The 58,714-nt window shown below is 46.9% G+C and overlaps 13 protein-coding genes across 13 annotated transcripts in view; 3 read left to right on the plus strand and 10 right to left on the minus strand.

The window, feature by feature from the left end:
- Positions 1–392, minus strand: part of LHYA1_G005554 (uncharacterized protein) — a gene marked incomplete at both ends in the record, with an annotated part of 519 nt that extends 127 nt beyond the window's left edge. Inside the window, 3 exons of the mRNA XM_031150498.1 lie at positions 1–109; positions 154–263; positions 343–392. The exon at positions 1–109 is cut by the window's left edge and continues 127 nt beyond it. Coding sequence (XP_031005190.1) covers positions 1–109; positions 154–263; positions 343–392 — 269 coding nt within the window. The remainder of the gene's footprint in view (positions 110–153; positions 264–342) is intronic.
- Positions 393–5,194: 4,802 nt separating this feature from the next.
- LHYA1_G005555 (uncharacterized protein) lies at positions 5,195–6,178 on the minus strand (the record flags this gene model as incomplete). Its single annotated transcript, XM_031150499.1, has 1 exon — positions 5,195–6,178. The coding sequence occupies one exon, from the start codon at positions 6,176–6,178 to the stop codon at positions 5,195–5,197; it is 984 nt and encodes a 327-aa protein (XP_031005189.1).
- An 11,974-nt stretch (positions 6,179–18,152) lies between these two features.
- ain1 (Alpha-actinin-like protein) lies at positions 18,153–20,703 on the minus strand (the record flags this gene model as incomplete). Its single annotated transcript, XM_031150500.1, has 4 exons — positions 18,153–19,014; positions 19,063–20,042; positions 20,104–20,170; positions 20,219–20,703. 4 exons carry the CDS (start codon positions 20,701–20,703, stop codon positions 18,153–18,155), a joined length of 2,394 nt encoding a protein of 797 aa, XP_031005192.1.
- An 833-nt stretch (positions 20,704–21,536) lies between these two features.
- On the minus strand, positions 21,537–22,941 carry LHYA1_G005557 (Chitin deacetylase; the record flags this gene model as incomplete). The annotated part of the gene is made up of 2 exons (XM_031150501.1): positions 21,537–22,648; positions 22,701–22,941. The coding sequence occupies 2 exons, from the start codon at positions 22,939–22,941 to the stop codon at positions 21,537–21,539; spliced, it is 1,353 nt and encodes a 450-aa protein (XP_031005191.1).
- Positions 22,942–29,424: 6,483 nt separating this feature from the next.
- rix1 (Pre-rRNA-processing protein) lies at positions 29,425–31,669 on the minus strand (the record flags this gene model as incomplete). The annotated part of the gene is made up of 2 exons (XM_031150502.1): positions 29,425–31,284; positions 31,334–31,669. 2 exons carry the CDS (start codon positions 31,667–31,669, stop codon positions 29,425–29,427), a joined length of 2,196 nt encoding a protein of 731 aa, XP_031005184.1.
- Positions 31,670–32,361: 692 nt separating this feature from the next.
- Positions 32,362–36,246, plus strand: ypp1 (putative cargo-transport protein; the record flags this gene model as incomplete). The annotated part of the gene is made up of 3 exons (XM_031150503.1): positions 32,362–32,548; positions 32,636–35,559; positions 35,611–36,246. 3 exons carry the CDS (start codon positions 32,362–32,364, stop codon positions 36,244–36,246), a joined length of 3,747 nt encoding a protein of 1,248 aa, XP_031005183.1.
- A 1,619-nt stretch (positions 36,247–37,865) lies between these two features.
- Positions 37,866–39,652, minus strand: kojR (Transcription factor; the record flags this gene model as incomplete). Its single annotated transcript, XM_031150504.1, has 2 exons — positions 37,866–39,140; positions 39,239–39,652. 2 exons carry the CDS (start codon positions 39,650–39,652, stop codon positions 37,866–37,868), a joined length of 1,689 nt encoding a protein of 562 aa, XP_031005173.1.
- Positions 39,653–46,158: 6,506 nt separating this feature from the next.
- On the minus strand, positions 46,159–47,595 carry SPAC664.03 (RNA polymerase II-associated protein 1-like; the record flags this gene model as incomplete). The annotated part of the gene is made up of 2 exons (XM_031150505.1): positions 46,159–47,273; positions 47,325–47,595. 2 exons carry the CDS (start codon positions 47,593–47,595, stop codon positions 46,159–46,161), a joined length of 1,386 nt encoding a protein of 461 aa, XP_031005174.1.
- Positions 47,596–48,324: 729 nt separating this feature from the next.
- Positions 48,325–49,084, minus strand: Rer1 (the record flags this gene model as incomplete). The annotated part of the gene is made up of 4 exons (XM_031150506.1): positions 48,325–48,410; positions 48,462–48,761; positions 48,820–48,937; positions 49,016–49,084. 4 exons carry the CDS (start codon positions 49,082–49,084, stop codon positions 48,325–48,327), a joined length of 573 nt encoding a protein of 190 aa, XP_031005175.1.
- Positions 49,085–49,578: 494 nt separating this feature from the next.
- On the plus strand, positions 49,579–50,541 carry echs1 (putative enoyl-CoA hydratase, mitochondrial; the record flags this gene model as incomplete). The annotated part of the gene is made up of 2 exons (XM_031150507.1): positions 49,579–49,741; positions 49,811–50,541. Coding segments are annotated over 2 exons (894 nt in total), but the record flags the coding sequence as incomplete, so codon positions are not given.
- A 149-nt stretch (positions 50,542–50,690) lies between these two features.
- Positions 50,691–52,805, minus strand: atg15 (putative lipase; the record flags this gene model as incomplete). Its single annotated transcript, XM_031150508.1, has 2 exons — positions 50,691–52,547; positions 52,605–52,805. The coding sequence occupies 2 exons, from the start codon at positions 52,803–52,805 to the stop codon at positions 50,691–50,693; spliced, it is 2,058 nt and encodes a 685-aa protein (XP_031005177.1).
- Positions 52,806–53,482: 677 nt separating this feature from the next.
- Positions 53,483–55,847, plus strand: vps902 (Vacuolar protein sorting-associated protein; the record flags this gene model as incomplete). Its single annotated transcript, XM_031150509.1, has 3 exons — positions 53,483–53,826; positions 53,876–55,622; positions 55,671–55,847. The coding sequence occupies 3 exons, from the start codon at positions 53,483–53,485 to the stop codon at positions 55,845–55,847; spliced, it is 2,268 nt and encodes a 755-aa protein (XP_031005178.1).
- A 772-nt stretch (positions 55,848–56,619) lies between these two features.
- xyn11A (Endo-1,4-beta-xylanase 11A) lies at positions 56,620–57,363 on the minus strand (the record flags this gene model as incomplete). Its single annotated transcript, XM_031150510.1, has 2 exons — positions 56,620–57,019; positions 57,092–57,363. The coding sequence occupies 2 exons, from the start codon at positions 57,361–57,363 to the stop codon at positions 56,620–56,622; spliced, it is 672 nt and encodes a 223-aa protein (XP_031005179.1).
- Positions 57,364–58,714: the final 1,351 nt, after the last annotated feature.

A 58,714-nucleotide genomic window follows, 5' to 3' on the forward strand; every position in this document is an offset into this window, starting at 1 on the left:
GTTGGGGTGACGGGGCACTTGTCGTTCTTGCAAGGTACTAAGGCGGTGATCTCTTTGTGCAAGATACAGTCTGGGTAAGGTCCACAAACTGGCTGCACTGGGCAATTTACTGCAGCTCATTAGTTTTGATCTGTGCACAGTGCTTAGACGTACTCTGCCCGGTGAAAGGGAGGGTCGTGGTTGCGGTGTAGCAGCCGCTGGGAACAACGGGCCCAGGGCCGAGTGTGATGTGTTCGTCATCTCTCTTTCCTGGATGGGCGAGACTACCAGAGCTGTCAGACCCGATCTTATACAGAGGTATTAGAAGTGCCAGAAGTTCTGAGCACCTGAAAGCTATATTACCTCAACGAAGCCAGTGCAATGATGGCGAGAATGTTCTTTGTGTTGATCATATTTTTATCTTTGAGAAAGAGTTACTAATCTCTTGTTGATCTGAGTGTATTGGTCTGAGTGGGAGACTGCACACATTTCAGTCTCTTATATGTTTATCATCAGGTCTGAAGGATCAGCCCCTTCGTAAAAAGTGAGCAAAGAAATCATCCGTCGGCGTAATGAGAGCATCCCTGTCAGTTCATACTCGTATCCAGTGAAGTGGTTATTTGTGTGACATGAGGTTGTGGATGGAGGAATGTTGTAAGACGGAATCAGCACATTCCACGCCCGGGTTTTACACCCTCAGGCATGAATCGTCAATGTATAACCCTTAAGTCTAGAATACTTACTTTACCTAGTCAAGTGTCGAGCGCGATATAATCTCGCCGCTCTCTACCTATTTTGTTCGCATCAACGACAGACAGCAGGCTGTAGGCGAACCACAAACTTCGATGAAGCATGTAAACTTTCAATCTGAATTGCGAACGCAACGTTCCGTCAAACTGCGTAAGCCATCAATTTGCATCCTATGTACTAAACTTATTTCCTCCACAGCAAACATACTCAAGCTTTCCCTGACACGGGCGAGACTTTTCATTGGCTAGACCAGTCTGACTCTGCTTATCGAAAAGCTTGTTTCCCCAGCTGAAACGCATTTCAATTTCCACTGGGATTCTGTCCGATGCTTCCGATTCGATCGCCCTCGTGGGTGTACCGGTATAAGGCTGAATCAGATCAGGGGTACAGCTCTCGGCTAAGCATCATCTATTCAATTCTTAGAATTCCCGTAGCACAGGCTTCGTAATGGAATCCTACTCCCGGTAGCGAGGTACTTGATTGTACGGCACAATTTGGTCAGGAATCAGGATGATGGGATGGGCGTCAGCGAAGGAAAATCTTACGATGGAGTGTGACATTCTCAGTCTCACGTGTAAGCATTTGGCCCCAATGAAAACTAAATGACGAAAGAACGGTATAAACGGGGTACATTAACGCCATGGTTTCCTGTTAGGGTTCGATGTCAGACGTAATAATGCCAGGCTCAAGATCACCTCATAGGTTCAGATTGAGGGGGTCCGAATCAGTACACATCGTCCTCTCATAGGTTACTTGTGAGGATACGAACTAATGACGTCCCCTTTGGATCCCACGCAAGCATAGTATGGAGTCCTCATGATTCTTAACATACTAAAGCTTTGAATTGCTCTCTTCCTAACATGTAACGTACTCCTAGGAATACATCTAATAGGCAGAACGAAAATGATCAGACCGGTCTTTGAGAAGTCGGAGGGCTCACCGGCAATGAATGCAATTCGTCCACCATGCTGACTTCGGATTTGATATATAGACTCCTCAGCTCCGGCTGTACAACGATGATCACTCTTGACGCAACAGCTAGCATCAGCCTGAGAAGCTGATCTCTCTCTCCCAATTGCTCAATATGGATTAACACCCACTACGCAGTGGGAGTGTTAAAGTAAGTAGACTCCACATTCTGTCAACCAGAGCCAGCCCGTCTTATTCTTGTGCATCCATCCCCGTCTTGACTGCAAAACTCGGTTTGTCACAAGCAGCTAGGCCAAAGAGCTTCTTCGGCAAAGATATTCGAAATATTGAATAGATATAATTCCAAATAAGCAAAGATTTCTAACAAACAAACCATACATGCATTGGCGCAAGCGTCTGCACAAACATTGGTTCGGGGTTGCCCTTTGCTAAGGGGATCAGCCCCGTGGGCCCAATTTTTTTTGTTTTTTGTTCACTAATTCAAAGAAGTCCAAAGAATGGCATTGTCGTTTCGGTACTTTAGAAAGTAAAATACTTTCTAGGTATCGTTTTTGTTTTTCATACTACGCGGGGCAGATAGAGGTATCTTTTATCTGGGTATAATTTCCTCTTCTTATTTGCTATCGTGTATTGGTTTTTGTCTTGAATTGCGAGGCTCTTTGATATTCCGTGACGGTCTTTTATTTTGTGCTATTGTGAGACGTTAGGCCTGAGTGCGAAGACTAATAACTACAAATATGTGGAAATGTCATGTCTCTTATGACTTCAAACAGCTAGGTCAATATATGTTTATTCTAGCGAACACCTTTATCAAGACGACCAATTCTGCCGCATATTGAATCCATCACCACATCCATTCACTTGAATGCCGTCGAGCATGATGTTGAGCATCGGTAGATCAAAAAGTCAAATCATCGCCGACACGTAAAGAACAATACTAAGAGGCAACTCACGAGCCGCCTTTCCATCTGCTTTCGCCTTCGGATGTCTTTTCCCCCTCTTCTGCTTCACCCTCTAAGAATACTCTTACCTTCCTTCCCCCGATAGATCGACCTTGCTCAATGCTCTCTGCTACCCAACAAAATATCTCACGCACTGTCGACTATATATTCTCCACCCATTCCAACAATCGCACTTTCGAAAATGTCGCCCAAGCCCGTCAAAAAAGTCCAGAAAACCAGGATCTCCCTCGTGAGCTACGCCCTCGGAGGACCTCTTGTACAGAAGACGCACGAGCAGACATTTACACCCAAGAAGATCATTTCGAAGAAGATAACTATTAGCGATGTTGAAGATGTATGTCACTTTTGCTTTTCCCCTTCCCCAGGGGTCAGAGGAAGTGAATAGAAGCTAACTTGCAAGGTAGTCTGATGATGATGAAATTATTATCGTCAAGAAAAAGGTTTTGAAGCCCGACAAATCCGACTCCTCCAAGAAGAAGGACGAGAACAAGGGTGATGATTCTGGCAAAAAAGATCCCGAAAAGGGCGGGAAGGAAGATGGTAAGGGCGCTGAGGGCGGGGAGAAGAAAAAAAGTGGTGATGGCAAAGGAGAGAGGGAGTTCACTAAAGAGGAAGACAAGACGATGTTAGCTATGAGCAAGAAGGGCTTACAGATCAAACCCGATATCTGCAAGGCTGTCAAGGCGAGTCCGGAAGATATCAAGGCAAGACTCGAACAACTTCAAAGTGGCGGAAAGGACAAGGATGGTAGCGACAAGGAGAAGGACAGTAACGGCAAAACGTTCTCGAAGAAGCAGGACAAGACTATCTTGGGCATGAAGAAGAACGGCAAGAGCTGGGCTGATATCGCAACTGCTGTCAATGCGAGCAAGAACGAGGTTAAGGACCGGTTCAAGGAACTTGACAGTAGTGGTGGTAATGGCAAAAAGGGCGATTCTAACGGCGACTTGGAATGGGATTACTATGGGAGGTATGGCAACGGTACCCAGGCCGACTCCAGCACATTCCTAGCGGGTGGATGGGACCCATCATACAGCGGAGGAGGTGATAGTAGTCACAAGAAAGACAAAAAGAATGAGCACGGCAAGCAAAAGGTCCAAGAAACCAACACCCCCGATTCAAATGCAGATGGAAAACAAGACGGTGATGGTGGCGGTCAAGACTGTGCCACTTGTCCGGACTGCGTCAAGGAAAAGGAAAAGAAACAAACTGAATCTAACACTCTGCAGAACCGCAACCAGGATTCCTCGCAGTACGATATGAGCGGCGCCTTGAACGGCGGATACCAAAGAGATAATAATAACCCGTCGAACTGGAACACCAATAATACATCGTGGGGACCAGTCAATCCAGATCCTTTTACGGATCCGAGCAACTATTTCCAGGAGAATACCTCATACCAGACGCAGAATCAGAATCAGAATCAGAATCAGAACCAGAACCAGGAGTCTTCTAATAATAACGGCTATCAAGCACAAGATCCATTCAGCGGCGGTTACCAACCACAAAACCAGCCACAAGACCAAAACTACTTCCAAGACACATGGCAACAACGGCTAAAACAGAAACTCCAACAGCAAGAACTCCAACAGCAACAGCAGCAACAACAACAGCAGGCTCAGAACCCTTCCTTCCAACCACAACCCCCAGTCCCTTCCTGGCAACAACCCGCACCCCCACCCCCCAATAACCCATTCCAAGACCCCACCCAACAACCCCCCCGGCACCTGCGCCCCAACGCCATCTGGACGCCCGAAGACTGCGACACGCTCGAGACCATCGAGCGGCAGTACAGCGAGAATAAATGGCTGGATATCCAGGCGCGGTTTATGAATTACACGGGCAGGAATGTGGAGTGGTATATCATTGAGGGGAAGTTTAGGGAGGATGGGTTGGCTTGATTTGGTGGGGTGGGGTGGGGGAGGTAGGGGGATGGTAGAGAGAGGGAGAGGCGGGGGGGAGAGAGGTAGATGGATGGTGTGTGTGAGTGAGTGAGTGAGTGCTAGGAGGTCGAGGTGGATCTAGTGGAGTTCTAGATACGGAAAAGGGGAAATTGACAAGTTGCGAAGAAGAAAAGAAAAATGAAAAGCAGTGCGGGATGCGGGAATCATTCATGGGGTTCATGACGATATATAAAAGTACGTGGGGCAAAAAATGCTCTTCTCACAATAATATCAGGCAGTGACCTTAAAGGAAACCTCGCAGCTACGATATGTCTGCATACGACTTAAGATATCCAGAAGACCAATTAATCAAGAAAGAATTCTTCATACAATTTCCCAACTCACAAGTCCTTGTTGTTTAGAAGCAAACTCCTCAAGTAGTAATGTTTATCTGCTTTTACTAAATCTCCCTAATCGCAGTTGAGCTGACAAGCAAGCTCAAGGGTATAAACATAAACAAAGTATCCACCATATAATGCATGCAAGCCCCCTCTGATGTACAGTACAGTATATATATAAACGCCACATCACGCCATGCCATGCCATGCTATGCGAATGCCATGTCTCTCTCCCCTTCTTATTACAGAACATATAATGCAAAAGCCCCTCAACATCGGAATATATCAATCATCAAATCGGATTATCCATCCCTGGACTCTGCATCGTGCCCTGCGAACTGCCAGCCACCCCCTTCCCTCGCGGCGGCGTAAGCGTTAATTTCGTCCCCGAACTCCCAGCACCAGGCGTGCTGCTCCCACCAGATCCCATACCCCGTCTCACCATCCTCCCTAAGATATTCACTAGCTCCGCCGCATCCTCAAACATATCATCGTCCATGCCCTCGCCCGCATTATACACCTCGGCGATCGTCACCTTGGCTAGCTGTCGCGAGCTATCCCGCTCATGCAGACAATCGTACAGGAAAGCGCAGAACTCCACTTTGACCGACAGACGCACTGGATGACTGCCCCAGAGCAGCTTCTCTGATAGCGCGGATGCTTCTTGGAAACATTGCAGGGCGATGGGTCGGTAGTCTTGCGCCGGGACGAGGAAATTGGCTGTGAATTCTGGTGGTGGCTGCATTGTTGTTCCACCCACTGGACCGCCTTCTAGTGCATGCGTAGGCTGTACTGAGCTCGGTCTGACGGGATTACTTGGAGAGTCTTGGTCTGGCGTCTTGCCCTTGTCTGCTTTTGCTGCTCGGGGAGATTTCAAGCCAGGAGGTGTATGAACCTGGCCCTGCTGCCCGTGCCCAGCCCGTAGCAAGACACTGGGGTTATTGTGGAAAAGCACGTATAGATGGTAATAGCTTGCTCGTAGTTTGTATGAGAGTACCTTTAAGACCCCAAAATTTGCGACCATAGGTAAGATGTACTCTTCGAGGAGCCGGAGTCCTTCCCTGGCGTACCAGATGATGCGGCAGTACAGGTCGACTGATTTGGTGTCGCGGGTGACATCGAGTCGGCGGAGCTTCCTGGCGCGGATTACTTTGTCTGAGAGCATAGTTAGGTTGCCAAGGATCTGGAATAGATTTTTGGCTAGGAATGAATGGTCGAGTTGGATGTTTGCTGCGAATTGAGCTAGGAACTTCATGTCCACTTCAGAGGACGCCATCGAGACGTGCGTTTTGTCTTGACAAGGACAGCTTGAACGCCAGGTGGTGATGGATGAACCAGTTGCTGTGGGAAAGTAGTGCAGTCTTTCCTGTTAGCTCGAGCGGTGCCGACGTAGCCGTATTCACTTCTTTGGTGGGGACGATATTGCTGTGTTGCTGTCGAATTATCGTGGAGCCAGTCAATGTATAGGCCCCGTCGAATTCTTGACGAAAACTATAGTATCGTTGAAATTGCAGCTGACACGTTTTCTCCCCGACTGTGCGACTCTTTCTCTCACACCAAACTCCCCAAAATCACCGGCAATTCCTACACCCAAAGTATCCAGAACCGAGAAGCTATAGGTAAATAGAAAGTCGGGATATATTCGTTGCGAATTATAGATTGTCCCCCACTGCGCCGCCACCTCAAAGCTCCCAAGCGATGTCAACGCTGCAAGATTACTACTGAAATGTCAGACATAGCACCATTTACACGCCTTGAGAGGATCATTGGATGCGCCGAAGGCTGCTGGGACCCAATTGAAGCTTGACTGACCACTATATTACAGGCGGAAGGCCAGGCGCGAATAGACCAAAGCACGGAGAGCCAATGGTAGATGAATGGAGGCCACGGCCACTCTGATTCAGCTGTTAACAACAAGACGAAAACGGACGCCGCGAACCCTTTAATCCTTCGAACAATGGACTGGAATTCGCACAAAGCATTTCGACTTTTTTGCAGAGGGCGCAATGGACAGCACCGACACCTAAGACAGAACTTGTTTTGATTTGAAGTTGAGGTGGGCACGAGACGACACGAGGCGGTCTGGAAGAACCGACCAGGTCTGGGGGCGAAGGTGAGTGAAATCTGGGAAAAGCGCAATGACAGCGGGCCGGGCCTCAATTGAGCGGCCAACGCGCCGGACGAGCTTTAGAAAGAAAATGCGCACGATTTGATGCTAGAGTCGAGCGGATTGCACGTTTGCAGCTCGAGCAATAGACCGAACGAGTGTTATGACGGCGACGCGTCGAGAGTCGAAAAAGTACAAAGCAAAATTAAGCAGAGCAAGCAGAACAGCAAAAAGGCAAGAGCAACAGAAATGCTAAATAATTTCTATGCAGATGCGGCGACCACTTATTTTCCCCAAATAATAATATCCTCCTGCATGCACAGCGCAATGACTAGATGTACGACCGCTGTAGGTGCATACTAGGACTGGTACTGGATTGGCGTTGATGGGAGCTGCAAGATACGTGGCAGCGCCGAGAGAGAGAGAGAGAGAGCGTGAGAGAGAAAGAGACTGGTGCCGTGTGGCGGAGAAAGCGCGTCTGCCGTATGAGGACTGGCGTGAGTGAAATCAGAAGTGGACTTTGGTCGTCCTCACTCCACCTCGTCGTGGCTTGGCTCTGGTGTGCTTCAACTATTGGCAATGCCTTCCTTTCATTATTCGTTCTTATTTATATTTTTATTCATTACTCATTATTTCCTCACCAACTTTCAAAACCCTTATGCCATCCTTATGGCCTCACGATGATCTGTTTGGGACGAACACTCGCCGCGTGATGCAGCTAAGTGGCTGCTCATGCACGCACCAGGTACCTACAGACAGTACAGTGTAGGGCTAATAGCTGTTTCAGCACTCTGACTGGGCCGCCATCACTCAGCAGCCATCTCTCGCACTCGCATTCTGGTAAGCCAGTGGTAAATTTAGTGGGAAGCCCAGAGGCAGAGGCAGAGGCCCGATGCGAATTCATGGCAAAAGGGCGGGGTGCTCTAACCTCTTATTAGTAAAGGGCTCACCTCGTTACTTTAATGCCAACGTCTTCCCATCAGACTGGCTCTGGCCCAACCTCCCCTATTCCAGAGCCCCTCCCCCTCCTCCCACCCCATCGTGCCAGCACATCACGAACCTAACTCAATAATAATCGCACTTGGTCTTCGAATATGCGGCCTCCCTTTCGTCCATCCACCCATCCCCTTTTCCACACATGCAAAGGGGAAGTCGGCAAACAGTTCGTTGGTCCGAATTGGCGGTGAGGGATCCTGAAATTTCGATCTTTACGCGAGATCCCCTGCATATGGGATGGGAGGGAAGCCCACCACTGCACCGAGCCAGCCGGCCTGAAATAATCCTTCCAGAAGGTCAAAGGAATTTCAACATGGCCGCACTGTCCCGTCAAGCACGAAGCTTCAAGATGGACTTCAAACTGCTTCTCACTCTCAAAAGTCTCGGCTTAAGGAGCTCGAAAGAATTGAAAATCTTGTACAGCACATAATTACGTGCCAAGTGGTTACACAATTTAATTTCCTCTGCTTTCGTTTGACAGCGCAGATACCTGTGGAAGAAGCACCGAATTCGTTTGCACTCCAAAGTCATCTTCTCATTTCCCAGATGCGAATTCCATCATGATCCAGGCAAGTTGCCGAACCTCTCTTCAATCCTCAGCCCTACAAAGAGCAAGCCCCGGCTATATCCGCTCCCCAAGGCGCGAAGCCCTGTCTCGATCAACATCAGCCGCTGGAGGAAATATTGATTGCTCTTCCCGTTTCTCCATCCCTGGAGATAGACTCGCCTTCTCTCTCTGTTGAAACGTGGAACAAGCCAATTCCAGCTTCGTTTGTCACACAGAAGCCTCGTCTACTGGTGAAGGCGGCCAGTCGCTGCAAGCAAACAGGCTGTACCGGCGAGGCAGTTTGGTTGCTGCTGCTGAAAGGCTTCAGTTCGTTATCAAGGCGAGGGTTATCGCAAACAAATTCAAAATGGCGTCCAATCGGTAAAGATTGTATGATAAGGAGGTCTTGAAACCATGCTGTGCAAGCAGAGATGCCTTCTCACATGAGATATGGGATTGATGACGATGGGGATGGATTTAGGGGATGAGGCCAACTGGAGAGTCTTATAAGAATGTCTTTGTGACGCCGAGGAAGCCCATCACAAGGTTGCCATTGACCAGTACACTCTCCTTCAAGTTACAATATCTCAGAACTACCATCCACCGAGTCCGCTTCCTCCCACTATCCAAGTCACAAGCAACATCCCCCGCTCACCACAGTCTCACACCAGCCAGCCATCACGGAACAATCGTCTCTCACTCCTCCCTTCCTATCTTCAATAAACCCCCTCGATTCATCCCTCACCATGTGCCACTGGTACGCTCACCAATACACATGTAAACATGTAACATATGCGCTCGGCAAATACTGTACGCGCGGTGGCCTCGTACAAACACCGTGCAAGAAGAAGAATATCTGGCAAACGATCCGCATGGGCGAGACATGCGAGGATTGCGCGGTACCGGAAGGTCGGGGTGTCACCGTGGCCGATGAGTGCGGAATTCCAAAGGCGACGAAGACGAAGATGTCCAAGGGGAAGGCGAAGAGATGATCTGATTTGGGAGGATGGCTTGAAGCAGCCTGGTTCTAAATGGGGTGCACGTGGGTTTTCGGCGTAATTGGATTTTCTTTTTTTTTTTGGCTTCGCTCTTCGATTGTGTCGTTTATATGTTATGTACTGTATACGTTGGCATCTGAGACGGCGTTTATAACCTTGGGAATCTCGAATTGGGTTCTGAGGCAAGACAAGTAAGGAGTGGCATACGATATAATGCAGTTTTTGGAGAAGACAATTTTATCGCAGGCGATGGATTTGTTTCGCAATAAATATACATCCATGTTTTTCTCTCTCTCTCTCTCTCTCACACACACACACACACACCAAACAAACCCCGCGTGTTCTTATTATAGCAAGTGTTGTGCGATTGATCGATCCATTGTGCCACACATCAGGTGGCTAGTATATATACATACCTATCTAGGATCGTCTAGTCGTGGTCCGCAAACATACCCAACACTTCCAGCACCATTTCACGCAAAGGTATATCTATCTATGGATCTCCTAATTAATTTATCTCCACGAGTCCTAAGGCCTTCTGATAGCCACTATTCGTACCCCCATCTCCCATATTCCTCCCCACCCCCACCGTCGCTGTCCCGTATCACGTGACAGTCATCTTCATGAAGTCTTCGAGCCCATCCATCCATACAAGATGCAGCAATCCTAGCTACAGGACAGGGTACTTGGCTTGGTTTGGTAAGTAACTATATTATAGAGCGGAAGAAGAAGAAGAAAAGATTATTTCCAACTTTAATTGCTTTTCGATCCAAGGTCGGGAAGTAGGCACTGTAAGTATCAAACCTGCCTGATTGATCGATTAATATTAAGCCACTGTACTGCACTGAGAGCGATTATAATGGGATGGATATAATGGGATGTTAGGTAGCTGGTCTGATCTGGTCATGTGATAGGCTGGGTCACGATACATATAGGGGTCCTTTTTAAGTCTCAGTTCTCCGGCCTCGCATTCAAAACTTACAATAATGCTAAATAGCAGTACGGCTACCATATCAACACCTCCCACCTAGACTCTTCATAATATAACCCTACAATTACTAACCTCACCATCGCCATATATCTCTTCCTCACATTTGCACTACTCAAGCAATACCTCTATTCCCACCTTGATTAAATCAGAAGCATGCGCTCAGTAACCCCTATAAATTGAGCAAAATCTTCTGGATGCATGTGACCTATAACTTCTATGCGTATAAAAGAGATACGCGATTATATTAGCGGATAGTAGAGGCTAATAGTATTAATTAAGAGATATATGCGTTCTCTATCGCTGCGATCGGAGGGATTTAAATTTTCACAATGGCCTAAGAATCAGCATGACTACCGCTCTTTATGACTTGGTTTTATTATCTGGGTTGGGTGCATATCACTTAGCTTAGCACGCCCTATGCCAATGCCCCCTGGGAGACTTAGAGAGGGTCTTAAGCCCTTCTCCCCCTGCGTCAAACACCACTAAAGTAAACTGAACTAAAAATTTATCGCCGCGATTAATAGGATAGGGAAAACGAACTTTAAAATCGGAAGACCTTAGGCTTTTATCTATGATAATATAGAGGTTTAGCTATAGCTATTTATCCTTATACGGACTAGCATGCAGAGCAGTGTATGAAAAGTAGCTCCGACGTGATGGTAGTAAGGTTAGTAAAGGTAGAAATAGTAAAAGTGATATGAGTAGAGCGATAGTACGGAGTAAGGTTAGTGATAGTGCAACATAGCAGCGAGCGTACTATACTTACTATTACTTACTATGCTTCTAAAAAGAATCTGAATTTAGAATTAATGCGAGAGTCGAGACTCACCGGAGAACTTGGATTTCTAACTGCGATTTAGCAGAGTCATGTGTAGGTAGTTGGAACTAAAAAGCCCTACGTACACTTGTTGAGAAACACTTAGTTGTAGGTATCTTGCAGCTAGGCAGATTTAACGCGCCGGCGGCACCGACATATCTTCGCGGAGAATTATTGAGAATAGAGAGAAAGCTGTGGCAATGTAGTATAATGCTACGGAGTAGCACAATGCCGTGTAATGCAGTATGTTTATGGGGATGGTACGGTACAGGATAGTGAATGAAGAAGTAAAAGCATAGAGTAAGTGTAGATAGAGAGGGAGACTTGAAAGATAGGTATGTCTGGCGGCGGGTTAGGCTGCGGATTCTTTGGCTTGGTTTGATGTAGGTAGGTAGGTAAGTGGGTGTTTTGTATAATGGTTTTGAACGCCGGGGGAGAAGGGCCTAAGGTAAGGCCTGTTGTAGCCTGGAAGTTGCAATGCATAGCCTAGCTATAGTAATCGGGAAGCCCGAAGTGGCAATGCATAGCCCCTGTGGCAATAAGGGAAGCCTGGAAGTGGCGCTGTAGCCTAGAGGCTATAGCGGCTACTCACAGCATACTACAGGCTTGAAAGTCCTATATATATAGCGTACTTCCCACTATAGAACAGCAGTCAATTCAAGATCCTTACCCCGAAACAACAAGCCCCTCCCCCAAACCTCCCAGGGAGTATTAGGGCGTGCTAGGCTAGCAATTATATACAGTATAGGTACTATAACGTAGATAGCAAAACCAAGTTATTGGAGTAAAAATGGCTATACTAAAACTTGAAATCTATTCGCTAGTTGAGAGGTCTTGTAGAAAAAGAGTGCTGGGGAGGCCTTATAAGGAGCAGGTGTAGTCGTCTCTTGGAAAGAGCATCCTCGTAGTTTGTTCTATGATAGTGGTAGAGGAATACTCCGCAATAAGAAGAAAACTTGAGAGCATCTCCAGAGTACGTAGCCCGTTCTACTTATGTCCTGCCAGTTGCTTTCTTATCCCTTCCCCGACTATGCTCTCTTCTACGCGTCTGTATATGTTTTCGACTTATATCTATTAGCGTATCCATTCTCTCCAGCTCCTAAAACGTCCTGCCTTTCCTCCTTCCGCGTGTACAATCAGCTTTGCTCTTATACCTTGAGCAAATTTATGAAGTCTCCTTAAACAGTCGCGATTTAGTGCGTCATTGCGAAATTGCGGTGCCTGCAAAAGCCTACGCATTTTGAGCCTTCGAGTCTTCCTCCCTGTGTATGCTGATGTGTATATCATTTATAGTATGCAGCCTTGTTGACAAGGGCTTTGTGTCGTAGAGGAGGATAGGTGATCGTAATGAATGCGTTTTCTCTTTAGCTGAGACGGGTGCTTATATTAGAAACATCGCTATTTCGTAGTCAGCTCCACGTACAGGCAGATAGAGAGGGATCCATCTTCGCTGACTCGTTTTTTTGTCGGCTGGTGGTGGTGGCAATGGTGGTGTTGGCAAGTGAAAGAGGAGAGGTTTTGTTGGGGATACTCTGCGCCGCCGAAAAGTATTTTGATTCCCTTCCTGGGCCTGAAGCATACGCTTTGAATAACTTATACCCTATTTGCCAAATCAAATGGCTAGGCATAGTATTTGATCTGGCAGATCATTGGATTATCACCGTAAATTCTCACCGTAGAAAACATAGGGCTTGAATTACTTTTCGGCGCGCGGAGTAAGGTGGAGGAGCAAGTCTGGATGAGGGAGGGAGGATGGTAGGGATGGAGATAGGGTATGGAGAAAATTATTCGGTTGATTTGATAGTATTAACTACTTGTGTTTACTTCCTCTGGACAGGACTAGCTAGACATTTATTTAAAGATTTTTATTTTTAGTTAGACTAGTCAGCTAGATACTGTACGAGGTTTTTACATTGATAGTCGGAAACGAAGAGAATAATAAGGTAGGTGCCTATCTAAAGTAGTAAGTAGGTTGATATAGGAGTTTATATAAGTCTAGTGCGACGGGGCGGGATGGGAGCTCCTGACAAGCTACGGAGTACACCTCCTAATTCTCACCTTGGACACGCATGGGTTGAAATATCTTCCGGTCGTGACGTATGTAATATAATATATGATCTTGGGGATCCCTGGGGAGCTCCGCTCTTGCAATATCATTTTAATCTTCGGTGAAGAGTTATGATGTACTGAGAACATGGACACAACGAGCAGAACTTTTACGCATGCTGACTAGCTGTTTCTTACAATAGGAGATATTTTTTCGATTCTTCCTTCCTACTTTCGTATGAAGCTATGTAGACCTCTAGAGCGTTTCTTATGAAGGACGAGTTACGGGTACAGTGTCTGAGTGAGATGCGAAGACTTTGTCTTGCACACGCGAGCTGAGCTTGAAAGGTAAATTTAAGGGGGTTTGAAAGAATGGAATAGAATGTATAGAGAAACACCGACTAAAGAGGCATTGAGTTCCAAATTGTGCCCTATCTCAGGAGCAAGCTCCTGCTCTGTACAGTAAGAATGCATTTAGGGGGCCTTAGCGACCTCGGCAAACTTTGGGACTCCACACCTCGGAGCAAAAGTTCCGCTCCGTTCAAGTCAACTACGGTAGTCGAAATCCAGTACTCCGTCTCCGTCTCCGTACATTCCAGCTCGGATGGACACGGAAGGGATATGATATATTTAGTATTGCCAAAACTCTATTTTCATCAAGTACTCATGTCTGTCGCTAATGGAGTTTCATCATCCAGATGCTCCAGTACGAGAAACCACTCCACTCTAGAGTCTAGGTAGGAAGGCATCACGATTCACACCCAGAAGACGATGAGGTTGCGTCTCCTAACCTCGAGTCTCGTGCCTTCCATCCCTCAAGACATGTCTCCAGCTCATCGTTCTTCTCCTCCAAGACCCTCATCTGCTCTTCCAGCTCTTGTATATATTCATTAGCATGGACCAAAATCTCCGCTTTGCTCAAACTCTTCTCCCCTGCCTCATCCATCGGCTCCTTAACAGGAAGCGTCTCCAAGAGTGATTTAAATTGCGAGTTCAAGCGGTTTCGGTACTGCTTTTCTATGAGATTGTGGTTGTTGCGCGAGTCTTGGGAGATGGGCGAATTAAGTGATGTTAGAGATGCGGACCGTGGTTTCCTATTTGGCTTCGGCAGCTTCTTTCCTTTTGCCTTTTCCGGTGTATGTTTAGTACGCCTGGGTGTTCGTGCATTGGCCTCTTTCTTCACTCGCTTCGATATCCGGGCGGATATTGGGGCAGTTGAAAGTTCCGGAGAATCCGAACTTCGGCGTGTCAATTCTGGTGTGGTTGGTGTTGGTGTTTCGGTAAGGGGGGAAAGTGATGTGGGAGACGGTGAAGCGATCGGCGATGTGACAGACATGATGTTTTCTTTTGCACGTTCCTCATTCGTTGGCCCACCTTTGGTGGCAGATGATAAGTCTACCCATGGGAATACTGGTCTCAGGTCTTCGGGGAACCAATTGATTTCGAAGGATGTTTGATTCGCGTCTATTGATTGTGCGTTTGCGGGACTATTCAGATATGAAGTGTCTTTTGCGTCTAGCAGCCCACTGCACTCAGCAAGTGCTTGCGTAGCGGTGGTGATGGATTCGAATTCGAACGGGCTCCACGAGCTACCTTGAAGGGCACGAAAACCTCCAGTTGAGGATAATGAAGATTGACTAAACGGGCTTTCAGGCCATGGTAAGTCGTCTAGTAACATCCATTCTTCGGTGTATTTGCCTGCTTTGGGGTTGACATCTTTATATGGACCAAGTCCGCTATCCAGAGCTTTTGAATAGAACTATGGAAGGTGTTAGAGAGATGCTAGTGAGAAAAGTGTTTGAATAATGGAACATACTTGACTATAATCATTCCATTCTGTATCCATTTTGAAGCTCAAGATTAAAGTGATGGCAATCTTGCAAATGTATATCAGCTTTCAAGTGAAATATATGGAATACTATGTTACCATATTTATATATGACATCAGGTGGGAGCATATCCTCCCCACGGGCCAGACTCTCATGGAACTTTCCCATTCTTGCCAGAAGTGGCCAGAAGCATGTTGAAAAGAGACAAAGCAGACAGCCCCTCCCCCTCCCGCCACCCCCGCGACCCCCGCGCCTGTGTGGTTTTCTCAACTTTTCTGGGACCACGAGCCAATTGGAAAGCCATACTAGTACCATACAAAAATGAGGAAATCCATATGACGCCAGTTGACCCTAGCATGTGGAGCCATAAGCTTTTGCATGGATACATGGTATAGATCAGTGGGTCATAAAGTTCTGCGGGTTTTGCTAGCGTAAAAACATTTATGCCCCTCCTCCCTGCTGCTGGTAAGCTGCGGGTAAAACCATCCTCTTCTTTCCGGCTGGATAGCTAGGCAGCCCTTATAAAAACTCAGGGCCTTTACTGTATACTGCAGAAGTGGATTCTTTAGATTTTCTAGATTTTTTACGAATATTAGTTCTCGTGGCCATCATTTCATGGTTATTCCCCAGCTGCAAAAGGTAAAAATTATATGATTCGCTAGCGTGGAAATCGCTATCAAACCCAATAGCTCTATATTAGGACTAGCGCCTAATATTAGAGACAATTACGCCGTAGAGAATCTGCATAAGTGGAGAAGGGAAACATAACACGTTGCTTTGCCCCCCGGTTCTGCAGTAGATCTACGGAAATGCAACGCCTCTAGTGGAACAAAGCTCCGCTGTATTGCCATTTGATGATTTGGAGAGATTACCTGATTACTGTTATGATGAATATCTGATTACTTGCATCCATCCATACCTTGACTCTTAAGGCTGACCAGTCACAGACGCTGGAGAGAGCGGAAAGTTTAAATAAGCTGTTCAACGGCGAGCTGCGATGTCCGACGGCGCGCTGCGATGATGTTGGGTTTGTAGGGTAACGTCGGTAGGGTAGGGTAGGGGTTAGAAGAAAGTATCTGCAGGGCAGAATTACTCCGTAGGCTCCATATTGAAACTTCAACGTTTGTATCTACGAAGTACCCTTAGTACGTCATATATGTATGTATATGGGGGTGATAATGCTCATGCAACTCGGGGGAAAGCAATCCGATATTCCCATCATGTAATGTGACCCGGCTTACAGTACTGTACGCTTCTTTACGAAGTACGCCGTGATTCGTTGAAGCAATCAGTTCCCGTATTATTCCCTAGGCTGAGCCTGCTCGGGGTTATGTGGGGTAGCTTGTTTCCAATGCGTCCTTAGCTAGTCTGACAATTTACTGTCATCGTCACTTGGAAGCTTGATATGCTGACTGGCTGGTGGGGCTTTTCCCAGTGACCGCGAATCCATGAATGAGGTTATCTGTCATAACCTTATTACCGGAAGGGCACTGGAGGCAGGCTCTGATGTACGATCACTCCTATCAAATAATTCCCTGCCTCTATTGAGTAAGATGAAATGGTTCCCACAGATGCATGTACAATGATCTTTTATAGAAAGGCATTTCAAATGCATTAAGATTCAACGATGTTCGTCATTCATTCATCAAAAGTCCAAGGACCTGGACGTTCCTATCTACCAGCCACCTGCCACCTGCCACCTATCCTCTAGCTACAGTTGTCCCCCTACCTCATACCTTCGCACTCACAGCCTATTCTTCCAATAAGCCTTTGTTGGGACTCCTGGGGAAACAATTGGAGGTTGACATGTGAAAAATTTGTGATCGAAGTCGATATAGTCGATGCGGCCAGAGATGTACATGCAGCCCGCTGACGAGCGACTTGCTTCATAACAAGGACGGAGTCTTTCAGAGGGCTCGTAGCCACGGTTGTAGCGGTCTTTGGTTGGTTGACACATTCTTGCATGTAGGTTAGCTTGGGGAGATGTTTGTGTTTATTGGAGTTGTGGATACAGGTTGGTAGGATCTTGTTTATGTATGCACAAGTTGTAGATGGAGAGGTTGAAGGGAAGAAGGGAGAAGGAAGACGAGGTCGGATTTATAGGAGTTTAGGGAGATATTGATAGGTGTGATTAAGGCGTCGTGAATAGTAGGGTTTATTATTAAAGCTATAAGATTGAATAGTATATTATTAATCCTCGTATGAATTCAAATTTACTGACACAATCATAGACTCCATCATCTCCACCTCTTCCCATATCTCTCCTTGGGAGCATCTGCTGTCCGTAGATTACAAAACAGCTAGGGTGGGATCACGCAATTGTTGCTGGTTGTGGTTAGGAGAAGACACGATGCATGCATTCATTATCTACGGGAATCATCAATCCCAAGAGGAATCCAAACAGATTTGATCCTCATAAGCAACTACATGGACAACATATGGCATATATTATGCTTAATCTACATTTATACTCCAAAAGAAAGTTGAAACATCCAATTGTTCAAAGTGTTCACCCAAGAAAGCAATGCCGAGGCCGAGCAACACCCCCTTTCTAAGCGAGTTTGCCCCTAATCCAAATGCGGTCATTTACCTGTAGATCTATTCGCCTTTTACCTAGTCAGTCAGGACATCCACATCCATATAAGCAAGAGACAATTCAAATATATCACCGAGTGCCCGAGACACTGAATGTATGTGCAACATGAATGACGTACAACTGAAGTGCATTGCTCACAGAGCCGCAAAACCCCAATCTATCTATTATATGTGTATCTGCGCTCGAAACCCACGAAACCAGCCCCTCAACATTCGCCATCCATGCTGGTATACCTATGACCCACCGACAAACACCATGCGTGAATATAAAATGCTGAAAAGAAACCCCATCTAGACCGAATCCAAGGCTTCTCAATGAGTCTCTCAATGATATCCATTCGTCTTAGTAGGCGAAACTGAACGTGACTGAGTTCGACCATTTGGAAGCTCGGTCAGAGCACCTTCTTCTGGACCGCCGAGAAGTTTATCCATAAAACTAATGTAATCATATTGAGGCATCCCTCTGTCTTGTTGGAGATCTGGGCCTTTGTGCTGTGGGACAATCTCGGTAAGTCTGTCGATAACATCATCTGGTACCAGACTGTGCCGGAGATCCATTTCAGTAACATATGGCTTTCCATCAGCCACCTCTCGGAAACTCTGAAAGACTTGCTCGGCGGTATTCTGGTCCTCGGTAACATCGACCATGAATCGAATAAATTGCTCAAAAGTAACAGAGTTACGCCCGTCAGAGGTCTCCATGAAGTACTCGTGCATCTCATCTTCGCTGAAAACAAGTCCAAGCGATGCCAAAGCCGCACTGAATTCAAGCTCTTGGAGACTGTTCGAGTCATCTCGATCAAAATGTCTGAAGACACTCTCAAATTCTTCCAGTTGAATGGGTGTCAGGTTAGTCATATTTCGTGCCACAACTTGGTTGTCAAGGAAAGCCAGCTTTTTGGAGACAGAGCCCTTGACTAAGCTCATCTCGTAGCATAACTCGTCATATGTATATGTCGTAAAGTCATTCTCCTCAATATTTGCCTCCTCGCATTTCTGATCGACCACGGCAATGGTCTCAAGATACTGGTGCAAAGGCGGAAGTTTTTCGTTCAACATCTTGATGTGTATTAATTGATCTTCAACATCGCCTTCCAATCCTGATATAGCTAGTTGCATAGTATTGAGGGCCAAGGCGAAGTCGTTGGCTTTGTCCGCAAATGATTTCCGAAGTGCATTTTTGATACTGTAAATAGTTAGCATATTGCCTCAAAATACATAGGTCTGCACTCACTCTCTTATGTTTTCATTAATGAGCTGACCCCTTGCCATCTCGAGTTTAATCATTTTTGCCCATTCTTGGTCCATCGTTGGCAAACTCAATTCTGGCGGAGGTTCGTATGCTCTTAATCGGTATGTGCTCATTTTCGTTTTGATGTTTCCAAGCAGCGCTGCTAAATCACTCTTTTCCGCGACCCACTCTCTCTTTTTGCCTCTTTTGTACGCGCTGAAGTCTGTTGCTTGTTGTTTCGCGTCCACATATGTGCCCTCAAATTTCGACTCCTGCCATGTTGCTCCCTGTTCTTGAATGTTCTGCAGTAGGGCTCTCATCCTTCTTTCGTAGTTGCTCTGCATTTCCCACGCACCCTGCATACTGTTGACAAATTTCTCGACTCTTCGCCCGGCGTTCTCAACTTTCTCCATCTGCGAAAAGGCATGGAACCAGTATGCAATATAAGTCATTAAACTCCTCTCATCAGGCTTCGCAACGTGGGCGACATCCTCCACATCCAACAGATCCGGGATACCAATCTCTTTGGAAGCGATGTCGAATGCTAACTGCATGTTCCCCTTGTGGTCGCTCTTATCCAACGTATCATAGTCGATTAGATCCGGTCGGTGAATATCCAAGAGAGCACAAAACGCCAAACCATCATTCCAACTATCGGTGAAGTTCCTGACATCGACTTCGTCATAGCAAGCTGTCTTCCTTTGACACCAAAGTAGCAGACCTTCTTTGGCAGTCATACCTTCTAGATTAATATCCGAGATCGTAAATCGTAAAATCAAGGTCCAGATCAAACCTAGGATGATCTTCCGGTTCCCATCCACAACATCTTCGGCGCCAATATTGGTCATTTGTATACCGCGGGACTTGATGAAATCTAGGGACAGGTTTGCATTTTCGAATTTCTGGACTCGAAGCTTCGGCTTTGCTGCATATCGGCCGAGTGATTCGTTGGAGAGGCATTCGAGAAGATGGATGAGAATGACCTATTCACGTATACCCATTAGCATTCCCAATATTTTCATACCCTATAGAGGTGAGACCTACCCCATCACTGAGATCCACCACGAGATCTTTGACTGCCACCTTTCGAGGTTCAACTTTCGTATTCAACCTGCCCATGCATTAGCCACGCACTCCACCAACCCCCCATCCGACCTACCATTTTGTGAACGTCTTCTGCTGCACCGTAATCCATTTCTGCTGCTCCGCAAACGCCATCTTGGTCAACGCCTGCTCATGCGGCGGTTCCACAGCCTTCAACCCGTGGTCCGCCGGTAAACTGCTCGTCTGCCGCTGGAAGCCCTTTCTCCGCCTCCCAGTCAACGGGTCTGTCGTATTCCCAGCGCTCGCACTGCGGTTCAGACGGGTGGTGAATTGTTTGGATCGGTTGGCTTCTCGCTGGGAGGAGGTGCGGTCACGGCGTGATTTTATACTGGCTGGTGGTGAGGGTGGAAAAGGGGTAGTGGGAGGTGATGCGTTGGGTGTGATCGTGGAATTGTTTACTTCGGGACAGTCATTTTGGGCGTGGTTGTCGGAATGGCAACGGCGATTGGGCGGTGGAGTGGGGCATAATTTGGTAGTGGAGCTGCCGTCTTCCGAAGGCGGGGGAGTCATTACCCCTGAGTATCGTTGGAAATCGGACATGTTGAACATATAAATATATACAGTGCTTATTGAATCTCGACTTTGATAATATTGTTCGACTGTGTGTTTCTGTAAAAGCAGTAGAAGAAGAGGAAAGAGAGGCGTCCCAAGGTTATACAGTACATGATATTGATTAAGCCTGTGCATTAATGATCCTTTTAGGCCTTTGCATAATGAAACAGTGTTTCCACCGTCGCATCCTCGATCCCGAATCCACCTCCCATGGCCTTCTATAGGAAGCACTCGTCGTCAGTGTATCACAGCATCCATGTCTCCATCCGATGCATAATGCAAGTCAACCTGTGCCCACGAGCTAGGCGATCCTTCTCGGGCGCAGATGGTGGCGTGAGGACCAGTATCAGGGGAAGGTGAGAAGTTCAACAGTTACCAATATATTAGTCCTTTGCAACCACACAGTCGGACAGATTAATTTGACACACCGTTCAATATAACTCGTTATTTCTATTTTAAATAAACTATCTTTAAGATGAAAATGGTTTTGAAGATCCAAGCACCAAACTAGGAAGTCGAGGACTTTCTGCATGAAATCCAGAAGGTTTGGAAACAGATATACTGTTGGACATCCCAACATGCGACGCGTTGCTCACCTCTGCGCCCCCAACAACCCCAGCCAACAGCTCATGCTAAATCAAATACGTCTTAGGCAAGAAGATCACGGTGTTTTCCATGAATGATGATCTCCACCCCACGTCTCCTCAGTCGTTACGCGAAGCCCTAACAGTCTCATCACTCTCGCCTCAGACCACAGTTTTGGCAACAGCTGCCGGGCTTCAAACAGACCCCACTCGGTTGGGCACACGCCGACCAGATTTTCAATTATTGAAAGAACGGTACCAGTTCGACGTATCCGTGTCTCCCAGGCACTCACCAACCGTAACACCCCTCCAACCTCTGGCGTTGATGACATTGAAATAATATGCCGAAAGGTTAGTGACAGATTGCTCAACAATATCATGTTGGATAGAAAGGTAATCAGTAGCCGTTTTGTCAGCCAGAGCCTTCTTCACAATGTTCTTCGACCTCTGTATCTGCGACGGGAGCGGATGAAGATAGTCCTCAGTATCGAGATCAAAGTAAACCCGATGGTACCCCAGAGCCAACATATCATCGCAGCACCCAGACTCTTTGGTGCAATCGGAATATGGAGGTCTCATATAAGTAGGCCACATCCCAATGATATTGTTGAAAGCCATTTCATTCTTGACCATCTGCGAGATGCGTAGGTCATGAGTGACGTTCAAAAGCGAATAGTGGGACCAAGTATGCGATGCTACTTGATGGCCCTCGGCGACCATACGCCTGGTTAAGTCCGGGTAGGGAGATGTGGTATCGATTGCTCCCCTCCCGTTGTTGTTCCCGCTGATGAAGAAGGTGGCGTGGTAACCATATGCTTTCAGTATATCCAAGATCCTAGACGTATAGATAGATGGTCCATCATCAAATGAAAGCGCCACCACGTTATCCTGAATGCAGTCGTCTATATCATCTGTGTAAGGAACTGGGCCTTTCAGAGGTCTAGCAACATTCACAGTAGACGGTCCAGCAGGCGTGGTATCAGAATCGCATCTACCGTACCCGAGCAGACAGTTCCTCGGGTCAGCGCAGTAGTCTGACGTTGTACCGCAATTACCCTCAACGGAGCAGCACTGGTTGCCGGAACAAGTTGCTCCCTGGTTCTGGGGACCGCACTTGTCATTCCCAGTGGGAGGAGTCAGGTCTGTCTTGCATTGTCCGTAAGCAGGCTGGCATCCACCACCACAGTAGTCGTCTGTGCTTCCGCAATATCCATTTTGACTGCAACACAGGCTGTCAGAGCATAGCTCTCCCTGATTCTGAGGCCCGCATAGAAAATTGTCCTCGATAGGTTGGGATGGGGGAGTTGAGCAAGTGCCAAAATTCGGTTGACACCCGGTTAAGCAGTAGTCTGAAGAAACTTGTTAGCATATTTAAATGACTTGATTTGAGATAAAGCGTACCTGTTGAGCTCCCACAGTACCCATATTGTGAACAGCATCCTCCATCATCTTTGGTGGCTTCGCAGAAGTAGCCGTTGTTTGCACCCGCAACTACATTTCCACAAGCGTTGTCGGGGCTAACATTGTCATTGGCACGTCCAGGAAGTAAGTTGTAAAGGCCCATCTCCGGTTCAGCAGGAAAGGCATAGCTCAAACCACCAAAGAAGAGAGCAAGCGCCGCGGCAATGAAATTGGGCCACATTATAAAGAGGGGTCGCTTAATAGAATTATGTTATGATTAAGAAATACGCAGCGACTGAAGATGAATTAAATGTTTGGGATGAGAATTATATCGAGCGAAGGTGATGTGGAACATGAGAGGAAAGGTTGATGTAAAAAACTTAAAGACGAAGCGAGGTCTCTGTTCTTATAGTAAGATAGTGAATGTAAAAGTGATACCTCCTGGACGAAAGGATAGAGTAAATCTCGATCACCAATTACCTTGCAGTCCATTTCACCGCTTAGGTGACCTTCCCTTCCCATCGAAGCAACGAGCAGTCATCCGGACTCGCAATTTATCATCTCATGTCACTACATGTATGGAGATATATCAGATCAACCACTTTCCTTGCAGCTATCCCCAAACATGATTCCTTCCAAAGGCAGAACTTTTTGTTGGCAGCCTATGTTTAGAGGTTTGAGAAAGGCTGATCGGCGGTAGCTCAAGGGTCCATACTTTGGAGGATCAATTTGTGGTCACGGCGGGGTTGAGTTCGCTGGCATTGTGCCTAGTAATGCAGCATGCAACGGTATACGATTACACAGGTACAGCAACCTTTAGCTGTTTCTGGAGAAATGGAAGTTATACTTATTGGATAGACGTTAGAGGTAAAAAAGATTTGTCTCTAGGATTGAAGTGGTCAGTGAGTATGAAGAAGGTATGTAGGAAGGCGGCAGCACCTAATTATAGGCTTTTTAATCTAAAAGTTCGGAGATTGTCAGTAAGGTATTTCTGGATCTTGTGTGGGCGGTTTGCTCCCTCGTTCACTTCACACGAGGTCGATGAAGCATCCGGCAAGCCGCATTCCAAAAGTTTACCTTGGAAAGTCACTTGACTAGGTAATCATGGAACCATCTCCTGCCTCAGACTTACCCTGCCTCAGATACGGGCCGAGTATACACCGTATGGATACTCAAGCTTGGTCGGGGTGGTTGGACATCTTGTCCCCTCCACCAGCTCTTCTCACCCCGAAGCACAACCTCAATAGCATCCAGGCGCGCGCTCAATCTGCATCTACTATCAGTTCCTGCGTACATACATAGGCAGTAGCAAGACGACTCACCTCTTCTCTCGATCATATGATGTGGCGGATTAACAAATATAGGTCATTGCCATGGTCAGCGCTTGGTGATAAACGTGCCAATGAAACAGCCAGACAGCATTGTTTTTCGAGTCGGGGTCGGGACTCGGGTGGGGCCTGAAGATCAGCACTACTGGATTTACAGGGTGTAGGATCTGCTATAGGGATTACTCTCTAGCGCACATCGCTAAAACACTGCTGAAGATGTTTGTTCTACCTTCCCTCCCTTCTCTATTCGTCCAATAAAAAGACACAGCGACAAAGGTATGGAGAATTTCTATAAGTGGAAACAACTTTGGAGAATTATATGACGAGGTGGTCAAGTCATAACAGCATTACATAAATCACATTTTCGTGAGGAACATTTCATGCATATAAGTATATGTGAGTATCTGGGGGAAGTGTTCTTTTTGTGATTGTTTTCTAATTTAATGTTTTGGTGATTATTCTTTTGCGTTCCTATTTTCTTGTGTTATCCTCCCCCTTTATCCTCCCCTTTTCCCTATTGTCCTCCCTTTTTCCTCCTCCCATTTCCTAAAAACCCTCTTTAAACTACCCCTCCTGGTGATAAGACGAGGGAGATTATACCCATATCCATTCCGCATGTCCTGGGGTTGACAATCCAGCATTATCCTCCCTTTATGTACCGCCAGCGGTACATTTAGTGTCGATAGCTCTGCTAGATTTAGGTTAGTAGTTAGTACCTACATTGTGTCAATTTTGTCTTTGTCGATTTGCCGATTTCTTCGAATCTGCTCCTGTTTCTTATCCAACTGATCAATTGAGTGATCTAACCTTTCCACTTCTGTGTAGATTCGAGCACTAGTCTCCTTCGTCGTTGTTCCTTTAGTGTAATTGCTTTCGCTCAGCTTGAGCCCGTCCTAATTTCTGTTGAGTCCTTTCGAACTCGGCTTGTTGTTGTTAGGGTTCCTCAACACCATACTTTTTTTCGTCGTTGTCCCTTTGATCCATCTATTTTCTCTCGCATTTAGCCTATTCCAATTCCTGTTGAGTCCTTTTCTTAACTCGGCTTCTTTTTGTTCGGCCTCCTTAGCTGTCGCTTTGGTCAATTTGTCGACTTGTCGATTCGCCGGGCTGTCGATAGGTCTAGTTGCCGATTTTTCGGTTCTTGATTGTTGTTTGTTGATGGTCGATAGTCGTATTGAGTCGATTGGATAGTATCCAGGTGTCCAGCGCTTTACAGCGCATTCAAAGCATGCTTATATGATGGACTTGGCTGGAATTGCATGCCCTCACTTTCGCAATATGCCTGGAAGTTTGATCTAAATTCCCTCTTTCTATTGTTTGCTTCGACGAAGAGGATTTTATCCCCGGTTTCCAATTCAGCTCCCGCAGACTGAAAGCAATCGTAGCCTTCGTAAGACCTGGAGCAAACTCGATATTTGAAAGCTCCCGTTCTTGTTGAGGCTGCTTCTAGGGAGTGGCGCCATGTTTGATTCGTATGACTGAAGGGTGACAATTTTCTGATTGAGTATCGATCGTTGCGTTGAACTGATTAGGTAGTAAATGGAGGTTGATCGGTGAGGCTGCTTCCGGGGAGTGTCGCCATGTTTGATTCGCATGAAGGGTGACAATTGTTTCATCTAGCGTCGAAAGTCGATCGTTGCGTTGATTTGTTTGGGTAGTAATCAGATGTTGATTTGTTAATGTGAGTAGTATCCTTAGGTCGTCCCAATCTCTTGTCCAGGAGCCACCAAGTTATTGTTTGGAGGTCGTGGGTGTCGTTCCGGTAGGTATTGTTGAGAAGTAGCCAGAGTGTCGAAGATGGTTGATGTGCTTTAACTGTTTCCCTTTCCCATCCACCAAACAAGGGATTATTCCCTGGTTCCATTCCATTTGAATGTAGTTGCTGTAAAGCAAGCTTGGTAAATTGCCCGTGGACCAGATGTTCGAGATGTTCGTATTCTCAGCGTGTATTTTTTAATGCGGTTGCTCCAAAGAGTATTAAGTGACTTATCCGTGGATTAGGTGTATAAAGAGTATTCGAGAACTTGTCCGTGATCCGTGGATAAGAAGAGTATGTTTCCGATGTGTATTTGATTTGAATGCGGTTGTTGTAAAGAGTAGTTGGTGACTTGTCCATGGATCGGATGCGTGAGTTCCCGATGTGCATTAGGTAGATGCGGTTGTTGAAGATAATATTTTGTGGCTTGTCCGTCGGTGACTTGGGTCAGATGTGTTAATTCCCAGGCTTTGACCAATATGACTGTGACTCGGTAAGGCTAATGTCGTGACAATTCCGTTCGATTGCACTGATGATAGTCCAAATTGGACCTCGGATTGCTCAACGGTAGTACTCCCTATGGGGGTTCAACTCCATGGCGACCCTTCTGCTTCAGTATATGTACCCCTATACGAACGAGGTTTGAAGATATCCGGTCACTTGGTTATGATAGCTAAAAAGGTTTTGGGTGACAGGTCCATGCAGCCCCTGAAAAGCGAATTGGCGATGTAGGCTGACGACTGGGTTCGCGGGCAGTCTAAACTGCTGGCCCGCGCTGGCCGGAAAAGTATCGCGCGAGTTGAAAGCTGATTGGAGAGGAGGAAAGTCATTGTCCCTTTCGGCTCCCAATTCAGCTCCGACCTGTCTCCAATATTGGTCCATTGGCGGATTGATGTGTCGGGCGTGGGAACCTCCAACCCACTCCTGACCAACGTCGTTGTACTCCTGCATTTGGTTGGATCCAATTTGTTGTGGGACCTGGGCCTGGGCCATCGTGGCTTGCCTCTTTGGCTTCTTTGCCGGATTAGGTGAGGCTTCATCATCGTCCTCAAGTTGTCGTTTAGCGCCTGATTTGACGGCCCCCAATGCCTTCTCCATCTCCTTCTCCTTCTTCGCAGTTCTCGTCGCAGTTCTCTTCGCGTGTCCTTCGGTGCGAAGCTTGAACTTGGGTCCGCAAGTTGGGCACATTCGGCAGAACTCATTGCACAAGTCGCGCTTGATGGAGTTCGTCACGTGGGTAGATATCCACATGCTCATGTCGTCCCGATGCCGGTGCTTTCCGTCCTCATCGACATGGCCGTCCACGAGAATCTGATATGCCTGTTCGAGTGGTGCCTCTGGCATCTGTTGAACTAGACGTCCATCACGCCTGTAGTTGGGATACACCTTTCCCCAAGTCTTCTGCACATCCGCTGCCTCTTTCACTGAAAGAATCCTGTAGAGTTTCCTTGCCTCCTGAAATATTTCAGCCCCTTTAGGAGTCTTGAAAGTATTGTTTGCAGGATATGTCCAGTTATTTTTGGCCTGGTAATTCCATTGCACAATCCCTCCTTCCCAATTTTGGGGTGTCATCCTGGGCTTGGCGTTGGGGTCGACTTGTAACTGTATCTTATGCGCAATGAGCGCGTCGATGCGAGCCTGTCGCATCATCTCTATCTTATCAAAGTCGGAGGTCTTCTTCTGAGCCTTGGCTCTCATCTCGATGATGGCGTAAGTGTCATCGATAGACGTGGTCGAGGCAGCCTTAGTCTCCCAGCTGGTGCTTATTCCTCTGGCTGGTATCCAGAATTGCACCTCATCCCGGATATTCCCATTCCAGGAGTTCCTGGCCGTGCTGCCATTGGCCTCAAAGTTAGGCAGTGACCCCGCGGTGTAGGCGTTGTAGGTGTTGTAGGTGGGAGATTGCTGGGCTTGAGCGTCGCCAGCTTGAACACTCTGTCCAACTCTAAGGCAAAGTAAAGTTAGTCCATGTTCATGTTTTCGATAAGTGGAGCTATGATACAGTAACGCAGACAATACAAAGTAATAAGGTAGGGGAAGATCCACACCAAACTCAATGTGGAACCTCTTAAAACTTTTGTTGCACTTCGCAATTCATTGAGATTCAGACTGAGGACTTCGTCAAACTCTGAGCCAATGAGGTCTCAGTAAGGAAGGGACGCCATGCCAACAGTAGGAAGGCGCCGACAAGGTAGCGCCGACGAGGTAGCGACGACAGGGCTAGTTGGGATGAGGCAACGATGAGACGACCAATAAGGCGACGACAAAGTAGCACGGGCTAACAAAGGTAAGACTAGTACTGATTGGGAAAAGAAAAGACTATGACGTCATAATATAAAACAGCCAGACCCCACAAAAGGAGCCTCAATTCAAACTCGCTAACCTTTGTCATCAGAGCCGCAACACGTGACTGAAACCCCTTTCAAAGCAGATTGATTATCAAAAAATGCAAATGGGAAAAACCAACTAGAAGAAAAAGTGTGGAAAATCACACTCGCCAGGACCTAGCCCTAGCCCTCTGTAACAATTCACAGAAAAAAAAAGAAGAAGAAAAATTCAATTTCGGCATAGTGAAGGAGAAACTTTGTGCGGAAGAACAATTGGAAGAAAATTTAGGGGTTTGAAAGGCAAGACAAATTGGACTGTGGGGTGTGATGCAGTACGATGAGGTGCAGGAATAAATAGGCAGGTAGGAATCGTGGGGTTCTTACGGATTAGAGTTTGGCTGTGCATTCCCGGTTGGGACATTTCCCTGGAAAGGTAAGTCCTCGACATTCCAAAATCCTCTTGTCTCTTGGATCAGAGCTTGGATGGCCTCTTCGGGCATGTCTGCGTAGGGAGAGGCAGGGCGGTAAGATGCCATTTCTGGTTCCCATTCTGCGTCGAGGGAGGAATCGTAAGATGACATGATGGATTGTTGTCGGTAACAGCTTCTGCGTCGAGTTGAGTGTGAGGGTGAGGGTGAGTGTGGGTGTAAGTGTGTGTGTGTGAGTGTGTGTGTGAGTGCGATGGGGAGGAAATAAGCGGGTATGAGAGGGCAATTGAGGTTAAAGAATAGAGAAGAGGGGTAAAGTAATGATTAAAGTAGACCGTGATGCTTCGAATAACTGCTGTGAGGTCTGGAAAGTCGAATTTGGTGTATATGGGGAAATTGCGAGTGGGAAGTCGATGTTGGAGTAATTATGAGTGTGAAGTCGAAGTTTGAGAAGAAGAGAGGGGATGTGGGAATTTGAGGGAAAGGTCATGGACGAAAATCAGAGAGTGCGCAGGCTAACGAGAGTAGTCAATATTCGATGGTGTATTCATGCTATGAAAATTTCCAAGGCTATACTATACCATGTTCAAGACTACAACACCACTGTTTGGTACCGAGTTGCTGGTTAAGATAGTAGAAGCAAGGATCCCCCCGAGCTAAGGATCCTAAAATGGCACCAGGTGTCTCCTCCATCCAATGGCAGCATCAAGAACAGGCTTCTAGTGTGTATTGAGTTTGGAAAGGTCACCACAGAAGTGACAGCTTGGGGCCGTGAACATAGATTTTTCATTTTCAACACTACTTAAACGTTGGATGGATACATTATAATGGCAGTAGGTTCCAGAGATTACTGAAGAGTGGGATCGTTCGAGGAGTCCGCTAACCCTACTCCGAGTCAGAGTCCATCCCATCCAGCGACATGTTTAGGTGCGCACTTTCTTCGTCCGATGATTCGTCCTCCATCCGAGTGTCTTCCATCCCTATTGGCTGACGAGGATGGTTCAGGTTCGGTTCCAACATTGTCTCGTCCATGGTTGTTGAATTGTGGGCGGCGACGGGGTTATATGACGGAAGGTCGAAGTTTATTGGTCCAGGAGCAGCATCGTGAGAGGAAGTATGGACAGCAGGGCCGAGTCCCGGGTATTCAGAGACAGCATGCTCATCAATAAGGGTATTATGCTCATTTAGGTTCCCTTGTATAGGATTAAGCTTCGTTTGTAGTCCCATATCTTCATCCTCAGACTCTTCGTGAATTGCATCGTTGGTGGGCAGGCGGGCACCAGCAGAGGGCAAGAGCGGCATGCGAGGCCGGAGGAGAATTTCAACTATCTGATCGGATCCGAAAGCCTGGGTCAGGTGAGGCAGCACGCTGGCTAAAGCTTTTCCGTTCTTGCCCACAAAGGGGTTTAAGATGCTAGACAACATAGCGTCCTTGTCATGGCTGAGAATGGCAGTACGTTCAATTGAAGACCGTAGTGATATGTCGAGGAATTCTTGGGGGATATGAGAGAGCAGCAGAGATAAAAGTTTCCTAGCAGCGACGACAAGATTTGTTTCATCCAATCGTACCTCAATAGCATTCTGTTTGTTCTGTAGGAATGTATCGGCATTCTGATTCGCATTGTGACGTGACTGCTTTCCAGTATCTTCTTCGACTCCATCTCCGCGACAGCTCGGATCAAGTGACTGCAAATCTTTACAGCAAGAACGAATGATTGACCCAAGCTTTCCTGCCTGAGTTCTGTCAAAACTTTGACCAATGTGCAGCAAAATTTTGGCAACAATAACGTAGGTGACTAAGCGAAACTCAGGGGTGCTCTTGCCAAAAGGGTAGACCCACACTAGCTGGTCAAATATTCCCTGGGCAATTGGCATGAACCCCTCCTGCATTCTTTCAGCAACAGCATTGACAAGCTCCAACGCAGCGACATAAATTTGAGGCATGCCACACCATAAGCCATCTCTCTCATCTCGATCGATGGCAGGGTGTAATCGTGCACTCCCTTGCCTTGAAGAGGAGTCCGACGATGACAGCGCAATTGACAACATTCTAACAACAACATCCATGATAGCACCAAGGGGGATCGAGACAGGCGTCGATGTCTCACTCCTGAAATACTCTGCCAGCATTTCGAGTAAGCCAGTCAATCTCTCTACGCCTGCAGCAACACCAGTCCATGGTGGTAAGTCATCGGCGTTCGCTCCACCACCAGAAATCTCTTGGTTAACATTGACAGGTTCTCCAACATAGCCGGCGGTAGACTCCCAGTCCTCCATGACAGCTCGAAATACATTATCGGCCGTCACGTGTATATCCTTGACAAGTCCTCGAACAGCTTTACTCCATTCTTCTCCTCCCGCACCCTTTGGGACAGTTTGATGCAAGATTACGACGAGATCGCGCGCACTCCCCTTAAGCGACGACGTTACGATGAGCCCATCTTCTAAGGTTGGGGCAATGAATGGCTTGATTGCAAGACGAATTTGAGAAGTAAATGGCCGATAAATGGTAGTGTGGCGGGGCAGCAGCATGGTGAATGATTGAAATACAGTCTCAACCAACGACGACGGTACATCCACCACCTTACTGGAGGTATTTGAGATTAAATTGAGACAGGACGTTACAAAAGTTGGCAACGTCGGCGTAGTAATCTCACGGATAAGTGTTGGATACTGGTGGGTCATACAATAGATCTTGGTGAGTGCTATTATACATAGCTCCTTTGATGCAGCATTGTCCGGTTTCTGACAGATATTTAGCAGCGATCTTAACAACGGCAGACACCTTCCTTACACCAAGAAGAGCGAGTAGACCTCGAACCCATGATTCCGCGCCGCGCAAGACTTCCCATCCTCCGACCTCGACAACAGCCTTGATTAGAATGACAGCAACCAGCCTTCCTTCCTGGGTTTTCCCGTTGAGCAGGGTAGTTAACTGCGTCTTCAGCTTGTGAACAAGGACGGAGCTTGCAGAAGTATCAGTTTTGGCTGCGTTTCCTGCCGCACTTGAGAGCGGAGCGCGACAACGAAGTACATTTCGCAGGAGAGAAGGTGTAAGACGGGGGAGATCTGTCGGAGGCGTAGAACTGAGTTGCGCACACAGGAACCGAAGCTCGGGAGGAAGAGACATTTTGCGATCAGATCAGACCCTTTCCCAATACACAATGCGCCTACGAATGTGCGCCAAAGACGCAATGCCTCAGGCAAAGTAGGGTTTCCTAGGTAAGGTAGGTAGGTAGGGCGAGAGTAAGGTAGGAAGGGAGGGCCCTATAGTAGGGCTATACAACATATGCAGTTATTCCTAAGACCAATGGTGAAGGGGGGCTACTTTATGGTGAAATTGTGATCTTGCCTGGCTGAAATTCTATTTACGAAAGGAATTTTAAGCTTCTTCAACAGATTCAAGGGGAGGTGGGGATGCAGGCAGGCATTTGAGTCGCCTTATTGGTTAATAGTGACAGGGGTGGAGTGGAATCCCCTAGACCCGGAACTGGAACCGCCTAATTGGTTGATAGTGACAGGGGGTGGGGCGGAATCTCTTAGACCCCGACCCCTTGGCAGCGCACCGCTTTTTTGAGCAGCAGGGGCAGTGGCAGTGACGATTGATTGAGTTCTGCTGAGTTAGAACTGAACTCATCTACCTAGTTCACCGATTCATTCCTCCTCTTCCTCTTCCTCTCCCCTCCTTTTTCCATGCCCATTTGCCGCCCTGCAATATGAAGACTTTTCCCTGCTAATCTATCTCTATCATGCTGCGGGAGCCCTGTGATCCTTCCTTCGAGTAATTCAGTCGAGATTGAAACCCCCACCGCCCCTGCAACGATGAGCGTAAGTTGGTTCCCTAGAAGAAAAGTAGGAATAGCGACTGATCCGTCTTCTCTTCTTAAGCGCGAGCAGACTAAAGCGGCCCATTATATCCAGCTGTTGGATGAGGCCCGCTGCCAGGGAAATTGGGATGCTGTTCCGGAGCTTGTGAGAAAGGTGAAGAAGCATGCGCCCAATCGAACCTGTACGTCCAAAAAAAACCCCGCTTCTCTACGAACCCTAGGCACAAGGAAGAGGTCTTCTTTTGGACATAATTGATGTCGTGATCTAGGCCTCACGTTAACTGTGGAATCCGAGCTTGCGGTCACTGAATATGCGCACAACCGCCCAAACTCGTCACGGCCCGGTACCGCCAGACCCTCGACTGCGAATTCGACCCAATCCCCTAGCATATCACGCTACATCCCTCTTCTGCTAGAGGCCATCGAAAACGAGCGAACATATGTCGAGGACGAGTTTCAGGCCGTGGTTTGCCTGGGGTGGATACACTGGCACTTGGGGGAACCAGGCTTAGCTGCTTCCAGGCTTCCAAGAAATATAGAACAGGACTTTTCCAAGCTGGATGGCACGAAACAAGAATCGGCCGAGTGGACAAGAGTATGTGCTTTAAAGGCCTCCTATATAAAGGGCACATCACAGAGCAGGACAGGGGCAGTTGCCGAGGCCTTGGAAACTTATGAATCTGCTCTACCAATATTGACGAGCGCATCGTCCGTGCAACAAGGGAGGGAACTGCGATTATGGACCGAGCTTTACCTTACGGGTTTCTGCCTGCTTTCCAGTCTTGCACTCAAATCGAAGATCTCATCTATATTAGAGACGGAAACGTTGTCTGCTTTTCGAGCGTGGGCGAACTTTTGGGATACTCAAGCTCCATTGCCGACAGGTGGAAAGGCTGCTCAAGCTGAGGTTTCGCGAAGAGGGGTATGGAAGGAATATTATGTCACACTATCAGATCTGCTCCAACAAGAGCTGCCATTCCCGACAACTTCTCTAACAACTGCCTATGCCGAAACGTCGACCAGACTACAACAACGCGCAGAGTTGAAACGAGTAGAGGCAAAATACGAGACTTTACTACTGAACGAGGTACAATTTCCCAAGGCAGAAGAAGGAAGCGAAGAAGTTGAGGCTTTCGTAGATATAGTCATGCAGAACTGGCGAATACTCTGTGGAAATAGCTGGAGCGAGCAGGACTTGGGCGAAGGAGGAGCAGAGGGCGTTAGTAGAGGCGTTTTGGATATACTCTACAGAGCTGCGACAAAGACTTTTCATTCGACGGCAATACTCAGGCATTTATTCACGGTTCATCTGGCAGTAGCAGAGTTTGAATTGGCACTAAAGGCTTTTGATACGTATTTGGAGATTGTCAAGAAGAGCAAAGCTCGTGTTGAAAAAACAGGAGAAGCCGAGCAAGGTTTAGATGACGATGAAACTGTTCTCCGAACAGCCTCCGAGTGCATTCAATCATTATGCCGTTATGGTTCACGCGAAGGGGTCGAGAAAGCTAAGGAGTTGGGTCATTATTTTGAGGAGTGGTTGGATAAACACCATCCCAGCAAGCGAGAGAACGGAAATGGGAAAGCTGTTGAGAATGGCGATTCTTCTGATCTGGGGACGGTAATTGCGCCGCAAATGTTCGCGATGGCTTGGCGATGCATAGGAATTGGACATGCTCAATGGGCGCGTTTGACATTTGATGCAACCACCAGATTGGAGATACAGTCACGGGCCATCAGATGCTTCAAGAAAGCACTTTTGCCAGAATTCGCGAGCTCGACAGATGTTAAGACATTATTCGCTTTGGGTACAATACTTGCGGAGCGCAGAGAATTGAGTTCAGCGATCGAAGTTGTCAAGATTGGTTTAATACCTCGACGGCCATCGACAACAAGCCATTCTCATGGACTGGGTCCCCATCCTGGGCGGTTTGCGAGAGAGCGATCCTCAATACCTCTTTGGCATCTCATGGCTCTGCTACTTAGCGCGAGGCAAGACTTTGTCACCGCAGCAAAGTCATGTGAAGGGGCTTTCGAACAATTTCAAGACCCTAAATATTTGTTCGGAGAAGATGAGTCAAGTAATTCTTATCGAAGTGAGCATCTGAAGGAAAAGTCAACTCCTCGGAATCAGGGTATTGTGGATGAGATGGATGATTTCGAAAAGGAGAGCGTCCTCGAGGTCAAAATGACCCAATTAGCTCTTATTGAGGTGCTAGAAGGACCTGAGATTGCTGTCAATGCCAGTGATGAGCTTTTAACCTTATACACAAGGTTATTTGACGCCCCGCAAAAGCAACCGGCTCTAGCGGTGGTCCCAGCTACGCCAATTCCACCAAAGAGCTCTGCTGGAACCATAAAAAGTATCAAGGGGAGCATTTTTGGCAGATCGGGGAGATCTAGGCGGAAGTCAAACGCGCTAGCTCCTACCCCGGAAGAGAAGTCTAGTCATCTGCGCCCGCAAACTACCCAGACGGTGGCCCCGACGATTCAAGTCACACGTGAAAATGGAGCTTCAGCTAGACAACGTAGCCATTCAACAAAAGATCCCCACCATCACGAAAAACTCCAAAAGCGCAGCGAAAGTGTTTCTAGGAAGAGGAGCAACGGTAGTCAAAAGAGTACAAACGCGGGAGGGCGGAAGGTGAACACTGATAGTTCATCTAGGGCCACCACGGTGGACGGCGAGCAGTTCTTCACTCCTTCGGTAGAGACGCAAGACAAAGAAGATTGGTTTTCCGAGGAAATTGATTCCGAGAAAGTCGGGTTGGCTGTCTCTCCAGAGTCCAAAAGTGCACGACAAGCAAAAACACTGCCTCCCAAGTCGCAGCAAATGGCTCACAAGGAGCCTGCCCTCAAGCCCGCGCACCCGGACCCTGCAGCTGCACAAGATAGTCGGCTACCCCATGTAAAACCATATTCAACGTCAGCAAACCCTGTTACTCGGTTTCCTAAAGAACAAGAGAGACGCAGGAGGATAGCTATCTTGGTAAAGGTCTGGTTGCTGGTCAGCGGATTTTATCGCCGAGCATCCATGTTTGACGACGCCAAGGGCGCAATTGAGGAAGCGCAGAAGCTGGTTGAAGCTATGGAATCAGAGGTTACAAAAGTTGCGAGTGGTAATGTTTCAATTGATAATGCCGGCTGGGGAGGCGGCAAAAGCGTTGGGGCGTTATGGGGGGACGTTTTCTCTGAAGTAAGTTTCACTATTTTCGTTTACTACTACGATTCACTGACACCTTCTCAGCGTGGTTATCTCGCGGTTGCCGAATTGCTACCATACGTCGCTCTTCATCACTTCGAATCCGCCCTAACGCATTTTCCCGACCACCCTTCAGCCACTGTAGGGCTATCGAATATACTTCTCGACATTTACACTGAAGATTTACTGCCTCCACCATCGATACCCACTCTCGTCCAACCTCATACTTTCTCCACACCTTCCGCTTCGACTGTGAATACCTTAGTTCCTCCCACCGCCCCTTTCACCACATCCGTTCCCGCAAAAACAACATCTTCACTACCCGATACCCAGCATAGCCCACTCGGTCTCCCAACCGCGAAGCCAGCCCTTCCACAAATCAAACCCGACACCTCATCCTCTCCAGGAACCCCAACCCGCCCATCAAGTCCCAAAGAATCGTCCGCCGCGCTTCTCGACCGCCTAGCAGCACGCGACCGCGCATACGGTCTCCTCAGCGGCTTGACAAAGTTAGGTACGGGCTGGAACTACAGCGAAGCTTGGTTCGCGCTGGCGAGAGCGTATGAAGAAGGTGGGCAGCCTGACAAAGCGAGGGAGGTCTTGTGGTGGTGCGTTGAGCTAGAGGAAGCGAGAGCTGTGAGGGATTGGACCGTTGTTGGGAGTGGAGGATATGTTTTGTGAAGGGACGAGATGGTATATTTTGGGGTTTAATCTGATTCTTCCCAGCGCTGCTGTTAGTAGTTTTATTGGCTCAATGAGCATATACCTATTCAATGCATTATTTCTCTGTTGCCGCAAATATATCAAACTGCGTGCGTGAGTGACGTGGCATTTGTTTCGTACAGGTAGGTAAGTACTGCTCCGGCATCTCATATGATTAATTATATATAATTCTCCATCTAGACAGCTAGATAGATACAACCTGAACCTCTGCAAACTATAGACCAGTAGAGTAAGTAGCCGTGATACCTCATTTCCTGCAATATGCAAGCTATCTGTATCCTCTTATTATGTCGACTCAGCTCCCTACATTCAACATCCCGTATTATTTATTGCGTATTATTACTTCCTTGTACATTTCCCGCTTTTCCAAATTCTAAATTTGAACGTCTAACCATTTCCCGTGAAGTGTCATGTGCGATTTTACTTGCACTACTATGTACGTACTTTGCTACGGTGATCCAGTTAGTGATGTCGGAGAGAGCGGGGGTTTTCCCGTTGATGTTGATAGGTCGGCGGGATGAGATTAGGGCTTGCTGTTTAAGATGACGGATGGTATAGAAGGCAAAGTAAGTTTGTGAATTTCTTATTCGTGCTCGTGACTATTGGAGTAAGGTAAGGGTTTCTAGTAAGTGGTAGTAGGTAGGGCAGGGGCAGATTCTAAGTAGCTTAGGTAATATCCCCCACGGTGCTTGCTGCTTTAAAACTCGAAAGTTTTCTGGTGGTTCTATCCTAGTTGTTTCTTAGTGTCTTTCGATCTGGTTCTTGGGGCCGAGTTTAAAGCGTGGGATGGTTGGTTTTAGGGTTATGTATATTTGTTTTTGGGAAGGGGGGCTTTTGGGACCGGTGTTTTAAGCGCTGGTGATAGTAGCACGCTTGGTTTTGGGCTTAAGGTATAGTGAGTGAGTCCGTTACTGTGTGAAAATTTGATCGCGGTGAAATTAAAGGATGTGTGTGGTATGTATCTGGTCACAGTAACTGCTGGAAGATGTGTGTAAAATGAAATATAGTTTACTGTCTGGCTGGGTCTTCCCCAGCTGACCTAATCCGGGTAGTATGCATTTAATACCCACAATACACGCCCAATACTACCACCTGGAGACATCCCCATCCGTGCTGGTGACTTGACTGAGAATGAATATTTCCATTACAGACACAGTTGAAATGGCCATTTAAACAGTCACATAAATATATATTCCCCACTGTTGGGAATCGGGACGTCTTGCTTGACGAACCTTTTCTTGCAAGTTACAAAGTATCTGGAGCGAAGGTATAGCCATATTGAGACAAGGGAGGATCTCGATTGGGGAATTGTGATATATTTCTAAGATTCTTGCATGGCTCTCGAATTCCCACGGGCCTCGGAAAGCCACATCAATACCGCCGGATCGTCTAGTCTTCGAAAACTCACAATATTTGGCAGTCTCTGGACACCACAATACGTGGTCTCGGCCTTCCAGCGACCCGAAGACGAAGACCATTGGACTTCTAGGTTTGCCACCTTAGATCCGAAGCCAGATGTTGTTGTCACTCATAGATGGTGTTTTGCCAAGTTTTGATTAGTGAAATGATCCAGCCGTCTATGGATCTATCACTGAATAGTCCAAAACTGGGATATCAGCCTTAAAGAATGCATCCCAATCGAAATTGACAAAGTCTTCTGAGTTCAAGTTGGTGGTGAAGGTATCTCCCGAGAGCTTCTGGTCATTCTGGGCTATGCCACGGATTGGGCCGACCTGTTCGAGATTTGTTACACGCGGTTTGTCTTTCAAGCTCTCCTCCAAATAAACAAGCTCTGCTTTCTTCCGGTCACAAGTGAGCTTCACCAGTGTCCTCAGAAAACCTAGCGTTTCACTCAACGAACGAGAAGGGAAATATTCGGCAACCGTTTGCAAGGCGTTCATGGCGCTTCCTAGATGTTGCAAAGAAGTGTTCGTATCAATGACTAGTAGCATGCATACGAATTGGAACGTAACATTGGCTACATGCCACCAGGGTTGTCGACGCTTGGCGAATCTGAGGGCTGCATCCACTCCATCCTTCCCGAGTGATATTACGGACATCACAGTCTTCGATGATACAGAAGCAGTGACTGATCGCGATTGAAGGCGACGATAAAGGTTTAGACCCAAGTAAGCCTTGAAAAGGATGATGCCATCAGAATCAGATTTAAACGCGGAGAGCTCTGCGATTCTGGCTTCGTCATCAACCACCGTATAGGATTCATCAGAGTGAAGTCTTTCCGACAATCGATACATATAAACTAGATCATTGGTGAAGTCGCCGGGCCGCGAGGTCGGGAATGACACCAGAGTTGTTTCGAGTTCCACTGTGGGCCGCCCATACTCCCTAGAAATGAAGCAGTTGCTTGCACGAGAGACCCAAACGAGTCTTTCTTTATCGATAATATCACCATCCACATCGCTGTCGGATGTTTGACCTACATCAGTTGCTTGAATGGTGTGCATTGTTGTGCAGCTTGCAATCCAAGCAGCGTGTGGTTGAGAAGTGATGCGAAGATAAAGAGTCCTCAAGAGCCAGGCGGCTACCTCAAGGCTGCTACGAGCATTCGTAGTTTCCAGTAAGCCTTTGGCAAAATTGGCAATAGATTCTCTTAAAGCGGGTGGACATCCTGCGTCAAATAATGATCCAAGAGCCGCAACTGCTGAAAGAACTATGTCTCTGGAATTGGGAGCCGAATTTCCCGACCATCTGTGAACTATTGTGTCCACAAAAGATTGTTTATTGATGAATCCAAACACTTGATGGACAGTATCGAAATACACATCGACCAGGGCCAGCATCTGGTCCAGAGTCACAATTCTGCTGATATCCTGCTTGGGGCCTTGAGACTCCTGACACAAGATCTCGGAGTCAGCAAAAACATATCTAGAGAATAAACCGTTCGTGGGATGTCTAAAGCAGGAAGTAGTCCTTTGAGAAATTAGCTTACCTGTCCCACCCCTAAATTCCACGGTATAGCCAGTCTATCCATCTGCCCAGGGTCCAACCGCCCGATTAGGATCTTTGGGAATGCATTTCCTGAATATTCCTCCCTTGAGACCCAATTTTGCGTTGGAATCGGCTCGCTGTGGCTCTCTTTTTCAGGCTTTGCAGGTGTTGGGAAGGTGATGCCGTTGCTGTGGTCCGGAACATCTAGTTGTTTTGCGGCACTGTCGTCTTTCTTCCGACGTTTCCGAGATGAGACAACATAATGACATTCATATTCAAATCCAATGCAAGTATCACAAGGGTTTTCTCCGTTGCAACGCTTTTTGCGGTCTTTGCACGGCTTGCACGCGGATCTGACGCGTTGACGGATGGAGCGGGGTTCCGCCGGCTCGGCTTCAATTTGAGGGTTGTCCATAGTTACAAGTGTAGGTATGGTTCAAATGTTAAGTGGCCTTCCCAATTCGTTGATTGCCCTTAGCCGATTTCTCCACAAGTCTTGCGATGTTGTATAAGTTGGGATTGAGGCGTCGTGCGCTGTCGGAAGTATCGGAAAGTGGGCGGATGTATCATACGTACAGGGGTACTGTATCCTTGTAGCTTGGTCAAGTACTCTTAATAATATAACAATATAATAGTGAAATAACCACAGCTGGTTAAGAGACTATAATCCATAAGCTATAATGTTTACGGTTAATTACTGGAACTAGACATTTGCAAATTGCAATTACTCCAGACACTTTAAGGTTTTCTTACTACAAGTACCTCTTAAAGAGTAGAGGATGACAGCCAGCCTCTCTAGTTATATGAAAAGACAGTATATAGTTGTTTCAACCTAGTAAGGTTGGAATTATATTAAATTCTATACCTTAAAATCAAAAATAGGCGTATAGCTAGCAGCAAAAGACTATCACAAGCCAGCAACATCAATGTGTAAGGAACCTGGGATTTACCCCCTACCCCCCGTCTCCTTCTACTTACACATAGCACAAAAAGCGTGATTGATGATGACTTTCCTAGTGGTTCTTGTGGCTAAACTACTTCTTACGTTAAAGTGCCTTTTTTCAACAAAATCTGTAATGTTTTATTGATGTGTTAGTGTGATTTGTATGAAATTTGATAATATGAGCACCAAAAGTATATTTTTGTTCTATCCTCTGAACATTAACAACATCGATTTCAATATCTCAGCTAAAGAGTATATCCCTGCATATTGTGCTTCGAGTTGTTACATCTGCATGACCTTCACGTGTATCAAAACCTATTGATTGATGAAACGGATGGAGATTAGCTCAAGTTCTACTTGATATGTCCTCCATTATCATTTTAGACATCCAGGCCGGGACCAGCATCTGGACTTTGACTCAAAGCCTAAGTCTGTCAATTCTATAATATCTAACCATGGTCGTTAAATCTCCATCCCTTGACCAATTATTCACGTTAGATGTCTGAACTTGAGAGCTGAATGCCAAGTTTGCTGAAATCGAAGTCTCAACATCAAAATCTCCTCCTCTTTGCGTGTCGTAAAACCAGTGACTTGTAGTATTTGATGTAACAGAGTTGGACCGTACCCTGCTCCGTTGCTTGGTCTACAATACCATCATGAGACTTGGACCTGAGTCCAATGTTGCATAGAATTGCGCTGGATCCTTCAGGGGATCTGTTCATAAATGGTATCACCCTCTTTTGGCGGTTGCAAAAAGTCATCCGCCACCTTCTTAGGAATCTGTCTATCCTGGGCCCACTGCCTTATTGCATCAAAATTCTTGCACTTATGCCTCGTATTGAAATCAACAAAAGCCTGCGGAGCCTTAGGGTCCCACCATACCTGCCCCAAAACACCAGTATCAGGCATGCACATCAATTGCTGGCGGATAATATCCATGCAATGAGTGACATGGAAATGAAGAATGCGGTCATCGTTCGTGAAGGCGCCTTCGCCCTTGGATTTATAGTAGTCGTAGTTGAAGTATAGTGTTTGCCGGAGGAGATTCAGGCAATGGAGATGGTGCAGGCCTTCGACGTTGGCGGGGAACCCACCGCCGTATTTGGGGTTTATTTGGACTTGGTCGGGCTTCAATCCGGTGGCTGCGGCTTCTGAGACTGGGATGGCTAAACTTCTGTCTGTACAACGTTGTCAGAGATGTCAGGATTTATGCTCAGAAAGAAACTTACAGTTGACCCCCATTGACTCCCACGCTGAATCCACTTCAGGTCCTGCATCTTGTCGGAAGACATTCTCCTTCATGAAAGAACCGTTGAAAGTCACGTATCGTATCGAAGTATCCACATCCTTCAAAATTGGTGCTTTGGTAAGTCAGCTTGGAGTATATATATACTTACCAGTTTGGGTGGAACCTACAATATTGTTGGACGTGCTGAAGGTAATCGCGGCCGTTGGGATTGCAGGACTTGTACCTTCCCAACCAAGATCCAAGGGCAAAAGTAAATGTGGAAAGGAGTAGAGTGAGGAAGACTTGGACAAGGATCTGGTTTCGACCTCTTGCTGAACTCGGCCTGGATGATGAACTGGGATCTTGGGACTCCTTTGAAAGCAGTTGCTCGTAATACTCGGATGACTGGGAGCCTTGCTCACTCCTGTCTTCGAGTGGTGTATACATCATTAAACAAGGACTACGCACTTTGAGACTTTCTGGAAGGAGGATGTGGTGATATTGAGGTTTGGGGTCCTTGAAGAGCTTGGGGGAAAGAGATCAGATGAAATGCAAATTAGAAATGGATTTCCTCTTCAACAAATAACCATAGCATCCGGCCAAGCATTGATTAATGTATAAGCTTACTTAAGGTCGGAATCTTAGAAATGTTGCCATATGGTGATGACGCAGATCGCTAAAGATCGTTGTGTTAAGAAACAAACCAAAAGGTATTAGAGTCCTACAGGGATTAATACGAGCCGTGATAATACTAAAAGAGGTTTAACCCTATTATAATAATAATAGAGTATTTGGGGAGAAAATTGTCTAAGCGATCGTTTTAGAATTCTAGATTGCGAAATAATATGCTCATCTGTGGGGTAATTTGCTCAAGTTGAGGTACCCGCGTTCTAGCCTACTGCATATGGAATATTATAAGCCTCCCTTCACAGAAATGTTATACAAGTCTAATTACTATCGCGAGTTAGAGGATATTTGCAACTTAGGCCCTGTCTGGTTCTCTTTTTGGCTCAAATATCTGTGAACCAAAGTCGTTTAGGTTAAAGACTTTTAATCCAAAGATCTTTAGGTTATAGATTTTGACTTAAGTAGTGTCTGGTATTTTGACCCATAGGGTTTATATACTGAATACTATAAATAGTGGCAGAAGGCATTTTGCACTTTTTCTTTTAGCGTTCTATAAAAGATTTATATGGTTAAACGTAACGTCAAGCTTCTTTGACTTAAAGACGTGCATAGACGTTTTTGGTATGCATCAATAAAAGCCTCTAAAAGTCAAATATTCTATGGTTCAAGCAGTGTCTAGTGTTTTTATCTGTGGGTCACGGAAATCGCGATATCTATCACAGAAAAGTGAACCAGACAGGGTCTTATAGGGCAAAAGAACTCTATTGAGCTTAAGACCACGCAAGTTCTAGGTCTGATCACAAGTAGAAGGTATAATGTTTGCTGAGAGCAACCATTTCTCCGTGAGTTGGGAGAATAATCGGATGTACTGTTGGACTTGGCGCTATGTTCTTAGTATTCTAGAATGTGTTGGCTCAAGGTATGTTCGCATTGGCTTACCTCATAGCCCGAGGAAGGATCTCTTGAATGGTTAATTAGTTATTAGAAGAGTTAACGGGTTTACACGACTAGGTATCGTCTGCCATTACTAGACCCGACCTAAAATCCAGTCATCAGAGTATGACAAGGCTAGGCATTACGTTGCGAACTTGCGAGGCTGGCAGAGGTGAGGAGGACTGCAAGACGACGTATCATATCCATCGTACTTGAGAAATAGAAGCTAAATCAGCCGGACCGTAGCTAGGTTGTGCCCAAATAATGTTTCCTGCGAGGGTCGCCGGGTCTTTAATTAGCATCGGCCCCAAAGCCTTGGTATACACACAGAAAGCTAATATTCCGTGAGGGAGGGGGCCTTGGCAAACTCGAGGGCTTAGATGATGCTAGTGTTAGTATTGATGACTTACCTTAATGTCTCAATCGTACTCTATTGTCCTAATGAGCAACCTAATAGAAACCGTGTGCGTTGGACTTCGGTCGCTCCGTGGCCATGGATAATTTCGGGGCCATTTTGTTTATACGGGTCTTAGTATGTGACCGCGGTTGATGCCAATGCTATTAGTCGGCGGGGTCGAAGGCACCGTCCTACTGTACCTACATTCATCGAATTCCAATAGCAGAAGTTTGGTTTTTCAAATGAATAAATAGCTGAACCTTTCCACAGATCAATTACTTACTTCATCAATCCAACACTTCATCACTTCATCATCTGCACAAAGTTGCTCAAGCAAAACCCTTGAACAAATCCAGCTACCAAAATGCGTTCTACCAATCTCATCCTCTTGGGCGCTGCTTCCCTAGCAGCTGTCTCAGCTGCACCTACCCCAAAGCCATTTCCAGTACCCCAAGATAGTCCATATGGGAGTGAGTCTAGTTGAAGATATCTCAATAAAGTGAAGCTTACCATATTTAGGTTACCACCCGTACAATTCATATGGAGAAGTTTGTGCGCCTAAAATTCTTCAAAATAAATAGAACTGATATTAAGAAAAGTACCCCGAAAAGTCTCATGAAGATTACGGCCCCCAAGGGAAGCGTGAGGCTGCTCCCGAAGATTATGGTCGTGAGTTTTTTTCTTCTTCTGAAGGAATCTTAATGAATGAAAGCTTACCATGTTTAGATTACAACCCGTACGCAACATATGGAGAAGTTTGTGTGCCTAAGATTCTTGAAGATAAACAAAACTGACTTTGAGAAAAGTACTACCCTAATGATGATCCCGAACGTTCTACCAGCACCACCAGGGAGGTGAGCGAAGAGAAGCGTGAGGCTTCTCCCCAAGACGAGGTTTATATGCCCAAGGGTTTTAAAGATAAATAAAGCTGACTTTGAGCAAAGAACCCTGATATTGAACCCCAAGATCCTACCAGTGAGGACAATGGATTCCAAGAGAAGCGTGAGGCTGCTCCTCAGGGTGAGTCACATCCACACACAGCCTAGACTTTCAATGTACACCAGAACATTATTCTCATACTCAATCCCCTCTAGTTAATGCGAATTACGGCCAATACGATTCCGACACAGCGCGTGACACAGCGCCCGTGTCCGCCGAGAACAACCCATACGGAAGTTATGACGATTACGGCTCGTATAAGCAAAAGCGTGATCAGGAGCTGGAGTCTGAAGAGTATGGGAGCTATGCAGATTATACCCTTGACCCGAATGAGGAAAAGCGTGAACCCCAGGAGGAGGGGCCTGAAGAGTATGGGAACTACGGGGATTCTACCGATTACCCGGATGAGGAAAAGCGTGAATCTCAGGTGCTTGAAGAACTTGATACCAATGCCGGTATTTATTTTACTCAAAATCCAAAATTTCAAAGAACATTACTGACACAACCTACTAGATTCCGACAAATCCTCTTATAAGGAGAAACATGAACCTCAGGTTGAATCCTATGCAAGTTATGCACCCTATGCAGGTATTTTTGCACTCAAAATCCAAAATCTTAAAGAAGAATGATTATACTCACGATCTACCTAGACTACGGCGACTACCCTGTGGACCTCCCATCCACAACAAACACTGGCTCGTAGGCGATGACAGCACTTATCATTGCGCTGCGGGTGAGATTGAGATTTAGTTTGGACGTGTCCGTTCAACGGTAGAGGTAAGGGTGTTTTTGAAAACGAGGTTAATAGCCAAAAGCAAGGGAGAATGGAGGGACGAAACAAACGAAATGGGTTCCTAAGCTTTGAATGTTTGGATTATTCTATTAGATTTCTATCCTTGATGCGGAAATAAAACTTACGAACTTAAATCGGCAAATGAAATGCAAGTAAAGTGTAACACATATGACTGGCCGCCTTTCGAACGAGGCAAGTGATAGCTGGAGAACTGCAGCTTTGAGTGCCCCTCGCGGGCTTTTCGAGACTGCCCATGCTACTTCCATGGCCTTTCACCAAAACCCGAATTTTGCCTTCCAAGAGAATACTTAATAGCTTGCTGTCAATTTCTGCCATGCTGTCAACAAGCTTCCTCGAGAAATATGATACGATCACTCCTTGAGGGCCAAAGATCTTTTCGATCCAATCTAGAAGGATTTGAAGTTGACCTGCAAACCGCTCAGCGAACATGTCAAACTGGTATGCTGGTTCGACTGCTCCACACGCTGCATCATAAACTTTATTGGCTTGCGATAAAATAAGAAACTATATCAAGGTATAATTCCGTCGATAGCGGAATTGATATACAGTCAAGTATCCAGTTTCTGTTAAACAGGGCTTTGCTGTCATTATCCCCCGAGGTAAACATACAATGTAGAATGGTCGATCGGCCCACTTGGTAATAAGAGAATAACCGATAATGAGTTGTCCAGAGAGAGAAAAGGTAGAAGCGCACTCCTCTTCAGGAATAGACCGGTCTGGGGTTCCGCGGAAGATAGTGTGCCAAATCTTGAGTGATGGGGGAGCTTGAAAGACAGATATAGTAGGTCTGGGGTACTGAATATCCCCTTTCTGCATGGTTATTCATCGGATGAAGGTAGAAAATTAGGATATTGGAGATACACTCAAGAGCGAGGACGGCCACTAAGCCAATCTCTTTTGGCATTTGTAAAGTATTTTCGCAGAGGATCCGCAGATAAATCTATCCATTTTGCTCCTTTTTATTGTTATACATTCCCTCCAAAGAAACGCCATGTGCCATGCCCTCCACAAAATCCGAAATCTTACTCTTGAGAAGATAATCATCCACTATCAGACGCATTCCCATCCTCCGCATTCGCTTCTGGTGTCTTCGAAATCTCTCTCTCCGCTTGTCCATCAGCCGCTTCTTCTTCTTCCTCTTCTCCATAGGGTTTCTCGGCAAACAAACCCCTCGCAGCTTTCAACTCTTCATCCGCCTCCTCAACCTTCACATCCACATAATCCGTAACCTCATCATTCATCACAATCCGCTTCATCTTCTTGTTGATATTCTTTTGTCTCTGTGGCCGAATATTTGTTCTCTGCACAATGGGATAATAGTAAGCGCCCTTTTGATGAAGCCCATCTTTGCCATCGTGTAAAGCGACCACGACTTCCTCGTCGTATTTGTCGCCCACGGAACCAGTTTGTAGGGCACTTTCGTAGGCGCGTATTCGCTTGAAGCGGAAACAGCCTTCGCCAGTGCCGGTTTTCTCGGTGTAGAGTTCCTCGTCGTCATTTTCGGGGTCCAATGCGTCGAATTTGCGCTTGAAATTTAATGCACCGGAGGGCGTTTCCGCCATGAAGAATTCGTACTCGATTGTGTCGTCTGGAGGTGGGTTACGTTCTGGATCTCGCTCGTATAACTCTCTTGCTTGTTGTTTCACCAGCTCTTCTTCGTCGGTTCCCTCGATTGGTTTCAGCAAACTGTTTTCGATGCGAATGTCGTAGGTCGTACTTGGTGGCACGGGGTTGGTGAGAAACTTGATAGTGACATATCCTCCAACATCTGGGAAGGAATCGAGATCCGGGAGAAGGGGGTACGCATCCACAAGCTTTAGGTTTCGCTTTGAAGGATGTCGCACCGTTGTAGGATTCTTCAAATTTGATGCTGCCGTTTGGAAGCTCTTCTCAACCTGCGCTTTGATATATGTCGGTGATTCCTTGTCGATGCTTTGGGGCGCTCTCTTAGTTCGATTTCCAACATTATCGATCAAAGATCTTGAAGTCGTAGAGTCGAATCGTGATTTAGATGTGTAAGAAGAGATGTATTCGGTACGTCGAAGGAAAGACACGCCAGAGTCCGAGAACTTGGGCTTTCCAAGGGTCGATAGAGGTCTTAGAAGAGCGCGATCATGAGGATGAGGTACTGGTGGCTGTACTGGTGCTTGGATAGCTGTAGACACAGAATAAGTCCTTGCGTCGTGAAATAGCGCTTCCTACTTACAACTCTCATCACCATCGAAGATACCTGGCATGCCCACTAGATCCAGTGGCATACCAAGCTCGGCATCGGCCTCGATATTGAGCGGCTGTTCTCGCGCAAGTCGTCCAGCAAAACCAGGTGTTGTGTATTGACCGCTGGCAAGGCCAGTATTCGGGATGTCGAGGAGCTTGGGCGGGTTTGGAGGTGGTGGTAAGGCATTGGAATATCGAATTCGCGCAATGTAATCTTGATGGATCATGCGCTCTGCGCCTCGAGGAGCTGAAGATGCCATGATGATGTTGATGATAGTTGATGAGGAGTGTGGTTGGGTTCCAGATTCGGAGGCTAATCGCGCTTCGCGTAGATTTTTGGACGAGGCTGAAGAGTGTTTGCTTGGCACCGCCCGCTTGATCACATGCGGGTGCCTTTTTCAACTGATCCAAGGTTTGGCAAACTTCAATTGAACTTGAAATACAGAATGAAGCGGCCAGTGTAATAAGAGTTTCCACAAATTAATATGGAAAGAATAGAAACATTCCAAGGAGCCCACTTGACCGCGAACAATTGTCTCATGTTACTTGCCTCTCAAACCCAGGGAGAAAGAGAAAGAAACATACGAGGGGAGGCTTGCTAAGTAGGACCTCAGTTCCAGACTTCAGTTCCAGGATATCCCCAAGCCATTCAAGACAATCATTACCTTGTCTGCTTGCAACTTAGTAAGCCATAGCCGGAACACCAGAATCAAGTACTCCAACCAAACAGAATAGCTCGTTGTATCGTATTTCTATCTATGGCCTAGCATCTAGCATTGACCCCCTGATGCCCACTCTTAATCCCTAGGTATATTCGATAGAGAAGGTTTGATCATCGATTAAAGGGCAGTAAAGTTTGTTGCTCCGTTTCTATCCTCTCCACTCCGCGCATCAGATACAAGCACAGCATTTTTATACAAATGACGCTGCCGCCATACATCAACATATCCGTCACCTGCATCCTCAAACCCCAGCTTTTAGTCGTCCGCTCAATTGCTGTTCTTGTTGTACTTCGCCTTACCGAATGAGAACGGTACGTATCGGTACTTGATCATATGTTGGATTTGTCTCCTCACTACTCCACATTAGCTTTCATCCCACTCCCCCACTCTCCAAGAAAACTTACTGGTCAGCGCAAATAGAATGAGCCAGTAAACCACCAACACAGGCCAGAAAACCGGTACATCGAAGATGGAGAACCAAGTGCAGAGAAACCCAATAGCAATTGCTCTCGTAGCCGAATACCAGAACTTGAATTCAGGAAGACGGCGAATGAAAGGACGGAATTCCTCGTCTTGTTTTGTGGGCAGGCCACCGGCCGCACCGTCTTCCATCTCATTGTCTACAGCCTCATTTGAGGGGTCGAATTTGGGTTGGAGGAAAGCGAGGAAGAGATTTAGGAGGTAGATTCCTAGCGAGTATGCCACTATTTGGATATACCCGTTAGAATATGTATTGCGAGAAAGTGGTCTGGAGAGCCATACCAATGTACCATCCTTGCGCGACGAATATCCGGAGGAAGAAGACGAATAAAAGTCCGCCAGTTCCAAGCCATCTGAAAGGTACAAACGGCGTCGATTTATCTAGCCATGCCTGGTATTGCTATTCCCATATCTATCAGCTTCATTCATCCCATCTCCAGAATCTGTCTCCATCAACGCAGCCCGATCCAGAACTTACACGTTGAATGCGCGATGTATGCGCGCTCACAGCCGCAAAAGGGGTTTGTTCAGGCTCAATGGAATCCATCTTCGCGTCTCGCCTCCCTAGGTAGGTATTATTATCGAATCTGAAACCGAAGAGCGTATGCGACGAGGGACTGGGTGGGCGAGTGTGGTTGAAGTTGAATGGCGCAAGAGTGGTGGATAAAGAGGGACTCGTAATTGCTCACAATGCGTTGAATTCGACACCTGTTCGCGTTTCTTTCCTGCCCCTGCATCTGCGCTGCGCCAGGAGGCAAGCACGGGCCGTAGTTTTTCCGCATCAAATCCTAAAGAGACCTAACCCTAACCTACCTAGCCTACCTACCCCTACTTTACTTGTCCTTGTCTCCATCGTCTTGTTTAGTCATTCGCATGATTGTGACAGGGGTAGCTTCCCCGGCTTTTATCGGTAACTCATCCCTGAGGAGCGAGGTATGATGTTACTCTGGAGTACTTGTATGATAACTTACTCTACAACTTGCTTCTTCCTTTGAATTAGCAGTTCAATTGGAATCCAGCTCAACAACTAAAGCCAACAGAAGAAACTCTCTCAAAATGATGAAAACATCTAGAACAATGAGGCCTATGGTCTTCAAATTCCAACCCTCAACCCTCCCCGCACTCATTCGCAACTCCTCGGCCTGGTCAGTGAAGTCATACGAGTATATCCAAACCACAGAACCCCGTCCAGGAGTCGGTCAAAGTATTTTCCCAATCCTCTTCCCTTATTCCCCATACAGAAATAACTTACTAACACACCTTACCCCCACAGTAACGCTCAACCGCCCCAAAGCCCTCAACGCCCTTTCCACCCCCCTAATAAACGAGCTCAACAGCGCCCTCTCATCCTTCGACGCCTCGAAATCAATCCACGCCATGATCATAACCGGCTCCCAAAAGGCTTTCGCAGCCGGCGCAGACATCAAAGAAATGGCCCCCCTAACCTTCTCGGAAGCCTACACAACCTCCTTCATAGAATCATGGTCCTCGCTCACCAGCACCATAAAAAAGCCCATCATAGCCGCCGTGTCCGGACACGCGCTGGGAGGCGGGTGCGAGCTAGCGCTGATGTGCGATATTCTATATTGCACAGACACTGCGAATTTCGGCCAGCCGGAAATCAAGCTGGGCACGATACCTGGGGCAGGGGGTAGTCAGAGGTTGACGAAGGCGGTGGGGAAGGCAAAGGCAATGGAGTTGATATTGACGGGGAAGACGTTTTCGGGGAAGGAGGCGGCCGAGTGGGGGGTGGCGGCGAGGACGTTTGGGACGTATGAGGATTTGATGGAGGGGGCGTTGGGGACGGCAGAGACGATTGCGGGGTATAGTAAGGTGGCGGTTATGGCGGCCAAGGAGGTGGTCAATAAGAGTCAGGATCTGGGGGTTAGGGATGGAGTGGAGTTTGAGAGGAGGGTTTTCCATTCTTTATTTGGGAGTGAGGATCAGAAGATTGGGATGACGGCTTTTGCGGAGAAGAAGAAGCCTGAGTGGACGCACAAATAGATGAGTTGTAGATATGATATGTATGGTATATTTGCTCTAAACTGAGATGTGCCGCTGCTCCAATTAAAAATCCTGAATGCCGCCTATGCTGTACCAACGCCCAAATTTCATCCATTGCCGACTCCTTCTAATTCGAATATGTATGTATGCTAGATATCTTTATAAACATCATTCGTACCTGACCAATCTCTACAGAACCCAAGCCAGCTTCGTCGCAAACAATGTGATTTCTCTGGTGAGTTTGTAGGTACAGGCGAGGGGTCCTCACAGACCAGCCCGAACCAAGCGGGGGATGTACAGGAATAGCTGCTTGTCTTGCTAGGCACACGAGTCGTTGAAGTTACAGTAGGCATCGGAGGTGGCGAGGTAATGGGATGAGATTGAGTATGTGTTGTAGTTCGGTCATAACATCCCCAGAACATTCCTGGTAAACTGCACTCTGCTGTAGAGTGTGAGGCTGAAGTCAGAGCTGCGGTCGAAGTTGGATCATTACAACCGAACCAGCCAGGAGTCTCACACGTGATCGTCGATGACTCTGTATGCTTGGTTTGTGTAGCTGTAGCTGTTGGAATTGTAGTCTGTGGTTTACTAGTCGTCGTGGTTTCATCATTGCAGCCAAACCACCCAGGAGTCTTACATGTTGATGTTGATGTCGTGGTTGTAGTGCTGCTACTGCTAGTGGTAGTTATACCAGAAGTCGTGGTCGTCTCATCCAAACAGCCCCACCATCCAGGAGTTTCGCAGGTCGATGTTCTAGTCTTCGTTCGGGTGGTGGAAGTGGAAGAGGAAGTAGTGGATGTCTTAGTGCTATTCCCAGTGACTTCTTTCCACAAGGGACAGTCGTAGCACTCAGGGGTAAATTTACACTCTGGTACTGTCGTATACTTCGTAAGTACATTATTGATCACCCATATGATTCGATGCGTGACAATAGAAACCCTCGTAGAGTTGTCTGTGACCACATCGTATACACATTCTCGTCCAGTATGACATGCACTTTCCAACGCATAGCCGGCATAAGAGCAACTGGCCGTAGCTCCGTTGCATGTTCCCATATAAATTGGATCGGCATTCTGGCCAAAATGGTAAGCTCCCGTAAATTCCCGCTGCCCTGGTCTATCGGGATCTACTCCTGGGGGTACTGGAAGCCCAAGCCGATTTGCAGGTAACGCATCCGGGACAGCCTGGAAAGTAAGAACAGGGTTCCCGTACGTAAGGCCGATCATAGCACTGACAGAACCTCCAAGAGAGTGGCCTGACATCCAAACCTCGGAATTGGGATAGAGCGCTGTGACGTTGTTATAGAGATGTCGAGCAGCCGCGTAATATCGGTTCTCCTTCTTGAGACTCTGCTTGAGGCAGGTCAAATTGCAAGTATATGTCGCGGTAGCACAGTCACAAACCGTACGGTAAAGGTAGCTTCCCTGTTGCCCACAACAACAGCTGAAGAAGAGGTTATCATTCTCCTTGTCATTTGTCGTGGTTCCGTCTCCATCCCAAATAGCAAGAGTCGTCCCCTTCAAGCCGATAACGATCGTAGAGTTCGTCTCGTCCGCGTATAGATATCCTCGAAGCCCATCGCTGTCCCAACCAAAGCCCCGGTCATCCGTTCTATTGAAGCCCCCATTTACATCCTTCCAATTGCCTGTATCAGGGACGTCCACATAGGCGTTGGCTGCCATTTGAGCAAAAGTCAAGATAGTTTCGGGGTCGGTAATATTTGGCCCACGGACTTCATCGAAAGTCCAAATATCTGGTGACGATGCCCATACTTGGTCGTATTCCCGGGCTGCAGCCACCATAGGGTCTACCACCGAGGGGCGTCGGTCCTTTAATCGATGTATGTTTATAGAGTTGCTTCGAACAACCAATGGCCGATTCACCTCCTCAACTGTCCCTTCATCTTCTGTTTCTATCCATAAAGACGGCTCTTCTTTCGGAACATCATGCCGTAGATGCTGAGTGGGGCGGTTGAGGTCGCCATGATGGAAGACATGCCGTAAGGTCTGTTTATTGGAATATTAGCTTGCTATAATGTACGAAACTCCAAGAATATGACCTACAAATATATGTTCGTTACGCCCAGGATCTTGAATTAGAGGAGTCGCAGGTATGGGAGGCAAAATTGGGGCTGGGTGTTGTTGTTGACGGGCCAAATCCCCTCCAGATGCAGCTATCGGTGCCGATAACAACAGGAACGAGAGCAACATTCGGGATGTGACTCTGCCAGCAGAAGTGCACCTTGATTGCCGGTGTATAGGCATCTTCAAAAAAGGTCTTGGTGAAGGTAAAGAAACATAGCAGAGCTGTGATATCGAACGATGAAGTGGATGACTTGCTCCGAATGCAATGTGCACTTGACTTGAGGCGATCATAAACCGTGCAAGAGGCGTTGCATCATGTGGGCGCGAGAGGCGTAGGGTGGATTGCTGGGATGAGTGTTGCTGGGATGTTGTACAGTACTGTATGGTTGGCTGGGCTGGTACCTATCTATCATGGGGCACGTACTGTACGGCAGGCAGGCAGTTGAGACAATGAGTGCTCAGATATTCGCGCTGATAGGTACTAGATATACTTAGGCTGTTCATTGTGGGTCTTGTGGCGCGTCATCCTAGGTAGAAGTAATGCACTCACTCTCCGCGCGCCTATCAGCGGTTAGGAGATTGAGTGAGGCATAACTCCTGGCCGGGACTTCTTCACTCAGGAGTTGGGATTATCTCTGGCTTTGTGGACATGTAATAATACATTTCACACATATCGTCTTCTTCTTCTTCTTCACAGTTGCGATTTCTTTATCCACATTCGTTTCCAAGTGGTCCTCGGCTTGACCGCAGTTTCAGGTCTTGTCATTCATGCAACACTGCTCGGCGATCCGCGAGAGCTCCTAGGTAATATATACTTCTCCCGGCTGCTTCTCCCCTTCCTTCTGCTTTTCCCCAAAATGATCACCTTTGCTGACAAAATGGCCATCAAGCTACCGGATTTCATGGCTTCCTCTGGAAACAAGAAGAGTGACTCCCAACGTCCTCGAACCATCCACACATCCAAGTCCTTCTCCAAGTTAGCACCGCCCAGCCCAGATCATACAAATCGAATTCAACGGGCCAATACCATACAAAATGGCTTTGATCCACAGGAACCCATGCCAGATAAATCTCAGAGGTTACCTCAGAAGCAAGCGGATGCCTTCGAGAAGTCCTCCGAGGATGAAACAGGCGAGGCTTCCGGGAAGCTACCTTCAGATTTTGATGAACTTCCCATTGAGCTTGTCAGTCTGACGGATGGGTCAGTCTAGAAAATCCCCAATATATTACAGATACTAATCTATTGGTAGCTTCATCGACTCCTTATCTGCCAAAATCCATCCTACCCCGCCAACGGTCGACAAGTTATCTACACTATTTCAAGACTTCTATGCCGTTGCTGCTACACATATCAATACACATATCTCGGCACTTTCCTCTCGCCAGCACCGAGCAAGTTCACCGTCCCCCTCGATGTCCTCTCTCTCCTCTACGGCGAGTAAGATAAGAGCAAAGGCAGTCTCGATTAGCAATAATAAAGAACGTTCTAGACCCCCATCAGAAAGGAACGATTCGGAACAGCAGATGCTTACGGCCGATGAAATAGCTGATCGAAAACGAGCAAGGAAAGCCCTGGAGCACAAGCGGGTAGCTTTGGAAGAGGCTGTCGAGAGGAGGGTATGCGAGAGCATCTACAATCGGATATGGAGACATAGAAGTACTACAGATGAGGAAAAGGATGAGAAGTTGCGCTCCAAGACTGCAGCTTTATCAGTAGTTGGAATTGGTCTCAACGATCTAGATGTTGATTTGGGACAAGCAACCAAGGACCCAGTAGCGATGCAAACCAGAGAAAAAGAAGTCCGAGCATGGCTAGAAGGAGCAAGAGATGAGCTGATGGCTATGAGTAACGAGAAGTATCCTCTTGGAAAGCTTGTCCATCTTAAAGCAGCACACAAAAGCATCGTCGACACTTTATCACATTTCCATCCATCTTCCTCGGCGGACGAGATCATGCCTATGCTTATCTATACTCTAATTACATCTCGCCCTGAAGGTATTGATGTTATCAGCAATCTACATTTCATCCAGAGATTTCGAAATGAGAATAAGATTGATGGGGAAGCTGCGTATTGTTTGACAAATTTGGAAGCTGCTATCACGTTTCTCGAGACCGTGGATTTAGCAACTCTGAGAGAGGACGAGGCTCTTTCTGGACCAAAGTCCAACAGTCGCCCATCTACTCCAAAAACAATTAATTCGATGACTCCTGCGCATCTTACTACAGCCGGGTTATCGCCCGCCGAGGTCACTGCCACAAGTGCTAGTCCCACCATCACCACAACTCCATCGTCTCCTACAGGTGCTCGACCATCCGTGCAGCACAACCGCAGTATCAGCGACATGTTCCAGCCACCTGCGGTGCTTGGCGCAGCTGGAGACGCAGTTCTGAATACAGCAGACCAAGGGTTCAAGTCAATCGGGCTCTCCCTTGAGGGTTCCTATAAGTTCCTGCTTGGGAAGCTCAAGGAACGGCAGGAGGAACTTACAGGAAAGCCGTCTGATATCATTGTCCCCAAGACATTAGATGATGCTCGAAAACTCGTCAGCACGCCTCCTCCTGAAGACGACGCATCAGCCAGTGGTGCCAGCTCGCTTCACAGCCCAGAGAATACAGGGCGGCCGCGTAGAGATTCTGCACTCAAACCGGATGATAAGATGCTAAATTTGATTGGAGGCCGCAAGGCGGCTGCTCGAGACAGAAGTACAGACAGCTCGCAGAGTGCGAGTAGTAGCAAGAAAGTGGCATTCGCCGAGGAAGGTGGTGAGAAGCAGCCTTCCTCGCCATTGCACCCTCCGCCATTGCACCATCCTGCATCGCCAGCGAATCCTGCAATCGTGGAGTCGATGCGGAATCTAGGCAACTCACTAAACCCCATTAACCGGTTTTCGAGCATGAACATGACGCGAGGCTTTGGGTTCGGACGACCACCCTCAACTCCCGCCACACCAGGCAATAAACCAATAGCCGATGGTGGTATTGCTGATTTGACGAGCGTAAGGTTTCTCATCATTTCTTCGACCTCATATACTAACATCTTTCAGACCTTCCCAGAACTCGCACCATCACTGCCACCCAAAGAAATCCCCAAGATTGCACCACCAATCAAAAGATTCATGGAGATACAAAATCCAGGCGATATGAAGCTCAACGAGGTACTTGAGCTTCTAAGAGATTATAGACGGCTTGCGGGGGCGTTGAAGGATATCGGTGCTGTTTGATTTTGTCTATAGAAATGCTCCGATTTGAAGGGCTTTGTTTGCAATAAACCGGCGGGTATTACGGCGTTAGTAGGAGTATCTTGGGAAACATTGGGTGGATTGAGAATGTAGATCGATAAGCCGGGCTCCTCGCAGCTAAATGAAGCCACTCGCAGGGTTTCCGTCTGATATTTTTCCAAGATAAGATCAAATCAGATGCATATAATTCATTTCACGGATGGAGACGGGTTAGGTTTGTGAACGTCTCATGTGCAGGAACAAGTCAGTGAAAATCTCTTTCTTACCTCAATACTGCTAAGTGGCTAAAGGGTTCTTCTAGTGTACTACTATTAATTCAAAGTCACGTTTGATACTCAATTATATTCATTTCCTCATTTCCTGTTCTGTTTCCGTGTATTGTAGTCTACAATCATTAACTATAAAGCAAATCAAGATAGCCTATTCAAGAGTTGATTTAGCCTGAAAGACTTTTCACTTTCACTGCGATTGATCATTCCACGCACTGGTAGCATTCCAAGGGATAGAGCTAATGGGAGAAGGCGAGAAGTGCAGATCTTGAGGATTTGATACCTATATACTTCCAAGTCATCATTCAAGGTCAAGGTACAAGTATCCCAGTTAATCAGCGCAAATTCATATTCAGTTGACTAGGTGTATATACACGAAAATAAGTAGGTAGCTAAATCCCTTGGCCCTCCTATGTACATCTCCAAACCCTCACACAACAGGCCATCACAATCCCCAAGAACCGCATCTTGACCTAAAACAGCGCCTAGGAAACAGTCATGGTAGCGGACCCACTGCTATGATACCCCTCCGTGGCAAGGATCTGGTAATTATGGGTACCCAAGGTCATTCCCAGCGCAGCCCACGCTTCGAAATGCGCCGTGACATTGACGCTCCCCGAAGTGCGATGGGTCTCGCGAACGGACCAGTACTGCTGAAAGGTCGCGGTACCTTCAATAGACGGCTCGTTCGTGCGTGTGGTCTCGAGGATCTTGTACGTCGAGCCGTCGGCCGTGACGCTGCCGCTCTGTGTGGCGGCGCTGGAGGGGTCGTAGGTGCCGAAGCTCTCGACGATGTAGTACTCGATGAGGGGGTCCGTCGTCCAGCCGTAGATGGATAGGTAGCTGTTGCCGGTCGGGTTGTAGGCGCCGGAGAAATTTATGGTTCTGCTCATGTAATGTCAGATGGAATGATCAATCAATCATAATTTCAAAGAAAAGAGGATGCATGCACAATACCTGGCGGCTCCGGGGTTCCAACCCTTCCCAGCAACAAAGTTACCAGCGTCACCTGACCACACCACGGTGTATGTACCAGCTGCTCCGTTCGAGTAGGTAACATTGCCTGCTCCATCCGTCCAGAAGGAATAGTAGAATCCGTTGTTGGTGCCAGTGCTGCTTGGAGTTCCGTCGCGGGGAGCGAGGACGTTACCAGCTGATGAATGAGGGGCGGCGTAAACACCAGCGATGGCAGCAGAGGCCACAAGCAAAAGTGATGAGAACGAGACCATATTGACGTTTAAAGATTGCAATGTTAAGTGCTTCTTCACGTAGGCAAAACTTCGCTTTTATTTTCGTAGGCAAACACTTTACCTTTATACTCTCATGCCGACGGAAAAACACACCTATTGAACAAGGACGTGACATTAATTTAAAACAGCCATAGGTTTCCTGTTCTTGGGGGAGGGGTATTTCATTTCGCATGGTGTCATAAATGGCCCGTGTTCAGCAGATTTGATGGCTGTTCGGAAGCTGCACCCCGCAATTTCCAAATACGTTCTGAGTCCGCGGTGGAAACATGCAGTGAGTCCCGATTATTTGGCTATGGCTAAATTTGGAAGGGAGCTCTTTTGCGCGATTTGAGCCAATCACGATTCTTGGCTAATTTAACTGAGGACAGACGGCACTTTAGGGAAAACTACCGCCTTACTGGGGGTCGACGTCGACACAGCCTAATAACCCTTTAGCGAGCGAAGCCTGAAACGGCACTGAATTAGAGTTTCGCCATTGGATCTTTGGGCACTTTTCATTTCGCCAAATATGGAAATGAGTCCCAGTTTGGCTCTGTACTATAATCTATCATATAGGTATAGACAGATTGGATGTGAGGATTTGACTTGTAAGCCAGTGTCAATCTTACCCAGCTCTTTAGGCTGATGTTGGTTCATGGTTAAGCGAGTAAAGGGGGTATTCGCTTATTTAAAAGATGATCGTAGTCCCACCGACGTTTATTTTCCACTTTTGCCCCCTAGTGCGAATCACTTGGCTCTAAATCCTACGTTAAGTCCCCCCAAGACTGAAAGATTGCAATTGGAAATCGGTATTTTGAAAGTGACGCTGTTCACTTGACCATGGCATCACGACGGGGAAGTTACCCTATGAGCAAAGATCTTGAATGCAGGTCCAACATCTAAGCGGCATCATCTACCAAGCATTTAGGCATTTAGAGTCGAACATCCGTCACTATTATTCTAGATTACTTCGCCAAACCCAAACATTTAAGGTTACGTCCATAATCCCTCGAGGAACCCCTCAATTTGTTTAATTGTGACTAAGTAGAATGGAAAGGATAAAATGTCATGATCCTAAAGTATATTTAGCAAATAGGACCACTTTCGGCAATACCTCGACTTCTCTGAGCTTTTAAATAACTAAAATGTTACCACTACTAGTAATGAGAAATCGACGGTTTTCGGCAGATGCGTCTTAAGTTTACGACGAACGGGCAGTGGCTATAACAGTTGTGGCTGCGTCTACTTTATCGAAAATTTCCTTTTTCCTGATAGCTTCCGTTTAAGTTAGAGCAAAAAGTGACCTTGTGCGCAGCTAATACAATCGGCTATCCTCTTCCTAGGAAAGTGC

Source organism: Lachnellula hyalina (assembly GCF_007821495.1).
Source record: "Lachnellula hyalina strain CBS 185.66 chromosome Unknown contig00070, whole genome shotgun sequence".
NCBI classification, from domain to species: domain Eukaryota; kingdom Fungi; phylum Ascomycota; class Leotiomycetes; order Helotiales; family Lachnaceae; genus Lachnellula; species Lachnellula hyalina.